The 72,089-nt window shown below is 45.0% G+C and overlaps 1 protein-coding gene across 1 annotated transcript; it reads left to right on the top strand.

The window, feature by feature from the left end:
* Positions 1-31,638: 31,638 nt before the first annotated feature.
* On the top strand, positions 31,639-61,620 carry ETNPPL (ethanolamine-phosphate phospho-lyase). Its single transcript, XM_069630873.1, has 13 exons — positions 31,639-31,877; positions 39,706-39,824; positions 40,259-40,418; positions 45,145-45,219; positions 48,352-48,445; positions 48,751-48,867; positions 51,044-51,126; positions 52,133-52,358; positions 54,464-54,618; positions 57,209-57,298; positions 57,898-58,028; positions 58,684-58,733; positions 60,395-61,620. The coding sequence occupies exons 1-13, from the start codon at positions 31,792-31,794 to the stop codon at positions 60,557-60,559; spliced, it is 1,551 nt and encodes a 516-aa protein (XP_069486974.1). The 5' UTR covers positions 31,639-31,791; the 3' UTR covers positions 60,560-61,620.
* Positions 61,621-72,089: the final 10,469 nt, after the last annotated feature.

Below are 72,089 nucleotides of genomic sequence, written 5' to 3'. Positions count from 1 at the left end.
ACCCGACTTGTACAAGTTTCTGTCCTTCAGATACAATAATGTGGGACATTCTTCAGGGGAAATTTGTCTTGTGCCGGAATTAATAATTCTTCTTTAGCGGAGAATCCTGTTAATCAAAAACAATGGACACCCTATTAGTATCTAGTAATCCAGTATTAGTCTTACTTTACATAAATAAAACCCTCATCCCTAAGAGGGTGAACAGCAGGTATGAATCTGACTACATACCTCTCATCCCATTGATAAATCTTGGGCCTGTTCTGTAATTCGCTGCAGATTCCCAATTTCTTAAGGAATTCTTGCGTTTCCTTATTCTCTCCTTTCTAGGGTAATGAGTGACACGGGCAAAATTAGTATACGGGCAAAATTAGTCTGGGGGGACTTTACACATACCCATTTCTATTCACTAACAATCAACATTATTATAGTCAATCTTACCTATCTCAATGTTGGTCTGTAATGCAGTAAGGTAAGCACTCTCAGTCCTGTGTCAATTATTCCACAAAGGACTCTCCCATGTCAGTGGTAAGTGGAAACTTTCCACCACCCTTTATGGGTTAGTAATCTGCAAAGAGACAGAATCCCTATTTAGTGACCTCTCATCTCCCCATATGTCATGGCATAATCACCCCCCAACATCAAAATGATGGAGCCCCTTTTCCTTACTTACTTCCAAATGTACCTTATTCCTGCCTCACTATTCCTGTGTCATCATCCTCATCTGGAGATTCGCATATGGATTCACGGGTCAGAAAGCCTCTCTTTAAATACCCGCTAGCGATATTGAAATTGCGCGAAATTCGCGGGTCACAACGTGATGTAGTGACGTCATCGCGCACAACGTGACGTCGTGACGTCATCGCGCACACACGGCATGCGATGACGTCACGGCGCCGCGAGCGCGCACATCCCGGCATGGAAACCCATACATTTAGGCACCACGTGCGAATTCCCAGACACAACGCCAAAAAAAGTACTGCATCACGGCATGTCCATTGCTCTCAGAAAAGGACAAAACCTTCAGTGCGGGTTTTTCTTTTTGGTTGGTATATATCCATTCAAGTATTGATGTCAGTAATACATATATCGGACTCACATATCTTCTTTCGAAAAGATACAATGGACACCACTTAACAATTGGTGGCCACCGTCTCCCCATAAAGATCTGTGACATTACTCCCATTGACATATTATAGATTTACAAGAGTTGTGTTTTTACACAATCCAAACACAGGACAAAGCATCAATAAAGACAAATGTTTGGACAAGGATAAATGAACATAATCTTAACAAATGTCACATTACTCACATGGGCATTACATAATATTGCACACCCTTTAGTATTACATTATTCAGAACGCAAGGGGTAACGCCAGGAAACATAACTACATTTGTGGAAATCGAAATAATATTGTACCTCCTATCGCATTGTTTGAATGTATGTTGGCCTACGCCAAGTTGTCTGAAAACATTGTGTACATAGATTCCGCGGCAAGGTCTTGACCTTAATGTATTGTGCAAATCGCCATCTTGGATTAAGCCGCCATTTTAGGTACTCTTGCAGTGTGGAAGTCACCCTGAACAAGAAAATGGAGGCCGAATGACATTTCGAGTGGGATTCCGGCCGTTGTGACCTCTGCACACATGAATAAATAATATGCCCGCAGGCCACTTGTTAGGGTCGCGAACTGAGACCTTGTCCTCTCCCTGACCTATGTGTAAATGAACAACTGTATCAGCGGAACTGATCAAATTGTATGCATTATGGGATTGACCTGGCAACGAACCCTAGGCCTGGTCCAAAGAATGGTTAACCCGCGAGGGGATTGGCCAAGGCTGGATAAAAAGTATAAAAACCCGAGTATCCCAATATTCACTCTCTCACACTAACACGGCGAACTACCGTTGATGGTTCATTCTGTTACTCTGAGGGCCGAATAGCTATCAGTATGTCAATTGACTTTTGGTAATTGTTGTAACTTTGAATAAAGCGCTTTGTATGTCCTTTGTAACCTGTGTTGGTGTGTTTCCTTTGGGCTTCCCGGCCTCATATCAATTTTTCTGTTTCCACAGTTGGCGCCAGAATAGGGACCCTCAAGATTGATGCCGGATCATTGAAGGTTGACGCAGACTATCGAACCGGGATCGGACGGTATGATTCTGCGGGCCCGACCGATCGAGACGCGATACCTCGGCAGCGCTGCACGATCCGATCCTTGGACGATAGTCGTGTGGTCTGACACGGCATCTTGACGAGGGTCCAATTTTGAGGCGGGCAGATTTGCCGAAATCACCAAACGCAAGGTAAAATTTGTTAGGTAAGTTCTTTGTAAACCGTACGGTCCTCCTTAGGTTTGGTCAGGTGCAGTCATGACCCGGCTCTTAATTTAACCCTGACAATTTGAATTTGGCGTATTGTATCTGCAGACACAATTATTGGACCAGGTAACACCAATTTTTTGAGAAATGCCTGGGAAATTGTCTAGCTGTTTTAGGGCTCTGTTCCGCAGCGATCGAGAATCTTTGGAATTTAGCCGTCCGGCACCACAGGAGGGGTCGCCGGCGTGTACTATGTACTGTAAGTATGGCATTGGTAGTATCGTATTTAATGACATTTGGCACAGACAGACCAGACATGCCTCCGAATTTCAGTGGCCAATCAATGGTAGTTTTGAGATCCCCCGTATTGAATATTTAGAATCGATCTTGTTAAAGAAAAAGGCTAGACCAGCAGCCTTTGATGTGTCACAAAATTGGAAGAAAGAAGCATTGCAGCAGCTTAAAAGTAGGGATAAACATGCACGTCGTCATAAAACAAACGCTGAAAAAGCATTATTATATGATAAAGAAAAGCGGTCAGAATTAGTTAAAAATATGGATAGAGCCTTTTCACTCGGGGTCCAGAAAATTTACCCCTCTAAAGATTTCCATGTTTCTGAGGAATTTATTGAGAAGTTATTAAATGAACGCAGGCCCGATGCCTCAGCGCCACCTCCGTATGCCCCTGTCTTGGGCACTCTGCCCATTCCTGCTGTTGTTCCTGTTGCTATTCCTGTTCCCCCTGTACAGACTATTGTTTCTAGTCCTTTGGTTGTTTTTCCCCCGCCTATCGCACCGCCCCTCCCCCTGCACCTGCACCTTTGTTAAATTTACCTATACCTCCGCTCCCGAGTGGCCCCGTATTGATCGGAGTCGATCCAGGTGCAGGGTCAAAAATTGTGACTCGTAGTACTGTTTCTGCAGATAGGAAACAGGAATTGTTTGCATGGGCTAAGCATTGCATGGAGAAAGGTGATCAAGCTAATGTTTTTTCTACATTATCTAATTTGAGTAGTTTTCCCGAGAAAAATGTTTTTATCGAAGGTTTGGGGACTCATTTGTGTGTGATGTGGGGTAGATTACAAAATTCGGATCTTCCACAAGGAGTGAGAGATCTGAATGCTTTGGCACTTTCGAGGGACACAGAACAGAAAGTATATGGACATGTTGAAAGATTGTTTGAGTTTAGGAAAGACTTTGAAAAATCACGAGATGAGGATGATGAAGACGATAGAATATATGTACAGAAACGGTTCCTTCCATGCCGTAGAGCGGCACCTGAGGAAGTACGAATTTGTACCAAGGATGCGGTTCGATGGATCTCGGATTCATCGATACCGCCAGACGAAGTGTATGACACGTATAGTCAGTATACAGTAGAGATGCAAAGAAAAGTAATTCAGGTGATGGTACAGCACCTGCAAGAGGAATGTGTAAGGAAGAAGGTTAGTTGCCCCATAGAATTATTGGGGATTTGTAAAAGGGCTTTTTCGCCCGACACTTCTACAGCTGCCTTAGCGCTCGACCTGGCTCTATTGCTTAGTAAGCGGCCGGAGGTACCTATATCTCAGTTGCCTATGAGAGAAGTTCCTCCGACCTTTGTCCCAAAAGTTGAGATCCCCGCCAACGCGGCGACTGGTGCCCCCGCAGTGGATATCCCTGCACATTATGTATCGCAATTCGTTCACGTCCCGTTTTCACGACAGGAAGTGAACACAATTAGACAATCAGTTCCCGATATTAGGAAAAACCCGACAGGGTTTTACAAAGAAATAGAGTCCGTTTTACAGTCCACCGTGTTCACCTTGAGTGACATTGACTTGTTATTTCCTGTGCTCCTACCCGTAGATGTATGGAAACAGGTTCGGACAATAGACGATGTGCCAGGGCTAGGAGATACGTGGGCAAATATGATTAGAATTGATGGAGAAAGACCAGCTGGTGAGAAACCGCCACAGGTAATACTTACTTTACCTGATAGGATTGTCGCTAAACTAAAAACTATGATTCCAGAAAAAAGGATTATTTGGGACAAGCTTATGGCCTGTGTCCAAGGGAAAACTGAAGGCGCCACCGAATTTTTCAATAGATTCGAGCAGGTATTTTCTGACTTCAGTGGACAGGATTTAGGTACAGAGTCGGGGAAGAGGTTGTTCGTGGACAAATTTGTACGTGGATTGTTACCTGACATCCAGTCACAAATTATGTCCTCTGAGAGCGCTTGGAAGGCAAAATCTCAATCTGAGGTTTTGCACATGGCTCAGTATTATGAGAACCGTGTTAATAATGAGAAGGAAAAAATTGAAAAGAGAAAGGGAGATCTGAAAACTAAAGTATTATTACAGCAAATTATTAGAAACCCCAGAGGAGGTACGACACAGACTAGAGGTCAGTACGTTCCAAAAGGAAATGCTCCTCTGAGTACTGTGAATATTAATCAATGTGCTTATTGCCGCCAGGAAGGTCATTGGCGAGCACAGTGCCCTGTCCTTCGCCAGAGGTCAAGCAGTGCGTTTGGGGGTATGGGTAGACGACCTAGGGGCCGCCCTGGAGCAGGGGGCCCTGACAGAGGTCAGCTTTTGCAAGATTCCCAGCAACCTTTTTCACGGGAAAATCAGACCTCGAGTATGGACTCGAGAAACATATTTGATCACCCTTCTGCTGCCTACCTTTCTGGAGAGCTTCCTTCTGATGAGGCTCTATTTTATTAGGATTGCCCGAAGCAGGGTTTGGAACCTTTGCCTATTCCCGTTAATCAAAAAGGCCCCTACGTTGAATTATTATTGGGGAATAGGAAACACCAGTTTTTGATTGACACTGGAGCACAGAAGTGCTCCATTGATCATTCCAGGGTTCCAAACATCCCACTGTCAGGGCAAACAAATGTTTCCGTAGGGTTTTCTGGTATACCAACCGTCTGGCCGGTTTCTGCGCCGGTATCCGTTTCTTTGGGTCCCTTCACGGCCATTGCCCTTTTCTTCTCACTTCAAACTGTGGAGAGAATTTGCTGGGGTTGAATTTGTTAAAGAAATTGAACGCAGTAATTCATTGTTCTTCGGATGGAATACGGCTAACGGTTTCACCACAGCAACTTCCTAATTCTCAGTTCTTGATTCGACCTTTACCTCCCGAGTTTAGCATTGTTCCGGAATGTCTGTGGGCGGTGGACGACAATGATGTCGGAGTATTACATATTGAGCCCGTTAAAATAGTCCTGAAACATGGGGTGAAACTGCCACGCATTCCGCAGTATAAAATATCAGCTGAAGGCGAACGTGCTTTGAAATGCATTGTCTCCGATTTTGTACATCGTGGGGTGATCGAAGAGATTACAGGTAGTTTGTGTAACAGTCCGATCTTACCCGTGTATAAGAAAGGCGACAATGCAATTCCATACCGGTTTATAATCGATCTTCGTGCTATTAACCGAGTGGTCGCCCCACAATTTCCAATTGTGCCTGATGGTACGACGATATTAACAATGATCCCTGCTACGGCTACGCACTTTAGTGTTGTGGATCTGAAAAACGCCTTCTTTAGTATCCCTATACATAAGGAAAGCAGATATCTGTTTGCGTTCACCTTGGGGGGACGCTCATTTACATTTACAAGGGCACCTCAAGGGTATACTGAAAGTCCTAGTATTTATAGTAGAGCTTTAAAGGAGCAGCTCGACACCCTTGAATTGCCACCTACTTGCACGCTGCTTCAATATGTTGACGATTTACTTTTGGCTGCAGATTCTGAGAAAGCCTGTAAAGAAGGCACTATGCTGTTGCTTGTTCACCTAGCTAAAAATGGTCACAAAGCTTCGCTTAAAAAATTTCAATATTGTTGTCAGGAGGTTGCCTATCTAGGCTACCTCCTGTCAAAGGAGGGGAGAAGATTGACACCTGAAAGAATAAAACACATTTCTGGCATGTCTGTTCCAAATACACAGAAGGAAGTCAGAGCCCTGATAGGGATGGCGTCCTACTGTAGGTTGTGGATCCTGAATTTCGCACTAGTGGTAAAACCGATGTTGGCTTTGACGAAGAAGGGCATTTCTCTGCCACTGCCATGGGAATCGGAACATCAACGATCATTTGAGCTTCTCAAAACTGCGCTATGTTCGGCACCGGTTCTGGGTACTCCAAATTATGACAAGGCCTTTGTGTTGTATGTGCATGAATGTGATGGATGTGCTTTGGCTGTGTTAACACAGGAACACAGAGGGAAGAATAGGCCGTGCGGCTACTACTCCTCCGCCCTTGATCCTGTCGCATGCGCTTTGCCAAGATGTTTGCGCGCTGTTGCTGCTGCTGCCGCGTCTGTAAGACAGAGTGAGGGAATGGTCCTAGGCCATGATTTGATTTTGATGGTACCTCACTCTGTTGATATCCTATTGAACAAAACCCAAACGCAACACCTCACCTCTGCACGGTTAACAAGGTATGAACTAATTCTGTTTGCCCCACATATTCAAATTAAGAGGTGTTGTGTTCTCAATCCGGCTGAACTCTTACCTCTCCCGCAAAACACTGTTTGCGGTGACGAAGAATCACATGACTGCCTGTATACCACCGAGCAAGAAACGAAGGGCAGGATAGATCTCATAGATACTCCTTTGGATAATGCGGAAGGGGAGCTGTTTTGTGATGGCTCCTGCTTCAAACTTTCGAATGGTACATCTACAGCTGCTTATGCAGTTACTACATTGAGCAAAATTGTTGAAACTAAGAGAATTTCGCATAACTCAGCGCAGGCCGCAGAGATTATAGCGTTGACCCGAGCTTGTTATATAACGATAGCCAGTACGCATTTGGGGTGGCTCACAACTTCGGAAAACTTTGGTCGGAAAGAGGGTTCCTGACCTCACATGGGACCAAGATTCAGCATGGCCCTTTGATAGTGCAATTACTTTCGGCGCTCTCACTCCCTAAAAGGTTAGCGATTATGAAATGTGCAGCACATCGCAAGGTCATAGATGATGTGGGCAAAGGGAACGCCTTTGCAGATTTGATAGCCAGTCAAACGGCCACAGACCTTAGCACGGACATGTATACCTCGAGGGAAATGAGAGATGTTTGCATAATGGATGAAGGTATTGGGTCTGTGCGAGATATTCAGACTGATGCCACGATGGAAGAATCTAGAAAGTGGGCTGAAGGAATGGGGAAATTGGATGACGAAGGGTGTTGGGTGGATACATCCGAAGGGAAATGGTTGCTTCCTGATTCTTATGTATTGGCGATGGTTACGATGGCACACGGTCCTACGCATGTGTGTGCCCAGCAGATCACGAAAATGTTAGAACAGGTTTGGGTAAATGACAAAATTCTGGAAACTGCAAAGAGGCACGTCCAGAACTGCATGATCTGCCTACAGCACAATGTGGGTAAAGGGACAGTGACTCCAAGGGGAAGTTTCGGGCCTCCCTCTGTCCCTTTTGAGGTCATTCACTTTGATTTTATTGAAATGGAACGATGCAATAATCTAAAATATGTTCTTGTCATTATTTGTGCCTTTAGTAAATGGGTCGAGGCTTTCCCCGTCAAAGATGCTACCGCCATGACCACTGCAAAGATTATGGTAAAAGAATTCTTTCCTCGATTTGGGCTCCCGAGGATAATCTGGTCGGACAATGGACCTCACTTTATCGCAGCAGTAATTTTGCAAATTTGTACAGCCCTAGGTATTGAGAAACGATTTCATTCAGCTAGACATCCTCAAAGTGCTGGGTTGGTAGAAAGACACAACGGTATTTTAAAGAATAAACTTGCAAAAACATGTGCTGATACCAAACTAAAATGGCCAGATGCTTTGCCTATTGTGTTATTAGCTATGCGTACCACACCTCAGACTAGAACTGGGCTTTCTCCATTTGAAGTAGTAATGGGGAGACCTGCTAATATTTGGGGTCTCCCAAAACCTAAAGCCCTGAGGGAGGTGGAGAATGTATTGCTTGTAGACTACTGTAACCAGTTAACTAAAAATCTGTATTTCATCTACCACCAGGTGCATGCTGCTTTACCTGTACGGTTCACGGGCCCAGGACACGATATACAGCCTGGAAGTTGGGTCCTTGTGAAGGCCTACGAGAGGTCTTCCTGTCTCGCGCCTCGCTGGCGGGGACCCCACCAGGTATTGTTGGTCACCAGGACAGCAGTGCGGGTGGCTGGAAGAGAAGAACTGGAATCACGCGACGCACGTCAAGAAACTTCCTCACCCGACGCCACACGCTACGGAAAAAGCAGAACCCCTCGCTGATGCTACAGTCTCTGATCTTGGAGTAGCAAACAGCGCTACGAGTGTGTCGGAGAATTTCTCTGAGCCTGTGGAGCTTTGGGAACAGTCCATTTTGTCTCCGCACTCTCTTGATAAATCACTTCCGGAAAACACTGTTTCGAGCTCCGCGACTTCCGTCGCCACCGACACGTCGCTTCCCTCAGGAAGTGACGATACTTTGCTTCTGGACCAGACAAATTTGGGTACCATCAGGTACAACCTTCGACCACGGAAATAGAACTACGGCACGAGTGTCGTGCATCTGGAAAAGGAAGTGATCGGAAAATTGTTTTGTTTTGTTGAACAAAAAGGGATTCTGCTGGCTAGGGTTGGGAAGGACTAAGAAATCACGCGACCGTAGTGTCGCCAGCAACGAACATTGGGGCCGTCGATCAAGGAACTACGATGCCTGCCACCTTCACCGCTGCTCCCCGCACTGGACTTTTAGATAAGGGGGTGACCAAATCGAACTATGAACAATGTGCCTGGGCCCCGAAAACGTACTGTTGTGTTTTAATTATGATTATTGTTATTTTTGCAACTGCTGCTGTAGGACTTTGGTATTTCGAAGAAATCTATCCTTTGAAACCTTTATTACCAACTAAAATCGTACCAACTGTTTTGACTCCCTCTGTACACCTTCACACTCTGTCCCCTAGAGACTCCCAACATAGACAAAAGTATTATAATAACACTCTGATGATAGTAATGAATGCTACTCATGCCATTTTTAATAAGAGCAATTGTTGGATTTGTACTCACTTACCGCAACATGGGAACAAGGGACTGGGATGGTATATACATCCTTTACCTTTAATGACTTCTTGCTATGCCTCTCTTAGAGCACTATTCTTTGGCCGATGGAATGATAGCATCTCAGGGAACTTTGATGGAACTAATTTAAATGATTTTGAGAAACGTGAATTGACTCCCCTGGGATGCTCGCTTTTCGCAAATAGAAGTAAACCTAACGTCGCTTCTATTAGGCCGTCTGACAAACTATCTCTTCCTTTTCAAACTCTGATTTCCTTTAAAATGGCTCCGATAGGCAATAAGGACGCCATGCCTCCTTCTTATTCTGTAAATCATAGTCCTGACTCAGTTCCCTTCTATGTACAGAGAAATGGCACTAGGCCAATGGGAGATTTTGAAACTTGTAAAAATATTGTAAATTTGACTGGGGAAAACAGGCCTCTGTATGTAGGAGGGCCTGTTTATTTTGTTTGTGGTAGTTTAGCATTTCCCTGGTTGCCCAAGGATTGGCAGGGGACCTGTTATTTAGGAATATTGTTACCCGGGGTATTTGTAGCTAGTACCTTGGAGGTTTCTAAGGCTCGCCCACGGCGAGACAACAATGGAGATACCCCTGGGCAAGTATTTGGGGACATAGCCAAATCAGTTGTGCCCTTTTGGGGACAAATAGCAAACTCAGAGAACATTAGGGGATTGGCAAGGGTATTGGAGAGAACGATCAACCGGACCACGGACATACTCTACAATATGACCTTAGAGCAAAAGGCGATACGATTGGTAGCACTTCAAAATCGGATGGCATTAGATGTCATCTTGGCAGAACGAGGTGGAGTATGCAAATTAGTGGGGTCCGCTTGTTGTGTTTTCGTACCAGACTCCTCACCAACAATTTTTAAAGCAATTCAGAACATGCACACTCTCAGTTCTGAAGTCCATATCCCTGTAGGAGACTGGAACCTTAGTACTTGGTTTTGGGATTCTTTGCGATCTTGGGGTTGGAAGGTGCTTTCCGTTATTATGGTTATTTTAGGGATTTTGTTATTTCTTTGTTGTTGTTTTCAATGCCTCCCAAGTATGTGTGGAATGTTAGGGGGGTGTTGTGCTCAAGCAGTGAGCGCAATAGGGCATAAAATATATACCCCAGGTACAGCATCTAAAGAATTCATGTTACAAGAGGTTCTTATGAACGACCTTATGGCTATAGACATTACAGACAATGATGCGGAACCTATGGATGATAATACATGGAGTCATTTTCGAAAGTACTAGGGATGATGTTTAGCATAGGCCAAAAGGAGGGTCTGTGGAAATCGTAATAATATTGTACCTCCTATCGCATTGTTTGAATGTATGTTGGCCTACGCCAAGTTGTCTGAAAACATCGTGTACATAGATTCCGCGGCAAGGTCTTGACCTTAATGTATTGTGCAAATCGCCATCTTGGATTAAGCCGCCATTTTAGGTACTCTTGCAGTGTGGAAGTCACCCTGAACAACAAAATGGAGGCCGAATGACATTTCGAGTGGGATTCCGGCCGTTGTGACCTCTGCACACATGAATAAATAATATGCCCGCAGGCCACATGTTAGGGTCGCAAACTGAGACCTTGTCCTCTCCCTGACCTATGTGTAAATGAACAACTGTATCAGCGGAACTGATCAAATTGTATGCATTATGGGATTGACCTGGCAACGAACCCTAGGCCTGGTCCAAAGAATGGTTAACCCGCGAGGGGGTTGGCCAAGGCTGGATAAAAAGTATAAAAACCCGAGTATCCCAATATTCGCTCTCTCACACTAACACAGCGAACTACTGTTGATGGTTCGTTCTGTTACTCTGAGGGCCGAATAGCTATCCGTATGTCAATTGACTTTTGGTAATTGTTGTAACTTTGAATAAAGCGCTTTGTATGTCCTTTGTAACCTGTGTTGGTGTGTTTCCTTTGGGCTTCCCGGCCTCATATCAATTTTTCTGTTTCCACACAGCTACAATACTACAAAAATATAAACATAGCAGAGAATTTCAGAGAAACCACCCAAATAATTCAAGACTCACCAGCAACTGGCCAATTTGAATGTGTAGATCCTGTTACGTCAGCCAACCTTTTAGACCAGTATACAATTCACCCACTACGCTCCAAAGACACCATTGACGATGCATTTGAAACATATCAAATGCATCAAGCCAAAAGATCCCCAATGAGCATATGTGAAACAAAAGTGTAGAAGCACATTCTTTTCCTTTACTCTTTCCTACAGGAAAAGGAGGAAGATATGATGAAAGATCCACACAAATAAGTGCATCAGAATATCGCTCTTTAAGAATGTATTCTGAAGACCCCAGATTCAGCCGAAATACTGAATGCATTTTCCACCTCCTCTTCGAAAATGAACTAGCAACACTATGTTATGGAGTCTAATACACATTAAAAACAGTCTCTAACTTTTTTTTTAACATGTCCGTTAACCAACTTCTTCAAGAGATAAAAGACAAAGATGAAGCTTGCAGTCAAGTATCACACATCTCTTGGCAAACATGCATGGTACAAAAGAATACTGGTTCCGACATCACACTGGTGTACGTTGTGTGCTAAGGAACTTAGGCCCACCCACATGATTTGTTACCATAAATTGTGCAGAATACAGATGGGATGACTTGCACAACTTCTTGCGCACTGTAAACCAAAATAAAGAGGGAATGGATATAAAAACACCAGGAACACTCTGTTCTCTTGAACCTGTTATTGTATCAAGATACTTTAACCATAGCTTCATTGCCATGCTGCACTCTATCTGCAATAAATCTACCCCTCTGCTCATAGAAGTGCAACACTTCTTTTGGAGAAAAGGATATCAATCCAGAGGAGCACCACACATCCACGTGCTTTTGTGGATAAAGGATGCTCCTAAATTTGGCCATGATAGTGACGCCACTGTTTCACAGTTTATTGTAAAATACGCTACCTGCGACATCGCTTCAGAAACCACATATAGTGACCTGCATACACAAATACACAAAACACAAGTGTGGCAAAAACTGCCAACGTAGATATAAAAACAAAGGCAAATGCTATAAAACGTGTCGCTTTGGCTTCCCTAGACCTGTTTGCACAAAAGAACAAGTAAATAGCTTGATGTCTTCTGTTAAACACAGCATAAAAGGCAAATCCCCTAAAAACACATACAACATTAAAAGGGACGAAACATCCAAGTACATCAATGATCATTCCCCAGTGTAATTTGAAGGTCAGTCTTGAAACCCGAAAAGACCTTGCAGTTTGTTAATGCACCTACTGCAGAAATCATGTGTAAACTGCAGGCCATGCAGAGTTTCTGATCAGATGCTCATACATTTTTGCTTAGAATGCTGGGCCTGTAGTCTCCTTGCATTTCCTCAAAGGTGTTTTTTAATGTTTTTAAATTAAAAATGTAAATCACTTCTCAATACTGATACTTATGCTTCGCTTTTGCTCCTTATTTTTCCTAGGGCCGTTTGGGAGCAGAGAAACGGCCGTTGTATACCCAGGGTTATTGAGGCAATAGTCCACAAGTTGATGCAAACGTTAATTTTAAAGGAAAGGCACAACTGGTAGTTGACATGTGGTCACTTTGAGGGACATTGGTTATTGGGTGATCACTGGTGACTGCTCCCGTGATTTCCCCCCAACTCCCTTTTAAAGCTGTCTTTCCACACGCCCTCCTCCCCCAAAAAACACATTAGAGGCTGTCTTGACCCCCTGACTAAAAGCAGATCGTCTTAGTCTCTTTCAACAGGTTTATAGCTTGTTAAAGCTATGGTCTTGGCAGTGGTCGATGAAGAGGGACATTACAGTAGGGTTGAAGCTGTTCAAACTTAAAAAGCAATGTGGCCTATATGGAGCGAAACACTGACCTGATGTTGCTAAATGGTTCCTGTTTGAGCTACTAAAGCTCATGGTAATCAGACTTTTAATGACTGTTAATGATTTGTAGGCTCTCTGCCTACCTTATCACAGGGAATGTGTTAATGTAAATAAACTGGACCACTTCAGGAAAGGCAAGCAAGAGCCAATTCAGAGCCGGCAGCGATCAGTTAAAAGCTGGGGTTAGTGGCAGTAGTGGCGATGTTTGCATCTGCTGTCATCCCACCCGGTCAATGGAAAAACCAGGAGTCTACACCTGGGAGATGGCATTGCCTACCATACTGTAGGTTAAGAAGACCGTCATCTCTGCACTTGAGTGGAGTGATTGCCTTCCCGTAGTTGCACTCCTTCAGGTCCTGCTCACCCCAGCAGGGTCCAGCAGAGTATGTCTGTGCAGTTCCTGCTTAACCATTAGAGAGACGGGCATCATGGAGCCCTCCCAATTTTCTTTCGTGGCAAGTGTGAGTAACCTGTGCAGTCGTCTTTATATTATATTCTGGGGTATCTACTGCTCCATATAAATGGGAAAGCAAAACTACAAGCCCCTGAATGTAAAGGACTTTTTTATTCACACATGGCTTGGGACAACATGTGCAATGTGCATTTCTGCAGCATCACGCCCCTTAGTCTATGCTGTAGAATGCATTCAGTGCTGCACCTTATCTGATAGGACACTACAGTGGCATCAGTGTGTATCCCAGGTGGCCATATGACTCCTTGCCATCTTTGCCATATGGTTCTAGAACTGGTCAATGGTATCCGGATCACAGCAGCCATCTGGCCTGCATTGCTGCACTGCTGGAAACGAGAAATCCAATCATCATGACCGTGTCTTCTCAGTAGCAAGTTGTTGAGTTTCTCATCCCTTCCTGCGAATCGCTTCTCGTAAAATTATTCCCCCCCCTCATTCTCCCACAGCTTCCTAATCATCTACAGACCTCCTGGCTAAGACAGACAATTCTTAAACAACCTCTGCGACTCGATAGCCATCCTCCAATTAAACCATCCCACCCTCACCTTTCTCGGAGATTTCAACATCTCGCTTGACATCCCCACCAACCCTACTCTCTGGTTGACTGCCTAGACGCGATTAACCTCCATACCCACATAAATGGGCCAACTCACTATAAAGGACACACCCTTGATGCTATCTTCAGCTCCCACGACCAGATACTGCTAAACCCCCCCATCCCATCATTTGGTCCGATTATTTCATTGTTTCTTTCACCATTCGCTTACCCACCCCGCTCCCCTTACCCGACCAGAACCTCCAAATCTATGCAAATGCTGGAAGAAACTAAAAATCCTTCCCGACCTATCTGACGCGCTCCTTCAGTCTCCTCCCCCTACCCGCCCACCCAATGAACACCTAACCTCCAACGCCTTTGACTCATGGCTCAATACCTCATTAATCCCGTTCACCCCTTCTTCCAAACCATCAGCTCACCATGGCCCTTTTCCTAGATGGTTTACACCAGAACTGAAGACCACAAAACAACTATATAAATCCCTTGAACGCAGATGGCAGAAAGACAAAACCACCCTGAGCAGATCGACCTTTGCCCGCCACCATCGCCACTACAAAGAAGAAATCCGAAAAGCAAAAAAAAGCCCACTACAACTCCCGAATCCTGAACTGTAAAAACCCCAGCAAAGAACTCCACAAAATCATCTCCGAATTCACCAAACCATCATGTACCACCACCCAATCGACCCCCTCACAATCAAACTGCTAAACTCATTGACCGAACCGCCTACTCCCAACTAAATGCCTTTGTCGAAGCCAACAACCTCCAAGACCCCGCTCAATCAGGTTTCAGACCTCGACACGGAACCGAAACCACCCTAACCTCAATCTGGGATGACCTTAAAAACACTGCAGATTCTGCGGGATGCAACGCATTAATCCTTCTTGACCTATCCGACGCCTTTGACACGATCAACCACTCAATCCTCCTCGATCGCCTCCACTCCCTAGGAATCCGTGGAAACGCTCTCAAATGGATAGCATCCTTTCTCAGCAATAGGAACCGAATAACCCTAATCTCCTCCTATGCTTCCACCGCCCGACCAGTCAACACCGGAGTTCCACAAGGAGCATGCCTATCAGCCCTCCTGTTCAACCTGTATATGTCCACCCTCCCACGAATAATCTGCTCGCACAATATCCTGTGCTACAACTACACCAATGACACCCAATTAATCCTAAAACTCCTTAATTCAAAACCCCACTGCCAACCCACCCTCGCTGCCTGTCTCCTTCACATAGATCATTTGAGGACCACAAACCACCTCCTGTTAAACCCCTCCAAAACTGAAATCATGGTGTGTGGCAACACCAAACTTCTTCCACACTCCCTGTCCTGGCCATCCGCCATGGGCAATTCCCTGACATCTTCAAACTCAGTAAAAAACCTTGGATGCACTCTTGACTCTGACCTAACCCTCTCGCTCCAAGTCAACAAAGTCTCTAAGTCCTGCCACTAACACCTCAAAATTCTTAGGCACATTTTTCCATACCTCTCCTTTCCCAACAGACTCTCTGTGATCCAATCAATTGTTATGTCAAGACTGGACTATGCTAACCGCCTCTACCTCGGAGTCCACGCATAGCACCTGACTAAACTACAAAGAGCACAAAATGCCACAGCCAAACTGCTACTTGTACTTGGCCCAAGAGATCACATCTCCCCAGATCTCAAAACTCTGCACTGGCTTCCAGTTGCCCGAAGGGTGACCTTCAAAAAATTATGCATCTCTCACCGAGCAATGCACAAAACCGGGCCTCAATATCTTCAGGACAAACTAAAACCTTACCATCCACCACACACTCTAAGATCAAGCTCTGCCCGCCTCCTAGTGATACCAAAAACCAACTCAGTCAGGTTAGGTGGATCATCATTCTCAGCCCTAGCACCCACTCTGTGGAACTCACTTCCACCCCACATCCGACTCACTGAGGAACTCATGTCTTTCCGCAAATGACTGAAAACATGGCTCTTCCCCTAAAAATCGACTCTTAACACAAACAGTATAACAGCAACAATAAACAGTAGCCCACGGTTGCTGTATCAAATTTTAAAAAATAAAAACATTTAAAAAACAATCCAGCATCGAGACCAGATCGAGAAAAATTGGAAACCTAAAACTACCAATGTAAACTAAAACAGATAAGCCGCATAGAAGGGATGAAGTGGATGAAAAGAATGAAGTGGATGAAAGGAATGAAGTGGATGAAAGGAATGAAATGGATGAAAAGCATGAAGTAGATGCGGTAGGTGAAACGAATGCACTAGATGAAACGGGTGAAATGGATGCAGTGGATGAAACAGTTGAATCGGATGCAGTAGGTGTAACTCAGATGCAGTAGGTGTAACTCGATGCAGTAGGTGTAACGGATAAAGTGGACGGAGTGGATGAAGTGGACGGAACGGATGTAGTGGACGGAACGGAAAGAGTGGATGGAACGGAACAAGTGGATGGAACGGAACGAGTGGCTGGAACGGGAGGAGTGGACAGAACTGAAGAATTGGATAGCATGGAAGAAGAAATGATTAAAAGAAGTATCCACATTAGATTAATTATAACGAACGGTTGAATGATATAGTACGGAACAAGTAAACGAAACAGAAAAACAGATCGAACGCGTGGAAAGGATGGAGTGGCAGATAAAGTGGACAAAGGAATGAAATGGATGGAAAGGTGACAAAATTCAGCAGAGAGAGTAGATGGAACAGAGTGGGCCTCATTACGGCTTTGGCGGTAGCCATGCCACTATTGGCGGCATGGCTGCCACCAAAACCGGGTCCAGGTTCCCAGAATGGGGAATTACCGGGCCATTCCGAGTTTGTAGGGCCCAGTAATTCCTCCCTCTGGGAACCTGGGCCCCGGACCTTCCCCATTCCCATCTGAGGGGCTCAATGGGAATGGGAGAAGGAGCTAACAAAAGGCTGTTTACGACCGACCCGTTGTTAGCTCCCTGGTCCCCTCGCGGGACCCAGTAACGACGCCTGGTTTTATCAGGCTTCCTTACCAGGTCTCGCCAGGTGACCTCGTAATTTTGCGTAATGGGTTTAACGGGTCCACCTCCATTAGCGGAGCCCGTTAACCCATTACGCAAAAGTCGTAATGAGGACAGTGAGTTGATAGAACGCATAGAGCGGATCGAATGCACAGAATGGATGAAACGGATAGAGTGAATGCAAAGGATGGAACAAAGAGCTAGCGGGATAAGTCTACTTATCAAATCAAATGGATGAAGTGGATGGAACAGACGAATCAGATGGAACGGATGCAGTGGGTTGAACGCATGCAGTGGGTGGAACGGATGGAGTGGGTGGAACGAACGAATGAATGGACAGAACAGACTGAACGGATGGTAGGAGTCGATTAGATAAAATGGATGAGTGGATTGAACGGGTGAGATTACAGAGCAGACTGAAGGAATGGAAAAATGTGTAGCTTTAACAAATGGAACAGATCAAATGTACTGAACAGATGCAGTGGATGAAAACGGATACAGTAGACAGTCCAGATGGAGTTGATAAAACAAATGGAGTGGAGGGAACAGATGGAGTGGATCGGTAAAATGGAGTAGATGGAATAAATGAAGTGAATGGAACAGGTAGATTGGATGGAACAAGTAGAGTGGATGGAACAGATGGAGTGTATGGAACAGATGGGGTGTTAGGCAGAATCCTATGCAGTGCCCTTAGGGACCACTGCACAGGGATAAGACTACAAGTGGTACAAGCCTGCACTACACAGAAAGAGTGGTAGCAGTGACTGAGCAGCCAGACTTATCTCAAGAGCAAACAGCAGTAGTAGAGATTACACAAAGGACTACAATTACTGTGACTCAAGGAAACCCTGACTCAAGGTTTCTGGTTAAAAAATATAAGTACATTTATTTTTAAACCATCTGTTCACAAAACACTTCACTTCTAGAAAAATAAAACCACACTTCAAATACACTACGCACAACCAATTCCCCTTGTGCAGAACAATTCAAGGTAAGTACCTTAGAATTTGACAGACTGGTGTTATGAAACAAAAGACGTTACCGGGAATACATATGCGTCACTTTTTGACAGTAATGACAGTTCGGTCTTACTAAAGATACGCGTACCCGCGGGAAGAAATGTAACCGTAATCAAACACGCTTAGCACATGAATTAACACAAGAGAGTTGGGGATAAAAATCATAGGCAATACTTTTGTCAAGGCAGAGAGAATCAGAAGGCACCTTCTAAAATGAAAATAAAAGTCAATAGGCCTGTGCCAGTGTCAAGTGGAACAGGGTCCCTGTTTCCGAGGATCACACAGTTAGAACAGTTCAAAATTCAAGGTTGCCAGGAGTACTTCGCTATTGTCAGAAGAGGAGGCAAAAGTTATAAGAGGGAAGGAAGAAAAGGGCAAGCCTTTGATGAGGAAGAAGGGTTCACCCCAATTCCTCGAAGTCGGACACAGTACCTTATTCGTTGCAGAACGCTGGTGCCACAGCAGTTGTTCCTGGTAGTTTCCTGCAGACTCACTGTTCCTGGAGTTTCAGTCATGGAGACAAGAAGGAGGACGTCTGGCGGGATCTGCACTACCCAGGGATGAGGTCAGCAGCAGCGACGGTGAATAAAAGGCGCGCTCCTTTAAAATAGGAGAGGCTCTTCAGATGGCTATCCGCACCACTACAGCAGTGTGCAGTGATTTTGACCATGAAGAGGATCCTCTGGCTTTGAAAGATGAGCTGGTTGACCCCACCAGGCTCAAGGGAAGAAGACTCCGGACTGGATCTTCTCTGTCGTTGAAGGGTAGACAGCTCAGGACTACAACAGGGCTTCACCGGGACTCGGGGTTGCAGCAGCCGTCTTCTTCTCCGCTTCTCTTCGGTTCCTTGCAGTACCAGTGGTGACTCTGACTTCCAGTCCAAGAGTCCTGCCTTTTATGCAAAAATCCCCCATTCACACAGCCTGGCTGTCAATCACTCAGCAGGGGGGTTGTCCGGCTCGGACAACAACCTCAGCCAATCATTACAAATTGCGACTTGGGTCTTCAAGGGAGACCCTGTTCAGAAGGTGACTACACCCCTTCCTCACAATAAGCCCACCTAGACACCCAGGTGCCAAAGGAGGGCTTCTTCGTAGAAGCCCGCCAAAAGACTATGAACAAAGAAGACAAACCTGGTTTGCCGCGCAAAGTAAAACACAAGAAGGACTTTAACAAAAAGAAATGGTGACTAAACCCGACCGGAGCCGAAATAAAGAGTATTTGGGCAAGTGGGTTTAAGTTCGAGGCTACCACAATAGCCTGGAACAGTACCACGTTTATATAGTATAATCGCGGTGGAAAAGTTAGGGTAGATACCACTGCCACCAGCCAAGTCTAAATGTTAAAAGAGCAAAACCAAGCTCAGAGAAGCACAGACAAAAAGGGGTAGGAATTAACCCTTTCCAATACTCCATGTAAGATGGGGTGTACTGGGTCTGTAGTTTTAAAGTGACTATATAAAGTCAGTGGCAACTTTACATGTTTCTGGGGGACAGTAGACAGCCACAGAAAAATGGAGTCAGTGGGAAGTCTAAAAGACAACTCTGTGTCACTGCACTGAAGTTGCTGTGTAACACACACAAAAAGTGGGGCTCATTGAGTGGTGTGCTCCAGAGCCAAAGATCACACAAACAGTAGAAATAGACATGGCAAAACACATGTAAGAGTGGGAAAAAAGGCTCACACTCTTACCAGGTAGAAAAAAATAAACCCCAGAAATCCAGCAAAGCTACTACGGGACTCACTATGTGAGGGAAATTAGCCATAAATGAGAATTCTCCCTAACATGGAGTGTATGGAACAGATGGAGTCGATGAAGCCGAAGGTGAGGATGGAACAGAAGGACTGGATGGACAAGATGGAATAGATGGAACTGATGGAGATGAACAAATAGTTGGAATGGATAGAGCAGATGGAACGAACAGAGCGGACTGGAGTGGATAGAACAGATGAAGTAGATGGTATAGATGGAACAGGTGAAGCGGATAGAACACATGGAGTGGATAGAACGAATAGAGCGGATGGAACAAACCAAGTGGGTGGAACAGACGGAGTGGATGGACCAGATGGAGTGGATGGAACGGATGGAGTGGATGGAATGGATAGAGGGAACGGAACGAGGGAACGGAGCAGATAGAGTGGACGGAATGGATGGAGTGGACGGAACGGATACAGAGGAGTGAACGGATAGAGTGGTGTGAACGGAACGGATAGAGTGGATGGAAAGAATGGTGTGGATGGAACGGTTGGAGTGGATGAAATGGATGAAATGCAAGGAACTGACAGAATCCTTGGAATGGATGGAACGGATAGAACGGATGGAATGCATAGAACGGATGGAGAGCATGGAACAGATGGAGAGCATGGAACGGATGGAGAGCATGCAACTGATGAAGAGCATGGAATCGATGAATGGATGGAACAGATGAATGGATGGAACCGATGGAGTGGATGAAACTGATGGAACGGAGGTAGTGCATGGAACGGAGGGAGTGCATGGAACCGATGGAATGGATGGAGTGGATGGAACGGATGGAGTGGATGGAACAGATGGAGTGCATGGAACGGAGGGAGTGCATGGAAAGGAGGGAGTGCATGGAACAGAGGGAGTGCATGGAACCGATAGAATGGATGGAGTGCATGGAACCGATGGAGTGGATGGAATGGATGGAGTGCGTGGAACAGAGGGAGTGCGTGGAATGAAGGGAGTGCGTGGAACGGAGGGAGTGCATGGAATGGAGGGAGTGCATGGACCGGATAGATCAATGCAACAAATTGTGTGGATGGAACGGTTGGAGTGGATGAAACGGATGAAATGCATGGAACTGACAGAATCCATGGAACTGATAGAACGGGGGGAGTTAACAGATGGGAGGATGAAATGGATCAACAGATTGGATGGAGTAGTCTATGTGAATGAAGGATCCGATGAATGGAAAGACTAGTAAACTAAATGATGAACCAGACGAAATGTATGAACAGATGAAGCTGAATGAACTGACAGAGTGAATAAAATGGATTGAATTGATGGTACTGACGAGCGCTCGATCTAAAGCACCTTACTGAAAACCACCATATCACACCACCACACTCACTCTCTCCTATACACCACCACTCAACTAGAACACAGCGATACTATGACACATTTGGTATAACTGTTCTCATACTAACACCCGCCTCATACTCCTCATCATCCTAATTAAACACAGCTAGCTGAGCAATCACTGTTAGCCTAAGTGTCTCCTCAGGCCTAATGCAGCCAGAAATCAGTCTGGGTATCAACCCACCAGAATGAACACATATTTCGGACATCCCAACCACCACACATACCGCTAAGAAGCAGCTATCATGCAAGTGCCACACTAGCTGCACACATATCCAGTGCACCCACGCACCTTATGACTCTCTCTCTCTCTCTCTCTCTCTACTGACTTGAACTACAGTTCTCAAGGGCGTTCAACCTACCAGTGCCTTAAGATCATACCAATGATACGTAAGTCGCAATATAAATGCAAAGTAACATAACATAACATTACAATGCAATCATTGCACTCTTGTGGAATGCAAACATAGACATACAATACATTGTAGACAATTCCACTGCAGTTCCAAGATATGTCACAGCCTATCTCACCAAAGCTGAGAAAACAGAGCTAAAAGACCTCTCGGATGACATATCATCTGACAAAGCACTATCACAAAAATTGTATAGCTTTGGTATTAAAATGCTCTCCAATAGAGAATGCGGTGCTATGAAGCTGCAGACCGTTTAACAGGAACAGCCTTATATGGCAAAGCTAAACTCATTGTCTGGCTGAACCTTGATCCAGCATCATCCCGAAAAAGAGTACTAAAATCCTACCGAGAGATAGAAACTATAGCCACAAAGGAGTCCAACAGCAAGGACACCATTTAAAAAAAACAATTTAGTTGGCACAAACTACCCAAACCGAAGTACTGCTTTGGAAAACACGTGTTTGTAGGACATTGTCCAAAACTACATCTACAAAAACACTCACACAAAATGGGACAACTGGCAAATATTCAGTCTCAACTTGTGAAGGAAGCCTAGTGAAACTCACGAAACCCAGTCTAATTAATCAAATAAATGTATCATTTTAATCTCCACAACTTAGAGAACTGTATTACATGGCACTACTCCAACTTTTTAAACCTTGGAGAAAAGAAAAATAGTTATTAGGTGACTATGACTCATTTGAAGCTGCATTCAAAGCAAATGAAAGCAGTATAACAAATGACAATTTCAAACAATACAAAGAAATGTGGGACAATGAACACTGACAAGAGGAATACAGTGAAACTCAACTAGATAAAGACACTCCTGATGGAAGTCAACCTTCCCTTACAGGGAGCAAAGAACCACTTAGAAAACCACTCATTCTAAATGAAGCAGAAATAGCCATGACTGAGGTAGAAAATACCATGTATCAATATAAACAATCAGAGGAAGACTTGTCAGTGTTCAAATCACAGCAAAATGATGAACAACTCACCATTTATCTAGAAGTCACTCAAGAAATTGAACATGGTTTTAAACATCAAACTAAAACCTATAGCTGTAAAAATTATAAACTTCTGCTCCTGTATGTAAGTGGTGAAGCTGGTTCTGCTAAAACATTCTTCATTAAAATAATCAGCACATTTCTACAAAACTTAACAAACAACAACATTCCGGCTGTAGTAACAGGCCCAACAGGTTTAGCTGCCTACAACATAGGAGGTGTAACTTTACACCGACTACTGATACTCCCTGTAGAACACCAAAACAAATTAGAATAGTACACATCATCAGCAGAAGCTGCTACTGAAGTATGCAGCATTCTGAAACAAATGTAAGCGCTCCTGATAGATGAAGTTAGCATGATTGTCAACCTCATGTTGGCTTTTATTCATCTCGGAATGCAAGTAGTCCTAAAAACCATCTAGGAGGAACTGGTTGGATGAAAACATGTTATTGTTTTCAGAGACCTACTACAGTTAACACCAGTAAAAAGGTCAACCTATTTTCAAAACAAATGACACAAACAAGGCTGCGATATGCTCAGCACCACTGGAAATCTAAATCTCTGATAACATTTTCACTACAAAGAACTAACTCAAAACATACATCAATCTGCAGACCCCCCCCATGCTAACATTTTAAAAAGCATTAGAACTGGTCTGCTTACTAAAGATGCAACATCCATCTAAAATAGTAGACTAATCCATGAGCTATACGAAGGAAACAAATTTGCTCCTGCTGTAATGGAACAATTAACTCAATAAAATCTAAAATGCATGTCCGTAAAGCCAACCCTTGCAAGCTGTAGTCAATTCAACGAGACAATGTTGAAAAAAGCAATGCCACCCTTACTGCATATCAGCTCAAACTAGACAGACAAACTAGAAGTGCACAGCATGCCACTTCCTATTTGTCAACAAGCAACAGCATGACTAAATAACTTAGAAAAATGTATCTCCAACACGGCTGGATTAGAGAAAATATTGGCTTTGTGTCTAAATGGCAGAGTAATTCTAAAACATAACCTTGACGTAGAACAAGGTTTGGTCAATGTAACAATTGGTACAGTTGTTGGCTTCCAAACATATCCACATAACAAAAACATTCAGTTTGTCAACATCCAGTTTGATAAACTTGCAGAAGTTAAAATCATTGGCCGCACAATAGCACATTTCCTTCTTTTCAAAGACATGTAAGTATGCAGAGAACAATTTTCTCTGTCTCTTGCAAATGCTGTCACTATTCACAAATCACAAGGTCTAACCCTAGGTCACACATTGATTGACATTGGCAGCACAGTCTTTAAAGAAGGAATGAGCTACATAGCACTTTCACATCTGTATGCACTCAATGGCCTATTCCTAGTTAACCTTGATGCAAACAAAGTCAATGCTGACATTCCTTGAATCCTGGAATACAATAGGCTCTGTGCACAATACAACCACATCTTGATATGTCCCCTGTACATCAAAAAAGGAAACCTTTAAAAGAGAACTAATACAAACAGAATCTATAACAGATCTCCCAACAATGCTGCTAAAGAAACAATGAACAACTCCTTCTGCATCAAACAATACTACCACAAAACTGTCTAGTACAAAGTCAACTGCACGTCCATCACAAAACAAAGACACAGAACTGCAGGCCCATCAAACGATCCACAAACAGAACTCTCAGGTCCATTTAAATTCAGCAACACAACTGGAGTAAATGTTATGCTAATGTAACAATCAATCTTATTTTTTAAATGCCACCAATTGTTCACAACATTTACTTAAATGGCTCAGACCAGTTGTGTTTGCAAATACTTGTCTTTCATAGAAATGCCACAAATAATCCTGACAACACTTACAGTGTCTCAGGTGTAAGGCAAGAGTTGGACTACTGTGCAGGAATGTTAAAATGTACGATAAACACAAAGGAAGATCCACAAGAATTCCTAATGTACTTACGATAAGTACTAGAAACCAAAAACATCTCTATAAATGAAATCTTCCATATTTCATACACATGGAAACATGCACTCTCAGCAACCATTGCATTTCACCAACTTCTGCAGAATGTAAATCATGGCATAGTATGCCCTTTTTGCAATGCAGACAATTGTTCCACCATAAAAATGAATTTACAAAGCCAATATGTCATACTAATGCTTCTAAAGTACAATGCAGATGGTACCAAAAATAACTGTAAACTTACAGGCTTCACACATGGCCAAGCATCTCTTGGAAAGAAAACCTTCATAACAGTAGGTATAATATACCACACTGGTGTCACAACCACTTCAGGATACTATGCTGCATATGTCAACAAAAGAAGTCGTTGGTTTCTATGTAATGACACCTCTGTTGCTCCAAAACATAGGTTACCAGCAAATCTAACAAATGTCTACTTAATATTCCTTCAACTCAAATGTAGTCACTAAACTGTACCACAATTAACAGTTTGAATATGCCAAGGATATCTAACTGCATCCATAATACAATAGTACTTTTGTTTGTTTTGTTTTGTTTGTTTATTTATTTCTATAGCGCTCCGGACCCAGGAGTATAGGGGCGCTTAGTACAAGGTTACAAGGCACGGTACAGGGTAATAAACAGTGAAGCTAGAACAATTTAAATAATAGTTATATACAGGCAGTGAGGGTGAAAGCACGCGGTAGTGACATAAGTGAGGAATAAACAGTCAATACATTCTAGAACTAGGTCTGACTTCAAAGTTGGCTATTTGTCAGTAGCCACCCAATGACCAGTTTCCTAAATGACTGGAAGGAGTTGGATGCTTTAATGCTCAGTGGCAAGGAGTTCCAGAGTTGGGGGGCGAGGACAGTAAAACTCGAGCCTCCGGCTCTTTTGGAGTTAAATCTAGGCACTGCAAGGCATAAGGTGTTAGAAGATCTCGTGGTTCTAACGGACGGTTTCATGGTGAGTTTGTCGGTCAGGTATGGGGGTGCTAGATTGTTGAGAGCTTTATACGTCAGGCAAAGTGTTTTTAGGTCGATTTTATGTTGGATAGTGAGCCATCTGCATGCCGTTCTGGTGGCTGAGATGTGCTCACGTCTGGGGATATTTAGCGCTGCCCGAAGTGCATTGTTTTGAAGGACTTGGAGCTTGTTAATTGACGCTTGATTGGCACCTAGGTAGAGACTATTGCAATAGTCTAGTTTAGATTGTATAAGGCCTCTGGATAGTATGAGGCAACTGTTAGGGGAGAGAAATGGTCTACAGGCTCTAATGAGTTTTCCGGTATATGCCGTGGCAGAGGCAGTAGCATTAATTTGTTTGGTGAAGTTAACGTTGGCATCGAGATAGAAGCCAAGTGTTTTCACATTTTTGGCGGCCGGGATGGTGTTGCCATCGATTATGATGTTCGAGTAGTTAGGACTTAATTTTTGTAGGTTATTCGGTGAGCCAACAATGAGCAGTTCGGTCTTCTCGTCATTGAGGCAGAGGCCATGTGTGGCCATCCATGCCTGGATGACGGAGAAGATTTCATTGATCCTAGCTACATCAGTATCGTAGTTGCCCGAGATAGTGAGGAGTATCTGGGTGTCATCCGCGTAATTTGTATAAATGACACCCAGGCGGTCTAGTTTATCGAAGAGGGGCTTTGCAAAGATATTGTAGAGGGTGGGTGAGACACATGATCCTTGTGGGACACCACAGGATATGGGGATAGGGTCTGCTGCTGCCTCCAGAGAGAAGACCCTCATAGTTCTGTTGGCTAGGAAGGACTGTATCCACGAGACAGCAGAGGGGGAGAAGTGGGCGGCAGAGGAGAGGTGGTTACAGAGTATTTTATGGTCAACCAGGTCGAAGGCCGCTGAGAGATCTAATAGGAGTAGGATGGCAGCCTTACCCTTATCTTTGATTTCGTCAATCTGACTTTTAAGGTCGACAAGAGCAGTTTCGGTTCCATGCTGAGGCCGGAAGCCAGACTGACGCAATCCGAGTAATTGGTTAGACTCTAGGTAATGCTGAATTTGCAGGTAAGCAACTCTATCGAGTATTTTTAGCAAGAAGGGAACAGTTGTAATGGGCCTGTAATATGTGGGGATGGAGGGATCCAGAGTCTGTTTTTTTAGTAGCGGGAGGACCCATGATTGTTTCAGATTGTTGGGTACCGAATTAGTGGAGAAGGATGCGTTTATGAGCTTGGAAATGAAGGGGGCGAGGTCTCTAGCAGCATCTTTTATGATCTGTGCAGGGCAGCTGTCCCCTTTGCAGTTTGATGGTTTGAGGGAAGTTATGATTTTTTGCACTTCTAGTGCGGTTACGTTTTTGAAGGTGAATCCCTGGTTGGTGTTAGGGGTGGTAGGTGGGCTGGGCATGATGGTGCTAAAGGTGGGGCTGCTATTAAAGAGTTGAAGTCTTTTGTTTTCGATTTTAGTTTGTAGGCCAGTGATTTTGTTTGCCAGGGCGTCTTGGATATTTGTGCACCAAGATTGGTCCTTCACAGACGAGTCCATAGGTGGATTGGGGTTTTCTAACTCCTTCAGGATAGTGAATAGCTCTTTGGTACTGGAGCTGGCATTACTTATTCTTGTGTTGTAGGCTTCCTTTTTTGTGCGGATAATTTCTTTTTTATAGAGGGAAGATGCATTTATGAGATTGACTTTTTGTTCCTCGGAAGGGTTCTTTTTCCAGAGGGTTTCCATTTTGGACTTATTTTTTCTTAGTATTTTGAGTTCTGGAGTATACCAAGAATTGAGGTGTGCCTTAGGTTTACTTTTGCGTAATTTTAGTGGAGCAACACGGTCAATAGCATTGGTCATGACGCTATTGTAGGTGTCTACTAGAAGGGTAGGGTCTGATGTGTTAGGGATCATGTTAAGGGTAGGTAGAACCAGTGGGATGAGGGCTTCACTGGTGATGTTCCGTTTGTTTCTCGTCAGGCATGCTGGTGCAGGCGGGTGTTGTCTGTGGAGGGGGTTGTTAGTGCTAATGTCGAATGAGAGTAGGAAGTGGTCAGTCCATATCAGTGGTTGTGGGTCTCTGCAGATGATGTTGCAGTTGTGGGCAGTGAGCCAGTCTAGGGTTCTGCCTTTTTGATGCGTGGGTAAGGTGTTAAGTTGAGTGTAGTTGTGTTCGCCAAGTACATTGGCGAGGGAGGCAGCTGGAATGTCATGAGGGTCATTGTAACCCAGGTTGAAGTCACCGAGGATAATATTCTGTGATAGAGGTTTGGATTTTTCGGCTATGAGGGTGGTTATGTCTTCTTCGAATGAACCTATAGGCCCAGGGGGTCTGTATAATAGGTCCAAGGTAATGGAGTTCTTGGGGGAAGTTTGAATTTTGATAGATAAATATTCGCAGGACTTTAGAGTAGGGGCGGTCATCGGTCTAATGTCAAGTGAGGATTTGAAGATGAGTGCTACACCTCCTCCACGGGCATCCGGTCTGTCGGCCCTGAGGATGGAGTAGTTGTCTGGAACTGCAAGAGATAGAGAGGGGCCTGCTGCAGTATGGAGCCAAGTTTCTGTGGTAGCTAGGAAATCCAGGTCTGCTGCGAAGATGATGTCTGCAATTTCCGTAGGGTGGGCCACAAGGGATCTAACATTAAGTAGGGCTCCTTTGAGTGGCACAGAGTTTGCAATGGGGTTTTTATTGGTGATTTTAGTGATATGATTCGTGGTCATTTTGCTAAGTAGGTTAGGGAGTCTGCATCCTAGTCTGTCGTTACGGGTCATGATGTTGGGGTAGGCTACAGGGCTATGTTCAGTTGAACTACGCAAGTTTAGGATGTTGTCAGAGTGGTCATCTGTAACGAGGCTGCATGGGGTATTACCTAAAGTAGCGCTCATTTTGGTAATAGGGTCTATGGATGCGCTGTGGGAGAAAGGAGGTAGGGAAGGTAGGAAGGGTGTAGGGCAAGGTATGGGGTAATGTCTGGGACAGGCAAGCTTGGCGAGTCCATTACTGAATGGGATATAGCTATTTCTACTGCATGGTGTGCAGTCCGGCATAATGCAAAAGGGGAACATGATGAGAATTAGCCAGGCTGGCATAGTTTGGGAGTGGATTTGGGTAGTATCTGGCTAGCAACCAGAAGGCCCAGCACAATCAATGTGGTCGAGTAGCGACCAGAGGCACAACTCAGTAACAGCGGTCCTTTAGCGACCATAAGGCACAACTCAGTTACAGTGGTCCATTAGCGACCATAAGGCACAATTCAGTTACAGTGGTCCGTTAGCGACCATAAGGCACAACTCAGTTAAAGTTACAGTGGGCACAACTCAGGTACAGTGGTCCATTGGCGACCATAAGGCACAATTCAGTTACAGTGGTCCGTTAGCTGTTAGGTCCTTTTAAAAGTCAATATAGTTAGAATACGCCAACCGGTATCTTACTACTTAAAAAATACCCTCCATTGCAAAACACTTCAAATACGCCATCACAATTCTTATACCACAAAACATCTTCAAAAATCTAATGTAGTTAGACTAGGACAAGAGGTATCTGACTATTTTAAGCATTCCCTTAAACACAACATACTTCAAACAAACATACTATTACACTTACACTCACATAATTGTAATCAGGTTTTTTTTTGATCCAGTAAGGATTTTTTTTCCCATTGACCCAATTATAATTTAATGCCAATAAAACAGCAGTGTGTCGCACACTAATGTTGTACCAAACATAGTACTTACAATGTACTGTTTATGAGGGTCTAAAAAAAGTGTGCTTCTGGCCATACTCCTATTACATTACTTATAATTACTATACACATATTATTACTACCTTGCTGGTTGTGGACAGAGGGCAGATTCTTGGAGCATGGCCTGTGGCCATGCCCCCCAGAATCTGGCCACTGGCCACAACCACCACAATACAATTAACCATATGACAAGTATGTGCCATACACTGTCAACTAATAAAACTCGCCCTGAACCCCCTGCAATCGAAATGATGTCTGCGGACACCGAAATTGACTGAGAACTCAGCGGCATATGCAGTCCTTTTTTTCCACCTATAGAAACAGCTCCATATCATCTTTATTCCACTCCCCTACCCTTTCCAAACCTTCTTTCACCCATCAAATAACTCTAAATGTGTTTCCCAAGCCGTCGGTTCACAGCACTGTCCACAAACTACTGTGGTGTTCATGGACTGCTACAACAACTACACGACACTTTTCCACCTATAAAAATAGCTCCATATCATCTTTGTCCCAGTCCCCTACCCTTCCCACCACCAAATAACACAAAATGTGTTTTCCAGACTTTTCCCCCTGCTGAGCTATTCGCGGACACCGACTGGTATCTGCGGATTCTACATGGCGGGCGTTTCTGAAAATATCACGCACCTCACGCTCTTATCAGAGGGCGCGCCCAATGTCCGTAGACCTCATGCCGTTCTCTTGACCAATCGGAGGCCCGTCCACGGAGCGAGCGAACAGGGAACTGAGTCCGCAGACCAAACCAAGATATCACTCATTTTTTGTACCTACTTTTTTGTCTGTTTTTAAAAAAACGACTGGACGGATTTACACCAAATTTACAGGGCCAAGCCACCGCTCTTGCCACAAATTTGGTGAAAAACGGTCCAGCGGTCAGGGCTGTAGGTGTGAGCAAATTATTTTTTCCATTGCGTCTATGGGAAAAAACACACAGTTGGGACCACCATATAACTTTGCCTCCCTGGACGAAACCTCACCAAACTTCAGAGAATCATTCTGACGGGCCATATCCTTTTTTTGCAAAGTTTCATGAGGATTCGTCCATGGGGGCAAAATTATAAGCTGCCCCAAAAGTGCTCTTTTTATGGGTTGAGCTACTACTACACATATAAAACATTGTAAACATGACACCATTTGCTGACTTTCAATATTTCAAAATCCATCTATTATGTATACAGTTTTTGGCTTAAAAGTGCCTTGAAGTTGCCATAACGTGGCTTGTTGGCACTAACCAACATACAACTTCAAATGTGTTCTATTATAACATATTTTTCTTGTAAATATTCTTCAGTATGAATGACCAGTATAATGTTTACCTCAGAGAGGTACCCCTTATGCTATGCTTACTAAGTAACTAGGAGAACTGCGGTACTGAAATTCTCGAATTCGTGTTGGACAAGATAAATATTTTTTGGGGAGAGTCTATGATGGCCTTTTTTTGTTCAATAAAAGTGAGTGCCGATGAAAACCTGCAGACAGGGGGTGTTTTAGAGCCACGCGAGTACACCAATATCTGATACTTTAGCCAGGGCAAGAATAATCCGGCGGGATATGAGCAACAGCTGTTTTGTGCGGCTGCTGCTTGGAAATGATAGCAACTCGCTGGAGTGATGTACGTACGATGGAATCCCCCGTTGCTCAAAATGATCTACACGTTTCAGAGCGAACGCCATGGTTGTTTTTTCGTCGTTTTCCGGGACGTTACCCTTCATAAAACGTACATTTCCGCAGTGGAGGGTGCAGTCCCTGTAGATAGAAGATTCTGAAATGCAGCTGTTGCTGTCATTTGCAGTGAGGTAGTGTGAGCGAGCTAATGAGGCCAATGTATTGTCGTTTTTGGCCAAGAGGCTCTTCGGGCAGCGCTGGTGGCTGAGTGCACAGGCCATAGACGGCGCGTGTTGTTGTCTAAGGGGAGGTTGGCGGGAAGCCATGGGACAGTGACGCTCAACAGCTGCGAGGGAGGCGCGCTTCCAAAGACATTGACAGCGCAGCAGCTCTGCCCGGGCGGTGTCACGTGTCTCGACTTCCTCTGCCCCCGCCCACAGCCCGAACGGGGAGTGGGCCTCCGCTGTGGGTGTGCCTGGCCAGCAGGGAGAGGGCAAGCGGGCAGAGGGGGTATAAAGTGAGAGTGGGCAGCGCAGATCCGAGTACTCAGCAGCAGCAGCAGCAGCTCCAAGCAGAGGCGGGGACCAGAGAGCGAGGCGGGAAGAGCACGACCGTCCCGGGCTATCCACAGACACAGTGTGTGACCTCCGGCAGAGTCCCTCCTGTGCTCGCGTGGCACTCCCTCCCGCTCTCCCATCTCTCTATGTCCCGCAGCCCGAGCCGCGAAGCCACCATGAGCGAGTGCATCAGCAAGCAGCAGACGCTGGCCCTCCGCAAGAAACACATCGGGTAAGATGCACAGAGCCACCCAGCTCATCACCTGGGTGCCCTGTGGGCGCACTATGCCACAGGGCTGCTGACATGCGTAGCCTCTTAACAGCTATAGTATGTTCCATCGCCTGACTATTGGGCTATAGATGGGGACAACAAGCGCGAGGTAAGGGCATTTCACCATATGTAGGTTGGGGCATTATGTTGAATGGTCAAACCCAAATTTATCTGTATCTCAGCTAAAAAAAACCGGCGTTTTCGGAGTTAACCCTTTATTAACCACACAACAGCAACTTTAAGGTGCCATTCGCTCCCGCTGGGGCGTTTTCCCCCTAAATTCGTGCACCTCTGGTGCTGCAGGGACGTACTCTCCTCGCAGGCTCTCACTCTTTCTCCCCAAGGGGCAGCACGACAAGTCGGGACAAAACGCGCCTTGTCTAAAAGGGGGGATGGGGTTAAGAGTATGGATGCGGGTGCGGGAGTCTTGGGAATCGGGAAGGGTGGAATTTCGACTCCAAGTGCCCCTCATTTTATCAGTTGCCCAGACACTGAACACCCTCCGGAAAGAGCACCTCTATATTTTTGCTGCAGGTCCCTTTTTGTCCTCATACATTTAACCGGCAGCAGGTTACACAAAGGCTGCGGTTTTTATTACCTAACACACATAAAACAAATATATTGGTTCATAGCCTGAGGGCTTCTTATTTGTCTAAAGACGTTTCTGCTGCCCTGTTGTGTTTGCTGGCGCCGTGGGTTCTTCCCTCTCTTTCTGCTCCTATTTCCTTATTTAGGTTCTGACTGGGGTCATGCAGGTGTCTGGGAGCGGGGGCTGGGGGTCCTCTGAGTTGCACGCTGGGATAGTGCTGAGGGCGGTGCATTCCCCGCCATCCAGGGCAGGCACGCACAGTGCGCGTGCATGGAATACTTTCCAGCCCTCTAAACACCGCGGAGAAGCAGCTTCAACTGGTCGCAGAACTCACCAGCTTTGTGTGCCCACCACCCTTTGTTTCCCTTTTAAGGAGCTGGTGAGAGCAGTTGGGGGGCGGGAGGGGGTAGTTTTCTGCTGGGCCGGTTACTGTTTCATGGGGGCTGGGAGCTCGGTGCGTATGGCTACGTAGTAGCAGTTCCAAGTAGATTCTCGGAAAGACGAGGCAGCCTGGAAAAACACATTACATGACACGAACCCAAACTGCTGGGGACTATTTAGCTTCTGTTTTTTTTCATGGAGAGCCTGGGTAGCTTGACACCAGCGACCAGGAGCCACATTTCACTCCGCGGGCCAAATGTCGCCATGCAGACATGCCGCTATATTTGAGATAAACTTTTGTATGTTTGCCAGTGTGTATGACGGAGAATAAAGCACCCTTCCAGGGAACACTTACAAGTGTAATGGGTCATATGTATTGGACACAAAGTTGCAGTTTGCCTCTCATGCACAAGTTAGATTTGCAACACACTGTATACTTCAGCCTGCATACTGTTTGACGCTTGATACCCAGGAGCTAAATTTAGACTGCTTGTGAAATTATATTGTCAACCCCTATAATGATGAAGCATAGTGGGGGGAATTATAATGCCACAGGTTATTTACACATAGTTGACCGCTCACGTTTCCACAATGCTGTGTATGAGTAGACCACCCAGCTACTTTTATTTTTTCATCCTGGCACTTAATTCAGGATTACAATGCCCAGTATGCAGAGAAACGTAGACTGGGAGACCCGCTCAGGCGTGGCATGGGGGCACCTTGATTATTTCCGTGGGTTTGATAAACCAGGCAGCTTGGTGTGCTCGAGGTGTTCAGTGTCTGACTTTAGCTACTTGTGAGAGTCTGGGTCATGCCAAGGGCTCTACATGGTCATGGGCTGTGCACGGCTCTTTTACAGGCATGTCCCTGTTGGTTTGGTTTTTAGTTTGTCTGACTGCCCAGTTCTCTTGGCGTCGATTGGGTGGTGAGGTGGTTTGGGGGTTGGGGGGGTTCTTTGTGGTAGCGTTGGCCATATGTGGCCAGTTTCCATCATTCCCATACATCAGATGCCAGGTCCCATTGCTCCTTGCTTTGCCACCATGTCACTCTCACTGCTCCAGTGTGGCTCTCTCTACCCACGTTTTGCCCCGTCTGGATCCTCCTGCATTCTTGCCTGCCCCACATGTCCTTTACTGTCCCAATTCTGCCCGATTGCCTCTTGCAGCCCCAGATCTGCCCGGTGTCACCCACTGCCAAGATCTGTCTCACATGGCTCTCTGTCCATTTCTAGTAATTCCGACTTACATAACTCACTGCTCAGTTATGCGCCATGTACCTCTTACTGCCCACCAAATTGCCACATTGTCTCTCCGCATTTTGACACCGCACATACACATAGACACCAGCTCATGCATACACACCCAGCCTGATTTCACTTTCCACTTTTCAGTTCCCATTTGCCTGGAAGGCTAAAACATCCTCATTGCTCTGCCTCCAGTCCCTTGTGTCCACAGTGGTCGGTGTCCTGTCCTTCTATGCTGCAAAACGGATCTCGTACATCTGGTTGCACGGGAAATGTGTCATTATGGGGGGGGGGAAAACCACCACGCACCCCCCCTCATACTGCACCCCACAAACGTCAAATTCCCATTTACACTACTGCCTGACCTTGTGGCAAAATGGTGCATAAACAAATGCAGAGAGCGGTGGGTGAATGATTTTTCAAAAAATTGGAGTGGGGGTGGAAAGCATAGCGAGGGAGCCACACAAATTTGGTAAAATCCACAAAGTTTCAGGTTTGTAGGGTAACACTTGAACATATCCAGTAGATGCAATTCATCAAGTGGGCAGGAGATTTTTCCAACTTTTTTTCATTATGCCTTTTCCTAACATATATTTTATTTATTTATATTTGTATAGTGCACTTACAGCCCAGAGGCATGAGGCGCTGTTACATGAGGTTTGTAGGAAATTTTGATTAACTGGTTACAGGCGACAGAGTTGGCCTCTTGGTTACGGGTACATTAGTAATAAGTGACTTCATAGAGGAACAGGTGAGGTCCAATGTTACATACATCATTAAGTGTTACACATCATATGCCATACATGTCCATGTAGATGGCACCAATATATATGCCTGTATTACCATTAAAAGCATTCACTGTACTTTTTTCAAGAACCTCATGCCCCCCAGAGCTGGCTAAAACCAGTGGCCTCTGGTCCTCCCAGCCCTGGTCACTAGATCCCAAACTTCTTTGCCATGTTGTCCCCTGGTCCTCAAATCGCGCTCTGCAGCTGGAACATTCCTCAACCCTGTGGATCGGACCTCAGTACCCTCCAAAGGCCATGAAATGACAGCTGATGGTGGCCATGCTTGGCGTTTAGACAGCCACACATCCCTATGCGACCAATGGACTCAGCTACAGGGTACAGTGCCGGCTGGCAACGTTCCTACCATGTACACATCCTTCACCGGGGATTACCCAGTACCTCATTCCGAGTCGTGGATACCGGCACTTTACCAGACCGCCCGACTACGGGTTTGCCGGCAGGGCACCTGGGTTACAGCCTGCAGGTAAACCAGGTGCCTACCAGCAAAAAAAGCTGCCGATGGCGGTAATGACGGGAAATCCCCTCACAGAGTGCGGTGGGACTCCATGAATGGGAATTTACACCATGAATGGGGATTTACACCGTCCCGTCCGCACTCATAATCCAGCAGCAATGCCGCCGGACTGAGTGCTGATAATGGTAAGTACCAAATGCTGGTATCCTGGCGGCTCTACCGCCAGGACACCGGCACACTCGGAATGAGGGTTTATCCAGTATTTGAATGTTTTGCGTTCACCTAGACAACACATGTTGGCACTTAGACGCACATATTCGGGTTTTAGCTCACTTGCAGAGTCACTTCCTGGTCATCATTATATGTAGGAAAGGGGGTTTTGAGTAAAAGACTGCATGGGGGGACGGCCACCAGTCTATCCTATACATCGGCACTTGCCGTTTCTTTTTTTTTTTTGGCTAGCAATTTTTAATTTATTCACATTATGCAGTGCTAGATGTCAGCCAGTAAAACTCATTCAGCAACTGAAAGGAAACACATTACAGAGCTGCGAATGGATGCTGTTTTGCACCAGAAGTGGGGATGTTGGCAGAAGAGCACTTTGTGTACGTGCTTGTTTCCCACAGTGTACCCCGCACTACTATGCTAGCCCATTTGCACACTAAATGCGCCCGTATGAGGGTTGAAGGCCGACCCGTAGTAGTTGCAGTTGCCTCAGCCATGGTGAGAGGGGAAGTTGATGGTCAATGTTTAATAACCGGGTGGCGTGTACACGAGAAAAGTAGGTTTAAGTGTTGCTGTGGATATGTCATGCGCCCGCGTGGTGGGCAATCAGGATACCGGTGGGGGCCAGCGCGTCGCTTAGTTGTAACAGTTTTCGTAAACTCTTCAAATTCATATATATTCATTTTACAAACGAAGGTTGCTGATATGCAAGGCAAACACGCCAGAGGATTACACACAGCGCGGGCTGTGATGGGCGGGGCGACAGGGACGACCTGAACCCAATGAACCCTCGGCGCGCGTGCGCACACGCAGGGTCTCGCGGTCTGTCCTTGATGAACTCGCCTCCTTAAGCTCAGCCCGGCGGCAAACTGCGCACTTTGCGACTACGGCCTCCGTTTGGTTATCACCTTTGCTGACAGGGGAGGTTTCAGCTCTCCGCCGACAAGGCCCAGAGGGGCTAGCCTGCTACCGAGCCGCGGCTCCCGCCAAACCAGTCTGAGCAGGTTGGGCGTTTCCAAGAAGACACCATTGCGCGCCCTGGCTGACCACCACGCATCCGCTTTTCTTTGCTGATTAATATTGCATGTGTAACGGTGGATCGGGCGTGCACTGAGAAACGCTGCGAGCAGAGCTCTTCTCTTCATATGCAGTGACGTCTTGTCCAATCTGATTTCCAAGAGGCTGCCGACCCTTGCCCAAACTCAACCAGATAAATAATATCTCCGCCTTTGCTTATTGCACGTAACTGGCAGGGTTTCAATGCGCGCCAATCAGGCGAACTGACGCAGGACTTTAGTGACGAAGTGTAACTGGGGTCGTCGTATTCAAAATCTCACACTAAGTCACACAATCCACACTCCGACTGTACCATGGCACTGCCCGTTTTTGTTCAATAAAAAAAATCACCATTTCTTTTTCCTCATACAAGGATTCTTTAGCGCCAAGAAACAGGAAATCATCTCCTGAAACACAAGGAAGGTCACCCATCATTCGCGCCCTGTTGACTGCTGCCACCACTATTCTCATTCATGCTGCTGCAAGTGTGACATACATTTATAGGCATGCATTGTGTGGAACCCTGGTCTGGGGTCCCCTAGGTGGTCAGTACCCTCAGTTTGAAGACCACTGGTTCAGACCATGACTTCTTTTTAGGGGTGGGAAGTTGCCTGCTTACAAGACTGATGTCATGGCTACAAGAAAGCGACCACCCATCTAAAGATCTTTGATAATTTCCCTCATCCCACTGTAATCCACTCCCATTTGTCAGCCACGCCAGAGAGCCCGAAGGTCATGCAAATGGCAGACGTGCATGGCGTGACTCCTAATAACCTAGCTATGGCGTCAGTTAGGATGCCACCCTTCCACACCCCGCGCCCCCTGCTGCGGCCCGCTCTCCCTGTTCATGGTGCATTATGGGGTAATGTTTGCCAGCAGTAGGTGCTTTTAATGATTTCTTAAGCACTTCGGGCTCGGGTGTACTCTGTGCTGCTCTTAAGAATACAGGAAAAAGGAGGCCCACAATAAGACACGCATTTTTTTTCTGTGTTGGTAAGGCATAGGCATTTGGCAGGTACAGCCATAGTGCTGCTATCCGGCAATAAGATGGCAACAGGTGGCAAATAGTTTGAGAGCGTGGATGCATGATATCACAACCTGGCAAATGCCTGTGTAAAGCTTATAAATGTCAAAACTGTTGGATTTTGCCAATGCCCTTTTTTAATAGGGAGTAAGTGCAAGGAACAGATGTGGTACACACACGTTGCTTATAAATCAAGCGGCTGAAGGCACCCTTGGTCAAGACATTTTTATTACATCGGGAGCTGATTACCAGCTGTAATTAAGCCATTACCTTTCAGGGGATTGCTTAGAAATAACAATGACATCTCCATAGCAACACATAGTTTAATGTTAACGCTCATAGAACTACTTCAAAGAGATCCCAGGTGGTGTGTTTTAGGTGGGGAGGATCGCATAGGGGGTAGGAATGGCCATGGGTGGTCAGTGGGTGGGAACACCTGAAAACTCACGTGGCTATGTGCCTCTTCTCCCATCCCATGTCCCTCCAATCTGCACTTCAGTCTCTTCTGCTGGTGCCTCTCTTTGGAACAGCCTCCCTGCCCCACTCAGCCTTGAGCCGGTCCTCTTTAAATTCTGGGAACTTTATAAAACTCTGCTTTTCTCTACCTCTTTCCCTCCCCTGCCAACCATCCCACTGGCAGTGAGACTGACGGCCTGGACCTTCATGAAGCCCTGCCCAGTAAATACCAGCACCCCTCTCACCCCCAGCACTGCACATGTTGGCCCCCTACTGGGCTGCTGTGCATCCCACCCATGGGATTCCCCCCCGCCTTATCGCTTAAAGAGGGGTCCCTCGCCTGGCACACTCGGCATTTCCCACCCGGTTTCTCACCAGCACTTGCCGTTACCATTGTTCCCTCCCTGCACTTTTCTTCACAGCACTTGGACGTCCGAATCCACATGGCCTAGTAGGACCACAATTGTATACTACTGCCTCTTGCCATTATGTTTTTTTTTTCTCCCTTGTTCCCTCCCCATTTTACCTTGTGATGCCTTGAAACACTATGGTGTTGTACAGGCGCCTAATAAATGCTCAATAAATAAAATAAATAAATTAATTAAATACATGTCAATAGTTTTGGCTTATAGGTAGTGATAAAGCACCATCTAACAGCTAAACTTATAAAGGACCGTCAAATAAGGGTTCTTTGCTGCTGTTCAGTATTGAGATTGTTTGTTTGCGTACTTAAGATAGTAAGGACTAGTGACTGTTTTATAATATACTTTGAAAGGGATGGCAGCGGCCCCAAGCCCTGAAGCAACAGAGATTTTAAATAATGTCCATTAGAAGTAATGGCCTCCACATGATATACATCACTTCAGTCGTTGCACTCTGCTCCCCTTTCTTGCGCTTGGCTGACGACCAACCAGGGTCAGGCTGGGGCATAACGTTGGCTCAGGCACCAATGAAAAAGTGGCCCGCAATTGCAAAGTCCAATTCTTCCTTTTGTGACAGACACTTTGAAAAGTACCAAGATGGAGTTTTATGGTCACATGTGTTGAAAATAGTGCGATTTAAGGAATAGTTGTATAGTTACACTGTACCAAAGTACTGGCTGAAGTGAAGTAACTCATCCAACTAGCCCACTTTGACCACCAATACGGGCCTCCACTAGCATGCTGGGCCTGCCTCCACTAGCATGCTGGGCCTGCCTGCACTAGCATGCTGGGCCTGCACTCCAGGCGATTGTCCAATCACCCCATAGGCCAGCCCGAGCCTGCAGATGATATTTTGTGAAATTATTGAACTACAGGTCAGCGGTGTGTGGGGGCGAAGGGAGTACACTCAGGAAAAGTTGCAAAGACCTGTAGCCAATCTGGTAGACGATCCAGCACGTTTTGGGATATTTAAATTTTTTACTTTAGCAGGTGGGATGAAGGCTGGCACATCCTTTTTCGATCTGTGTGTTGGCAACAGACTTGCTAAAAAAGGGGCCATGTTACAAGTAGGCAAGTAGGGCTGCGGTGCGTGCCCTTGTGTAACCTGCTCTTTATTTAACACTTTTTAGGCCATCCTGCAAGGTGTTCTTTGCAAAGGACCCCATCAAGATTGAGCGTGCCCTGGGCCAGTACATGTATGATGAGAATGGCCAGCGATACCTGGACTGCATTAACAACGTTGCCCATGGTGAGTAGAATCACGCGTGATGCTCGTGATGACCCTGGTGATGCGTCTGCATTATGGTGGCTTAATGATAAGTTGCCAAAGTGGGAGTTTTTGGCTCCCTAATGCTAGAGATGGAAAAGTACTTTAAAGGCACTTTTAATGTTAAATATATTAAGCGTGCTGCCTTTACATCCAGTATTGCGCCCCAATAAAACAATGTATTTTAGCATCAGTGCCATCCTTAGCACTAATGGCTGCTCTGTGGCATTCAGCACTCTTATGCCACCTGATCTGAACGAAAGGGGGAGGGTTCCCTGTGAGTCTGATGCCCGTGATCTAATTCCAGCGAGGGAATTGGACTCTGCTGACTTTATGTTTGTCCCCTACCTATGCAACTCCCTTTCTTCAGGTTGAAAAACCACCTGTAAAAACATGTTTTCTCTCTCCTATTTCAGTTGGGCACAGCCACCCGGAAGTGACCAAGGCCGCAGTGAAACAGATGGAACTCCTAAATACAAATTCACGATTCCTGCATGATAACCTTGTCCAGTACGCCGAGCGTCTGACGGCCACTCTCCCCGAGAAACTCTCTGTCTGCTACTTTGTAAACTCTGGGTAGGTGTCAGTTCTGCACTGTTTGTACTTTTAAGCTGCAATAAACCACGTTTTAGATTTGCAAGAAGCAAAGCCCATGAGAAGGGAGTTATTATCTGGTCTTAAATTGTTAGAATAGTGGTAGAGTCAGTTAGGGTTAGTTTCGACTGTGGACATATTCTTTGAGACATTCACAGATGACTGACAAGCACTTGAGTTGGATTGAATGGTAGGGAACACTCCATAGTTGTAGGGAAAGTTAGGCCTTATTCTTATTCTTTAATAAACACATCTTTGAACTGTCCTCCAAGAGTCCGAGTCCTTCTTCTGACCGGCCACAAACGTCACTTAGAAACAGAACCTAAGCTACTGTACAGGATGCTGCGGCAACAATTATGATGGTGGCTCACAAGACATAATTACAGTAGAGATAAGTGAGGAAACTTGACCTCGGGCAAAAGTCAAACTTGCAAAACGGTGCTGTTATTTAATTCTTGAAAATCCCAGGAAGGGCGTGCCTGCTAGGTGTTGATGTCATGCCTGTTATGGCTGTTCAACAAGGACTGGGTCATGTGTCTAGTGCCAGGGGCTTGGAAGGGATCATGTTTTTAAGCTTGGTTCAGATGGGGATATCTTTTGAAAATGCTGCTTGATTTACTGTCAGCTGATTCCATTGTGCTTGCCTTGCACCACAGTGCCCTTACTGTGTGATGAGAGCAACTACGCACCGACGGCAAATCAACACGTATCATGTTGAAAACCAGATGCCCGAAGAGTGGAATCTGTAAATGGCAGCATGGCATCAAATATATTCAAAATACACAGCCCCAAAGTCTAAGGTCAGCAAAATGCATAACAATTCATTGTCACCAAGGCAATTTCCTATGAGGTTTGCTCGGTCCACACCCCTTTCTAGCTCCGTCCCTTTGTACGTCAGCTTCCATCTCTCCACTCTGCCTCACTAGTCTCCAATGTCCACAGTTGCGACACTATTCTTCATCTGGACCCTAAACCTCCTGTACATCAGGGCAAGTTTTCCTTCCTTCCTATCTGCACCCCTACTTGGCTATGACATCCTCAAAGAAACTTTCTTTAAAGCGCTTGCAACTCACCATCTCATCTGTTTTTGAGAATTTGCTTCATAACTTGTTTACCTTTCTCACATGATATGGGGCTCCACAGTATTCATAGTGTAGAGAGCTTTTGTGTCCATCTGTTCACATACATAGAGCACAGACCAGCATTTTTTTTTTTTTTTTTTTTATTTGAATAAGAATCTACAGTTTGAACACAAAATTCAAACTTTTGTTTTAAGGACAGAGACAACAGAGAGAAAAGAACTCCACAAGCCCTCCAGAAAAAACAGCACGAAGAGCTAATCAAAAGTGTTAAACATCTGCTTTCAAAGTCATATCAAGATAATTCCCAATTGCGCACACAAGTTTTATATTATTTCCAGAGATGATCCTAGCCCACCACCTATCCACATCTTCATCCAAGGGGGCAAACTTTCCAAGGTGTAATGAGCGTTGATTGACTATCTGTTTGCATTCGATTATCAGATGTTTAGATGTTTCAGTAGCCAGTCCACAGAAGCGGCAAAGGTTATCTTTTATAGATTTATCATTTCTTTGCCAAAGAATTTCTTTGGTTTTTAGAATATCCGCCAGAAACCTAGGACATCGCTCTCGATGATGACGAGATTGACAATGCAGTAAATAGCCTGCTGGTTCATTTAGTTTCCTGTGATCGCCTCCCACCAATTTTGTTGATTTCAGCTTTTGTCGTGATTCATAGTTGACAATCCAAGCCCAATTTTCGAATTTCTTTTTGGCAAGCTGTGGGCGATTTAGAAGATCTTGATTATTTATGTCTGCAGCCGTTAAGAATGCCAATAACTTACAAAACCATATATTAAGTAAGTTTTGGTTGTTTGGAGCATATTCATTGGCAAAGATTTTATATGCCGGTGATTTTAGGGCCATTTTACGCATTGTGGCAATTGAATTCCAAACCACTCTGATGTGCAGTGAATTTATAGCTAATTCATTTCTCAGGATAGTCATCGGTATTGATTGTGGCAACCTCAGTACTTTTCGCCAGAAGCGACCTTCCAATACATGCCATGTTTGCTCACTTATATTCCACCCGGCCTCAGCCCCGAAGGTTATTATTGGTACCACTTTTTGTAGGTAAAATTTTAAGGACAGGTTCCAGAGAAAACTTTCCATAGTTTCTGTTGATTTTTGCTCCTTGCAGAGCGAGCTTCATCACTTTTGATGTTAATTCTTCAACCCATTGCTGTTCACAGGTGGAGTTGTTGAATTGGATCCCTAGGTATCTTATGGAATCAACAGAAGAGATGTTGGTATCAGCGATTTTCCACCTAAACGCTTTATCTTTCTTGCTTTTTACGTTTCCAATTGACACCATTTTTGTTTTTGCAATATTTATTGTCAATTCGTTTAAGACCATGTACTTTTGTAGACCCACTAGAAGGCGCTGGAGCCCAATTTGGGTTCTGTCCATCAGCACCAAATCATCCACATAGATGATACATTTAATTGGGATTTGGTTTATCGTGGGTGAGAAGCAAGGAACCTGATTGAGGTAGTTCAGGAGATCAGCCAGAAATAGTTTGAATAGCTCCGCAGCAAGCGGGCATCCTTGTTTGACACCTCAGTGTCAAGATGGTATTGGATAGTAGACCACTGTTGTTTAATCAGACTTTGATTGATGTATGGTCGTGGGGTGCAATAATTGGTTGAAGGATGGATGCCGGACAACACCATTTTGACAGTTTATCCCATAATAGGCTGCGGTTCACACCATCGAACGCCTGTTTCATGTCTATAAATGCAAAGTGGATTTTTCCATTTTTCTTTAGTTTCTAGTTTTAGGATCGTCAAGATTAACAGGTTTACCTCAACTCCAACACCCTTCGTGAACCCTGTTTGCCATATATCAGTAATCTGAAAAGTTTCTGCCCACTTTGCAAGTTTAACACGCAAACTAGACCCAAAGATTTTTCCAATCATGTCCAAAAGGGCAATTGGGCGATAGTTATTCGGATCATCCCACCTGCTCCTATTGTGAATTGGCACCACTATGGCGGTCCTCCAAGATTCAGGCACTTTTTTAGACAGGCTAATTTTCATGAACAAGTTTTCAATGAAATTTGCCCACTCACTTGGATGTTTTCTTAGATCTACATTTGAAATCAGATCTAGTCCGGCTGCATGCGAGATCTTTAAGGCATTAATAGCTCGTACAATATCATCGTGCGCCATCTGAACATCCCACTTAGTGTCTACGGCACAAATCGTTGACAGAGCCGCTGTTTCAGTTTTCTGAAAAACCAAGGAAAAGTGCATGTCCCATACGTCTCCTGGAATGGTGTTTATTATATTCGGAGTACATTTAGAGAGGTCCATATTTAAAATCTTCCAAATATCACGTGTATTCCTTGTCATAAGTAGGCGTAACATATGCTCAGCACAATCTTGATCGATGATAATGGCATGAGACCTCGCCCAGTTTCGATAGGTCGTGCGTCTTGCTTTTACGGCCTCTTGAACATCCACTCTTGGGAGGCGTTTTCTTATTTCTTTCAGGTCCTTTCGCAAGGCCTTTTTACCCTCCTCAACCCTCGGTGGAAACCTCAGATTTAACCTCATTTAATTTCAAGATTCCTTACTCAGAATGAAGACTCATACTTTTGCTTCTACAACGTAATAATGCACCCCACAACTAACCAGATTGGATCTTGTAGACAAGCAATGCAATGATGTCATTACATTTAGTGATTTGTGATTTTGTGAGATCCCAGGTGGTGGAATTTCACCTGAAGTTTCTTCTCTATTTTCCCCCTGATTGTCCCCGTCTGAACTAATGCATGAATGAGGCACAGCCTCCTGAGACAGTCACCCAAAATAGTGTCAATGAAAAGAACTTGAGCTCACTCCCGCCCAAATATTTACTTATGTGTTTACCTCTATAATTCAGACACGCATGTACCGAAAAGATTGCACATCAAAGGGCTAAACGAATATGATGTTTTGGATGTTGTTCTCCTGTGGCTATAAAAAAACATGATGAATGTAAACATAATACAATTGTAATATAGGACAGGTTCTGTGAGGCAACACCTGTCATGGCCAATTCTCGTAGCTTTCTGGATGATAAAGTCCCAGATGAGAGAGAGCAGCAAAACAAAGCTTTCAGAATGGTTCTGTGCAGGCAATTGGAGGAGAAGTCTCGGGTGCTTTGTTCCCCAGAATGTTTGCTCAATTTCCTTGCACTCTTCCACCTGGAATACAGACATCGTGTTATCCAGAAAATTGTGTTATCTGTAACACCGAAGGTACCATAGTACTCATATGTGTCTGTCCTCTCGCATAGATGGGAATGTTGAACCATCCCCCCCTTTTCCACGTTCAAAATTACCTGGCGACGATCAGGATCGGGGGTTTCACCTGGGAATGAATGCAAGTCTCGCTCACATTGCCAGTGTTGCCCCCTCCCCCCACCTGACTGCAAGGCATGGTGCAAAGATTCCAATCAACCGGGCACAAAGCAGCTTTTTGGAGGAAGTCTTAAACAGGGAAAGAGGACATCAGCAGCTCATTGGAGATATTCTGGGGGGGGAGGGGAGGGGGAGAAACCGGGTCAGGTCTCGCCACCGGCTGCCACAGATGTGTACCCTTTTATGCACACGTGACCTCTAATTGTTTGTGTCTTTTTGCAGGTCTGAAGCTAACGACCTTGCCTTGCGCCTGGCTAGGCATTACAGCGGCCATCAGGATGTCATAACCCTTGACCAGTAAGTTGTGTAGTATGTGTCTCAGTGGCCTTTCCACTAACATCAACAAAAGCACGCCTTTTCTCATTTTTTGTTTGGGCTATTGGGTGTTGCTTAAGCCAAAACTATTGCACTGGAGTACGGATAGGAGGAATGGCATATGAGGAGGGACACATGAATGACATATGACGAGGGACACAGGAATGACATGACGAAGGACACAGAGGAATTACATATGATGAAGAGGGACACAGTCTGTAGGTGTTGTTTGGTTATATGCCCGCCTCTTGCCTTTTCATGGCCATGCTAATCCATATGGCCATTTCCACCCATTCCTGCCTCTGCCCACCAAAACACCTCGTCATGGGAAATCTTGCTTGCTTTAATCAAGCCTTACCATCAGGCTTTGCATTCATAGTGCCTGCCAGTGTTTGTTCAAAGCAGTCTTCTGAGAGTTGATGACTTAATTGGAGTTGTAAACACGCTACTAGTATAATACAAATTTCTTACCAGACCTTCCTTCTGCCACTCGATTTTCTGAACACTCTGTATGTCATTCACTGAAGTCCTGTTAAAAACAAGCATTGGGAAATGCAACATTTTTGGCTTGTGCATACGTTTTAAGCTTTTGCCGGGCACTGCTATTAGATGCCCATGTGCTTGCACCATTTTGCACCGGCTACCAACAATGTGTAGTTAATAACAGTACGGCTGTGCCTGGCAAGTGCCTTTCCCATGCCTACACAAGCCCAAACTGTTGGCATTGCCAATGCTTGTGATATATCTATGGTTAATTGAGTAGCATGCTACAATACAGTATCTCACATCATTTATAGTTATTAGGGTATTTACTGAGCGCTGACCTAGCTTCGGGAAGCAACGGCACTTTACAATTATAGGGGGAAGAATACAGCGAGGGAAGGAGAGAAAAGGGGAGCAGGGAGCTAACTGGAGGGTGAGGGTAGGCAATTGGCAACAAAGTGTCTACAAGCAACCAGGGAGGAGACGGTGAGTCTGAGTCTGATGTAGAGTGGGGAGTGCAGGGTGTGTGAACCTACGTGTTGGGGAGGAGACATTTCTTGAAGAGGAAAGTCCCGAGCGCTTTCTTGAACTGTACCTGAAGTAAGGCAAGTCTGATGTTGATGGGGAGGAGGTTGCAGAGTTCTCAGCGAGGCAGCTTGTGGACTTCAGGGTGACAGCCTTGTAGATAATGCAACAGGATTTGAAGATGATACAGGCTTGCAGAGGGAGCCAGTGCAGTTCAATGAGGGTTGGGCGATGGGGTCGAATTTGCAGTCCTTTAAAATGAGTCTTGCTGCAACATGCAGCACACATCTCAGGGGTGCCAGGGTAGTCGCCGGAAAGCCTTCCAAAAGGGCATTGCCACCATCCGGGTGGCAGAGGGCATGTCTTGGACAGTGGATCTGAAGTTGTTTTCTGGGATGAAGGGCTTGATTTTCTGTAGGAGAGATATAAGAGTAGAAGACATTTGGGATGCAGAGGTGCTGATGTAACTTGTAAATGCGAACATGAAAAATAGATAATCTGACAGAGGACCATAAATATAGGAGGCAGAAAGCCTGAACGACCTACGGCTAGAACGAAACTAGAGTGAGGTGTCTAGCTTGCAGGATAGGACTAGATACATGGTAAGAGAACTGACCGGACCAAGGCTTGGAGAACATGAACACTTGTATCTGAGAAAGTGAGCTATGGAGACCCATACACAGATTCAGATCGTCCCAAAGGTGACGATTTGATGATTGGAGTAAAAAACAAAAAAATCTGCATACTGTTCGAACCCGTTGTGGACGGACACAATATTATTATGTATTACTTTCAAATGACTGCTGCTTGAAAGCACTATAAAAAGACTACTACTATTTTTAATATTAATAACATTTATATGAATAACTAGTGTCGGGCTAGAGCCACTGACCCCTCAATGACTATTCACATCTGTGGCTGACCACCACCATCTTAGCTTAAAAGAACAGGACATTCATTTTGGAGACGTCCTTTTCCGGGGCAAAAAGAGTTGGAGGCAGAGCCATTGGATGTTTTTGCTAATCACCTGGAATGATTCTGACTTAGCCTCTTAGCCTCTCTGAAACGCAAGTGCAGAGCTGCTGAGTCGACGTGGCAGGCATTGAGCACAGACTCTCCATCCGCTCTAAAAAGAAGGCCTATATACAAGCCCACATCTCTGAGGCTACTAACACAATGGATGACCTGTTTAAATTCTGCAGGGAACTCGCCAATCCTGCTGCAGTCTCCACTTCTCCTCTGCCATCCCTGACCCTCTGCACTGCACTGGCCTCTGACTTCTTAATCAAAACCCAGGACATCCTGACCTCATTCTTCTCTACACCCCTCCCTTCTTCCCCTCTTGCAATCAGGCCTCTCTTGGCGCCCCTCTCCCCTCCCACATGCAAAGTCACTTTGCATGGCAAAAAGACACTTAGCACAGTTCCATGAATCAGGGTGCTTGTTGGCAGTACAAAGTCACTTTGTACCAGTGAAAAGTACTTTGCACCGTGCAAAATATCCCATGAAATAGGCCCTCAGTGTCTAAAGGAGAAAGATGAATTGCACATATTTCTGATCCAGATCCAGTCACACCCATGTTTGCATTCTAACATTGACACAATGCTCGCATGGATGGCTCGAATGACTTATGCTAGAAAGAGACCAAAGAGCTCACATCAGCAGTGTACAAAAAGAATTCATGGAAATATGTTCCCTGCTTGCCTGCCCACGAGGCCTACAAACCCATCACCACGCCCCCTCCCACGTGCAATCCAGACCCCCCCAAACAAACACACCTACTGTTTAAGGGAATGTTCAGTGCAGTGCACTTAAGTGAAGTTTCAACTTCTTCCTACACTTTTATTTTAAAACGAAACCATTAGAGCAGCACTTCTCCCAACAGCTCCAGCCTACTCCGACCACTGCACATCACTGTTGGTAGTTTCCTGGAATTGAAGTACTCCTTCACATAAATCGTGATGAAAAAAATCATCAGGGGCTCTTTTATGAATGCCAAGTTTGCTGGCACCGGCCATTCTGCGCTCCTCACCAATGGCCGATTTCAAGCAGCGACTTCTAATGTTTTTCAAGGCACACTTCATTTTGTTCTTGTTTCCTTTTTAGCGCTTACCACGGACATGTCACCTCTTTGATTGACATCAGCCCCTATAAATTTCTTCAACTCGGCAAGGAGGCCAAAAAGGATTACGTGCATGTGGTGAGTATTGTACGTTGACGTGTTGTCCTGGATCATTAGCGTGGGGAACTTCACTCAATACTGAGCTGTCAGTGGAGCAGGCACTCGGGGGCCGATGGGGAGCCGGGTGGTTGGAAGTAGCAGCACCTTGCTTCACAGCAGGCGGTTCTGCTGATTTTGGTGCCGGTCCTATGTTGGCTGTACCTCAGCATCATGCAGGGCTGCTTTCTGTTTGGCCTTGGTTGTGCTTTCAGAATGGCCAGCCTATGATTGAGTTAAAATTGGTCTTCTCAATGAATAACTATACTTTGGTGATTTTTCTACAGGCTCCTTCTCCAGATATCTACCGCGGGAAATACAGGGAGGACCACCCAGATGCTGCCTCTGCTTATGCAGATGAAGTGCGCCAAATTATTGAGGAGGCACACACCAAGGGTCGCAAGGTTTGTACTATACACTGGAGAACATGTCAGAGATGGCAAATGGAGCGTAAAGAATGTAACCCCGCCTCGTGCTTGGGGTTGCCGCTATTTCTATGCACGTTTTAGTTTTTTACATCAGTCCGAACCTACAATGTGTTTTACAATCCCTCCGACCGCACGGTTCATCTCGAGCAAATCTGGCGTAGAGGAGCTCCAAGATGTGTTTCTCCTCACTGTGAATCTTCGTTCCATCAGGAAGGAAACCCAATTGCGAGGGCCCGAGAGATGTACCTAGTAACCTGCCACCAGGTAATGTCTTCAATACAATGCAGATTGTTTTCTGCCCCATCCTCTGGCTTTTTCTTGTGAGCCACACAAAAATCACAATGCCTGTGAACCTGGAGGCCCAGCGCCATGTGTTACTTTAGGGCCTGGTCCTGCCTGGACTCACGACATTGTCATGCAGGCATTATGCCGCAGGTTACAAGGAACGCTCCTGCTCCCTATTGCACTCATTTCCTTCTGATGGAAAGGGGTTCTAAAGTGGAAAGAACCCTTCTTGATCATTGGAAAGGATCTTGATCTTTTGCACTCCTCTTGTCCTTGCAGCGAGAGAGGATTTAATAAACATATTTTAGCTTCGCGCACCTGCAACACCCAGACCGGAAGTGCTGTGGACCGATAGCTACGACCTCCAGCATTCCACGCCTAGGTGCTTAATTCAATGAATCAATGGTGCATCAATGGGCTGCATGAAACGCGCATAAAAGTAGTTGGCAAAGAGCTGAGTTTCAACAGCTCCACAACTTAACAATGCCTCGTGTATGCATAATGGTATCAGACCTTGAAAGTTCACTCTGAATGACTGGTTTTTCCCGCCACAATTGTGACACCTTAAAGTCCAAGACCATTTGAACTGTGAGTACAAGATGGGGTTTTATAGACACATCAGTGGCCTTTGAGATGCTGGAAAGGTATGAACGGCACTAACAATCCGACCTTTCCAGTGTTTCATCCTGGCTGTAATACTGAAATGGAATATTGACCGGGAGTTTGAAGGGCGAAACTGGATAGCATGTTTTACCGAGGCAAGGGTGCATTTCTCTCATGATTGAAATGCACCGCACAGTACAAACGATGCAAGCCTTTTCCGTGCACTCTGATCAGATGTCTCGTAGGCCAAGGGATCGGTAGACTGTGTGATTCTCCATACCACCGACAAACCTTTTCACTAATGGATAGTTTTATTTTTTCCTTTCTTTCCCCTTTTACATATCCTAGGAAAACTGAACAAGTACAGGACACGTTGTCTAAAGACTAAACTCTCACCTACTATGGGGAGCCTGGTGTGTTCCACTGTAGTCTGCCTCTCTGCAAATAGTGTACTCTTAATGATAAAGACGTGACAGCTCAACATTGTTTCCAAGAAGACTGAAGTTCCGGGCTTGCATGGACATGGCGATGCCTAGACAGGGGTGCACAATACCTCGGGGGAGGCATGCAGTTAAATGGGAGTGTCTTAAAGATAGAAGCCCTGGGCTTGGCGTAGCCTCCTGAGGCATAGATCTTCCAAACGCCAACCGATGGAACGAGAATGTAAGATTGGCAGCCAGCAGTGTCAGACGTAACCTCCAATCTCTTGTCATTGAAAATAACCATTTTGCTCCCCTCTTCTTGCACATTTTAAGCCAGTGGAAGCCGTGTGTGCCTTTTCCTCCTGTTGCGCTTTACAGAGCACCCATGGACCGTCTCGTTTTGACAATGGTTTGGTTGAAACCTATTGTCTTCTCCTGCCGGTGGCTGTTCTGAGCATTTCAATGTTTCGAGCATCACCAAAATCAGCTTTTATCGCCAACACTCTCGGAAGCATGCATGATGCTTGGGCCCTCTTCTCTCAGATTTTCATGTCGCCCATTAAAAAGTCCTCCTAATCGATTATACGAAATTGTATTTTTGATAAAATACTGTTATGACCATTTATAAGATCCAGGGAGTCGTAATCCCTTCTGTAGAAGCAATGCAATCGTTTCCTCACCCTACATGCATTTATGCGTGACTGTCCCTTCATTTGTAACGAAAGCAAACGCCCTAAACTAGAGTGATGGTAAAAGCTGGTTTTGGCGGTCTCTAGTGTTTTTTCAATGTTCGCAATTTGTAACCTTGAAAAGTTGCTTAGATGTCGTCTTCTTCCACGTAGATTGCTGCCTTTATCGCGGAATCCATGCAGAGTTGCGGAGGTCAAGTTATTCCACCAGCAGGGTACTTCCAGAAAGTGGCAGAGTATGTACTTAGTTTGTGCCCCTAATCATTTAACAACTATTTCACTGCTTTTATTAATTTATTAGCCCTGATGTGTGACCTTTGCAGTGAAACCCTTGCAGGGTGTGAGAAGATCAATAACATAAGCTCCACCAGTGGGGGCCGGGGCTTAGGCTGCTCACACTTTGTCATGCCTCACTTGGCTGTGGGTTGCAAGGGAAGGCAAGATGTGCAAATTCTGGACCACCCGGCTCAAGGTTGGAGGGGGTCTACTGATCCACCTTTTCCATGAGAGGCTATTAATTTCTCACAGTAAATTGGAGCAATGGCAGTATATGGGAGGGACACCTATAACCTACAAATAGATGCCACACCTGTTCACCAGGGTTCGCATCAAGGTGCTTTGCCTTCTGAGGCTTGCTTTGGTCTAACCATGCATGATGGGCCGTGTATAGTGGTCCTCTCAATGTGCAGAAGCACATATTTGTGGACTTGAGGCGAGCGTGCTGCTGACCCCTTTAAGACTGGGCGGTTAGTTGGCCACCGCCTTTCGAACCCTGGCCCTATAACCATTTTAGTTCCCCTGGGCTACATTTGTCTTGTTTGCTAGATCAGGGAGCTACGGATTAAAATGGATGGTTTACTCTGAGAGCCTCTGGGAGGTAACTCATTCTGACCTTTGGGGTGCGCTAACGAGGAGAGTGCGAAAAGAAACCGGTGCAGCCTGCCATTAGGAAGCAGAATTCGTGTTTGATGGTATTTGGAACAAAACAAATGCAGTTCCCTGAATGACTGCATTTGAATAGTAATAGATTTAAATTAACTTATATTGGATTATTTAAAAGATGTACTCAATGGAAAAATAACAAGTTCCATGAATGATTGATTTATATAATTAATATTTTCAAGTACCATTATATTGGCTCATTACATACAATGTGTTACCATTGGTACAGCACTCATTGTTTTAGAGTTGATATAAGACCCATTAGGTGGTGTGTTGCTGGACTGTGCGTTTTGCTTCTAGGTATGTGCATAGAGCAGGAGGCGTTTTCATTGCGGATGAGGTTCAGGTTGGCTTTGGACGTGTCGGGAAGCATTTCTGGGCTTTCCAGCTGCAAGGAGAAGACTGCGTGCCCGACATTGTCACCATGGGGAAGCCCATCGGAAACGGCCACCCAATGTCATGTGTGGTGACAACAAGAGAGATTGCCGAAGCCTTTGGGGCCTCCGGACTAGAATACTTCAATACGGTAAGTGGTGCTCATGAGTATTTGCATTAATAAGATACCTACAACCAGGATGGGGCCAGAGCATGAATCCACACCGGCCTATTAGTTTCAGACACTGCCCATCGGTATCCAGTGACGCTACCGAAAGAAAAATACCGAATGAACTTTAATGAAAAAAATATTGGAAAATAAATATATATGGGTTGGGGGGCTCAGGGTGGGGTTAGAAATGTAGGAAAACTGAGGGTTTGCAGGGGTGGACCCGCTCAATAACTTGATAGACCTGTTTTTGGTCTGTGTTGTGCTGCCGTGTCATTAGTGCGACCCAGGCGCCTTTTGGTGTACATTCTCTTTATACATATCAAACCGGATTTACATTCATAGATGCGTTTCAAACAAAATGTTGTAGGAGATATCAGGAACTCCCTGTACGTGAAATGAAACTAGGATTACATGAGTTGTTTTGAAGAATAATTGTTTTACAATACATTCCGAACTTCCATTCAGAAGAAGATATTATAAGTTAATAAATACAATCCACAAAGCACATGATTCTTGGAATTTTAGTTTGGTGAATTTACTTAAGTGTGCCCTTCTGGGTTGGAGAACACAACCAGGAGGTTCTAGTCCTGTCATATGCATACACTTGATACTTGACCCAGCGTAGGAACCAGACCTTACTTCAATGCGTGACTAGAGTCGCTCTGTGCCAGGGATTCTCACTCAGTTAGAGTTGAAGATCCCACTATCAGATCAGCACTAGGACCCACAGATCAGGAAAGGGAGGGTTCAGTTTTACTGGCATGAAAAGTCACTTGCACTTCTGTGACATACCGCAGCAGCCTGCACTGAATGGCCGTCTATGGAAATGCAGGAGTTCCTTTACTAGATACGTGGGGTTCTTATTTATCAAAATGTGCTCCCAAATGGTCTGAGGTGACGGAGGGGTGGGGGGGAGATTAGATCAAATGGAAATGCACACTCTCTTAATATAAAGGCTTTACAAGAAACCTCCTTGCCTTGTTCTGGCAAATTATCTTCCAGCATTTGCCAATCCCCAGAACCTGGAGGAAACATATACTGTGCCAGGGATTTCATAGTGCTCCAGGAAAATGTTGAAGACTGCCTTTTTTGAAGCATGCTCTGGATTTAGGCCAGGCTCCAAGTTAAAACCACTCAAAATGTTTGAGTTCTTATCCAATTTGATGTTATATTAAATAAATGTCTTGTGATGGTTTTAGACCCTCAAGCCATTGCCGGACACGAAGCAACATCTTTAGGATGCATTGGTAAATGTCACCTCCCAGGCCACACGCCGTACCAGGAAGGGGGGGGGGTGCTTGGCCTAAAGGCAGTGCTGACAGTAGTGGATGTTCCCTTAGCTTGGTGCAGAAAGTGCCGTGAAGCCCATTACTACGGCTCTCCTGCTCCTTCTTCCGTTTTAGCAGATCTTTTCCTAATTGCATAGGCAACAATGCTGCTTGAAGAAGCTTATCTTGCCAGTGCTCCTGAAATTCTGTGGCATTCCAGCATTATTATTTCTGACGGGTGGAATATAGAGACATATTTAAAGTACATTAGATGGGCACATTCCTTTATTCTGTTTGTCTTTACATAAAGTCTAACTGGCAAAGTTACTTCTTCCCATTTCCTATTTAATTTATTTTAAATGTGTCTTGAATGACAACCTGGATCACGTCCATGAGGATTAAAGAGGTTAAGCGAGCAAGTGTATGTGTTTTTTTATTTCACTAAATAGTACAGGTCGGCCCAAAGTCGTAAGCCAGCAGCTCTGTGCCTTTTGCCACTCTTGCTCTGCCTTTTGTTATTTTCACTGACCCAAAGTTTTGTGCATTTACAGCTGGTCTTTCCTAGCCTAGGACTGTACAAAACACATGGGCCGTTTTTTTTTTTAATAAAATCCAGGCGACCCTTTTATAGTTTCTGCACCGTGGATGAGAAATAATGTAAAACTAATGATTATTAAGTGCAATATCTTCACACAGTTTCAAACCCATAATAATGAGCAGGTGAATCTTCTTCATGTTAGAATTGCTTATGAAATCCTGAATGGAAAGTTGGTATAAGAGCGGTGCAGCAGTATCTTTTTTGTGCTTTTCTTTCAGTTTGGCGGGAACCCAGTGTCTTGTGCTATTGGGCTGGCGGTGTTGGATGTGATTGAAAAAGAAGACCTCCAGGGCAATGCAACCAGAGTGGGAGATTACCTCATAGAGCTGCTGAACGAACAAATGGCGAAGCATCCACTGATAGGAGACATCCGGTATGAACTCTAAAATGGCGCCTGTCACTCCCACGGACTTCCACTTTCTATGTTTATGCTCTCTTATTTCGTTCTCTCCTGCTGAACCTGGGCACATTCTCTGGAAACCCAACCCATCTTTATGCCTGTGGACCCATTCACTCCTTAAACTATCAAGGTCCTGGCACCCTGTCATTTCTTCTACGTCGTCTCCTTTTTTAACCTTGCTCTCAACTTTGATGCTCACTGCCTGCTTCTTCATAGCAGCAGTTCTATGGAATCCTTATGAGGCTTCCAGCCACCCTAGCATCCTAGCCAACTATCAACCTCTTTTCCTTCTCCACTGCTCCTCTGCAACCCTCTCCAATAAGGGTTCTGCAGCTGTCACGCCATGGAAATGGCACGGAAACAAATATCTGGCTTGCTCACCACTGCTCCTCATTCTAGACTCTCCTCCATCCTCCTCGTCCTTCAGCTCTCAGTGACCTTCAACACTATTGGCCAGCCCTCTCTTCTTTTAAGCCACTGGCATCAGAGACACTCCATATTCCTGGCTGGTTCTTACCCAATAAGCCGCTCATTCTCCATCTCCTGGAACATGAACACCTCAGATCCTACCCATCTCCAAATTGTAGTCCTCAAAGATATCATTGTACCCTCCAGACGGTCTCTCTCTTGTTAAACTCACCTTCCTAATTTGGTTTCTTCCCTGAGGATCCTAGGACCTTCTACTTTCCCACCTTGACCCCTGGCTGCTCTTCTTTAATCTCTAATTGTCCAGCTACCAACCACCAATTTGTTGTCTTATGCGCAGCTCCGAACACAGGTAATCTACCTTTCTGCCCAGCATGCTCCATCCTTCCTTCTCTCACTTCTACCCCACAACCTTTTTACACCATTCAGAATAGTGGGGGTCCTCTTCAACACCGAACTCAACTCCACCAATCTATCACCTGATAAACATCAGGAAAAAATGCATCTCACATTCCACTTGACTTAAATTCACCTCTCGACCCATGTGCTCATTCGACTTGACTGCCGCTCTAGCCTTCTACCCTGACCAATTCCTTCTACATGTTTATTTAAAGCAATTCATGGACTAGGGACAGCTATCTCCCCAACTCATACCCTTAGCTCCAGGTACCCGACTCTGCCTCTCTGTCCAGTGCACCTCCTGCTCTGCCTGCCTCCGCTTACGCACCTTTTTCTCTTCTTGCCATTTCCCCAGGGAACTGCCTCCCACGTAACATATCAAATATGACCACTATCCCTGCATCCTGCTCAGCCCTAAATTCCTTTTCCTATTCAGAAAAGGTGACCCGATCTTCACCCTGGCTATTGTACATGATTCTGTTCAAAGCACCACTGTCTGCTATTACTAAATTCACTGGCGCCAGTGCCACAAGCATCCAGAACATATTCGGGACTGGTCTGCAGAATGATTTGGGTGGCGATGACGCAGAATTATTGCAATCGAGCAGTATAACAGGTCAAATGAACGCAGTTCTGGGAATACATGAAATATCTGAATTTATTTTCCAAAACTAGGTTTTGGCTGTTTTCCTGTGTCCAAGAATACAAGTACAATTAATAAAGTGCGGGTACCACTCTGGTCTGACCAGGCGTCCAGAGTGGCACCCGCAAGCAAACTCGTAATGTTGCGGCGAGGTAACAACGGCGCCGGTAGCACTATCGGCGCCGTTGTTGCCTCACCGCAACACTTGTAATGAGGCCCTAAATATTACAAATCAGCAGCAAACATTAAAATAGGGTTCAAACTCGAGGCCACTTTTACATAAAAACCTCATCATGATTACACAACTAAAGGTATTTTAAAAAGGCGCTCAACATCAATCCAAGCTATTGGCCTCTAAATGCAATCGTTTCCTAAGCCTTCTCCTAACTGGCAAGGCTCTTTGTAGAAACCACATCACGCAACGCCCTTGCATCCTTGTATTCAAGATGCTGGTTACCTGGTTCATCTTGATGACACTCTCAAGTTAGGGTGGGATCAGATTTGTACGTTGCAAACTCGCTGCACGACCTGAGCCGGCTGTACTGGCAGTTGTGCATTCCCAGACCTTTTCCTTTTGGGGTTGCCCTGGTGTTGAGAACTGTTAGTCCGAGTGCAGGAGGGATTTGGCTGATGATTTCGCAATAATACACTCATGTGGCTGATTTACAGGAATGGGTGAGTCGTCTACAATTAGTGAGCTTATCAGCAATCTTACACCACAAAATGGCTGCTTGGCTACAGACAGGTTGAACAAGAGGAGAAACCGTCAAAACAAGTATTCCACCAAGTTCAGCAATCTTACACCACAAAATGGCTGCTTGGCTACAGACAGTTTAAACAAGAGGAGAAACCGTCAAAACAAGCATTCCACCAAGTTCAGCAATCTTACACCACAAAATGGCTGCTTTGCTACAGACAGCTTAAACAAGAGCAGAAACTGTTGAAACAAGTATTCCACCAAGTTCAAAATCAAGTGAAACTGTAAAATAGGTTATTTATTGTTTATCCTTTCAAGAATGCCTCTTCTTTGCCAGGTATAATCAGACCACGTGATCGTGCTGGTTCAGCATCTCATACTGCCTGTTTCTTTCACAGAGGCGTTGGTCTGTTTGTTGGAGTTGATCTAGTGAGGGACAGGAAGAAGAGAACCCCAGCCACAGCAGAAGCCCAGCACATCATATATAGGTAAGTCGCTCTTTTGGGCACTGGTTTCATCTTGTTAACACATACTTTGTTTCACAGTTTAACAACCTAGGCACCAGTCTTGCATGTTTTCTTTCTTTTCGCAACTGACCTAGTAGGCATTGTGCAGCTTTTGTTCTGTGTGGGCAGATATCTAGATACTGCTCTTCCTCTCGGAATGTGAGTGGGCCAGGCACTTCCTTGTTGAAGGCAAGAGGTCTCCTGTAATTGCAAGTTGCTGCCTGTTGAAAGATTTTGTTGCGGATTTGCCTGCATTTCTTTGCGTTTTTTTTTTTTGCCTTATCGACTGCAGCCACGACAAATGAACAAAAATGAGCACAACAAATACAAAGCCAGTGTTTCTTTATCTTGATCTCACAAGTGAAATGAAGTTAATTTTTTTGGTGTAGATCTTCAGTTCAATGGAGGTTTAACACATCACCTAAAACGATGCCCTTAATATGAGGCCCTATGTTGTCTGGCTGGCCTTAGTTCACTGGCTGTTCCGCCGGCTGTCTTTTGGGTTCTCAGTGACTGTTGTATAGCGTGTTCCAGCTTCTTTCCATCTGTCTTAGTCCTTTTCCGTTTTGTTTTTCTCCTAGGCTTAAAGAGGAGGGGATCCTTCTGAGTGCAGATGGCCCCTTCAGAAACATCCTAAAATTCAAGCCACCAATGTGCTTCACCAAGGAGAACGCTAAGCATGTGGTCAACAAAATTGATGTGCTTCTCCAAGGTGCGTATCAGTTGAATAACTCTACTTACATGGCCATTCATGAGTTATTATGGGCATTAGGCAGAAGTATTTTATTAAGTATTTGTAGCGGTTTTTTGTAGTATTTTCCCATAGGAACTTGGTTTAAGAAGAGCAGAGGTTAGGTATGAGGCCTACGTGTGGCCAATCGTTTACTTCGATATAATTTGTTCCGTACTCCACCCTACCCCCCTCTCAACTGATGGCAATCAATGGGACTTTCTGTTTTGAAAAACAGTAGAGCAGGGGTCCCCCAACAGTACTTTGAGTCCAAGAAACCGTTGGAACAAGAGTCGATTTTCCCGGGATGGCAGTCCTCATCTTCAGCACGTTGACCCCGGCATAAACGTATCCCGATCTGCTTGGTATCAGCTGCAGCACAGCTACCTGATGCTCTGCACTTAACATATCTTTTCTGGGTTCAATTCTCTCCAAAAGTTGCAAGATTTTTTTTCAGAAAGCACGATCATGCGGGTTGACAAATATTTAAATCCCAGTGCATAGGCTTGTCAGTGTACCATTTAGTTATTCTTTCCAGTTTTGCTAGTAACGAAGTGCCAGTTTGTCATAAAATGTTTAATAAATGATCTACGGTCGGCTATTGATTTACTAATTAAGACCACATTGGTTATTTCAGTTTTGGAAGAAGCAACGGGACTCCAATCTGAAAATGTCCAGAAGAGAAAGGTAAGCGACCGATCTATCGAACCAGGGCAGTAAACTGTGAAATTGGCACTAGGCAAACATTTACCCAAAACAATGACTTCCCGCTCTTCTGTAGTACAACAGTTTGACCCCATTTTGCATTAGGGATACAGGCGGCTTGTTTGTGTCTAACAGAAGGTGGAATCCACAATTCACCACTTAGAATGGAGGCAGTCATAGTTGTGAATGTAGTGCTAGTAAGTGTTTGGGGGACCCAAGCACCTTGCGGAATCGTAGTTGGGCTAGTTGCATTCTATCCTGACAGAAAGCAGAAGCAGTGGCCAAACCCTAGTTTAGCATCATGAATTTGAAGTTGATATCTTGAGCGACAGTAAAACACCTGGAGAGCATCTCTTATGCTGCCAGCCTTGGGAAATAATAACTATCCCTAATGTACCTTCTATCTTCCATATTTTGTCAGGACCGTGAATGCTTGATGGGTGAAGCTCTGTTGAAGGACATCATTTGAAAATGTTTCTATTTTTTTGTGGAGTGATGGACATGAAGCATCTTTTGTTGACCTTCCAGGATAGAACAGCAGTAGTTGTTATCAACACAGCTTGGTTGCGTGGCTAGTCTCTATCGATGTTTGATCGCTACCTGTCTGAATTCCATTAGCACAGTCCGAATGCTGAAGCTAGTAGTTTGCAGAAGTTGGGAGGCAGAGAGCAATTTACACCAGTGCTGGTTTCCCTTGATTTGTATTTTTATGCAAAACACGAGAGGTAATGGCTGGAAGGTTTAGAATGAATCTTACCCTTTGGCATTGCTCTGGGCAACCCTACAGACCATTATTGAAATCACGCCTGTTGCCACCCCAAAAGGGGCAGTCCAGCCTGAACTGCTTGGTCACATCCCTTCTGCACGAGACCACAAGCATCCCCAGACATGTTTTGGCCTTGTTGGGCCTCATCAGTGAGGAGTAGTTTGGGTCTCTAGGTCAGCAGACACGGGACCCACGTATGGGAATACCCGTCCCACTCGGGTTGACTAAGCAAAACAAAAGAGGTGATCGCTCGAAGGTTTACAATTAATCTCAAGCTTTGGCATTGCTCTGGTCATCCCTACAGACCTTTGTTCTTCACCTGCCAAGCCAAACCAAAAGGGGAAAGCCCATATGGGGCAGTGCAGTCCAAATTGTTTGCTTCTAGCCAGTGCCCCGCCATGCATGCGCTCCAGTATTGCTACTGAGCATTGCCCAGCTCCTCCACAGTTCAATGTTTCCCAACTGCCTTTAAGGGTTGATGAGCTTCTTTTTTCGGGGTCTCCCTGCAGTACCTGTTTTTTGCTGGCAGACATCTGCGTCGTTCCTGTTTGCTGTTCCCGACCTGCTGAATCGCCTTGTAGATCTGCCACACATCTCAGGTGGCCCCTGACGCCTAAAAGTTGCCCCATACTTTAGTAGGACATCCTTAGGTCAGTCAAAGCTTTTTAAGTAACGTCAGAGAATTTTTTCAATTTTACCTAAATGCTTTGGTAAGAAGTACCCACCCTATCTAAAATTCAGCAAGACTTAGAACTAGTGTGACATCTTGCAACCCAGCGCAGCTAGTTCCGTTTTATGTGTGAAGTACTACAAGCACTTTAAATAAATGTGGGTGGGCACTGCCACAAAACTTATTCGTTCTTCTTTCCTTTTGCAGATTCTCAGTGAGACGAATCCTGGGGCCCATTCAAAGGAATCCAGCACCTTCGCAGAATGCATGAGCGAAGCCGCAGGCCTGATGAACGGCGCCGCCTGCCGGCAAGAGAATGCGTTTCGCACGGATAATAGCTACACAGTGCCTTACAAAAGGATCAGAACATAAGCTGGGCGCCCTGCTGCTCTGTGACATTAATGACCCGAGGATGCGAAGAGTTTTACAACAGAAGAATGGCGTGTGTGTGCGTGTGTGTGTGTGTGTGTGTGTGAGCGTGAGAGTGCGAGCGAAGAATAATTTTTTACGATAATTGATATTTCAGTAGAGAATATTGGAATAGTAAATATTACCATGTTTTAATGGGGTACATATAATGTAAATCTTTAAAAACAACTTCAAACATTTAACTGACATGAGGCAGAAAAATATGTGCTAGATGCAAGATATGCAATGGATTCACCAGCACATGTGTAGAATGCATGATGTTATATACTTTTAGCGTGATCACCGCCTCTGCAATCTTCCAGGGGGAATCCTTCTTTCACCGTGTGCCTATGGTTGCCCGTCTAGTCAAATGCACGAGGGGCTTTCGGGCTAAGAACTCGTCTGGTAAATGTTTTACTCAGGGATGTTTTAATAGATGAATTTATTTATAAGGGCGTACATGCTTACCATTCTATTGTACAGTGGCAGCAAGCGAGAAGGGGCAGGGCAGCCGGTGATAAGCTACCTGCGCCTGGAAAGTAAGCGTTGGGATTTGCCGGCCGGCCATAGGAAATACAGCACAGAGTGATCATGGCGATGCTTGATAACCGAAGAAGCTTCAATAGAATTGCGTGTGGTGAAATGTGTAATACAAGGCCCCACAGAAGGGGGCACTGTTGCTCAAACAAGTGCCTTTCCGTTGCTTAACAGTGGGATTTCTTAACAATTTCTTTTTTGCTGGGGATAATGAATCTTCATTTTTGTTATTGGATTAGTCATGTGAAGTGCTGTATGACATCCACTGCATAAGTAATGGCTTTTTTTAACGTGATGTTTTTCATGTACCTGGTTAAGCAGGGCTATCCCAAAGTTGTGGCATTTACTGCGCTGCCGCTGAAAACATAGTCTTACCAAAGCAATACCTGCCGGCTCATTGTTTGCAGGAACTGGTTTCCCTGCATGCTGGAGATGCCACTTGATCAGAAGTTTGAGCTGCCTAATAAACGTACACTGCACTGACTAAAGTGAATGTCTACGTGTTTATATTCTGTCTTCTAATGCTCTCCTGGCTGACATGAACATGTGCTTACGCGCTGTAATAACAGGCTGTGCACGCAGGTGGAACAGTCGGAACATCGGCAGCCATTATGATGTATGGTACAGTCCAGTAGGGCTGGACGAACCTTTGAACAAAAATGCCCATTCTGTCCGGACAGGTTGTGGCGGATGAATCCTGGATCGAACTTGCGTCTGACTTCCAAGTCTCTGGCAATGAGTAATCGTTCAATGAGGAGCCCAAATCTTGTATTTATTTGTTATGATCATTCAATCAGAGCCCCCCATGGGCACATTTGTAGAGTTTGTTCAGCCAATCAGAGCCCTTATATCTCCTAATGGAACTTCGACCCTCTATTTATGTCCCAGTTCACTTTCTACTCCTTTGTGGGGTTCTTAGGCTGAGCGAAGGAGTTCAGAGTGAGGGCAGGCTCACACTTCAAGGGTGTTTGGGGGCTTTTTGATCTTTTGAGCAGGGTTTGAGTATTTGTTGTATAGTTCTATTAGTTTGGTGTTGCTTCTTTGTCTATTTTGTTGGCTTTAATGTGTTTTTGTTGCCAATGTTTGTGCCCCTTTGTTTTAATATATATTCACTGTGTTCATTTGTTGGCTCCCCCATATAAAAAAGAAAAACGTTGCCTTTTCCTCCCTGAGTTTTTTCCCCTTTGTTTCCTTTACCAATTACAATTGGTCACTTATACCGTGCTTAATACCAGGAGTGGTTTCTAAGCGCGGGATTGGAACCTGTGTTGCGCTGCGTTGTCTTGCTTCCAAGACAGACTCTTTGCCCATGAGCTATCATTCCTCCCCTTTAGTAACATTTAGTCAAACAAACATTCCTGGTCGTTATCCTCTCCCCCAAGAGGTATCACCAGAAAACATTGCAGACCATTACTGCATTATTTTGACTGAATATTTGCAAATTTTAAACAAATAAATAGATGGGGGTTGAGTTATGGTAATAATGAAGGTGGGGGACGTGCGAGGGGGATGCTGTCCCCCCCGCATTTATTTTGGAACAAATTTGCAAAAAATCAAGAATTTTTGGGAGGTATTTGGATTTGCAGTAAAAAAAATCCATGTATTCTCGTAGACCTTCCCCCCCTCCCAGAAACAAACAACTCCCAACAATGGTTTACATTTTCATAATTTCCGTCCTGCATGTTTTTGCTGTCCCAGCTCTATACTTTTGCTTGTGTTGGTTTGTCAAGAAGTGTTGTTTGTAGTGTAGTAGTAGGATGTGTTCACTGGTTCTCTGGGTTGTGATACTGATTCAAGGGCCTTCTTTTACAATTTTGGTTCCATTTCTCATGGTTCAAGTTCTGACATTTGTGGTTCTCAAATGTCATGCCTAGAATGCTGGGGGGAGAAGGTTTAGGGACAGAGGAGAGACTAAGTCGGTGTGGGAGGCCTCGGGAGAAGGATACATAAGAGGAGGCAGGGCCATTGGAGAAGACACTGACTGCTAGCACAATTACAGGGCCTCTTGTGGATGCCGCCACAGAGGCTGGGGAAGCAGGACTTCTAGTGGATGCCCCCATTAACGGCAGGGCCAGTGGAGGAGAAGGGCATTTTCCTAATGTGGGAGGAGGGAGCGGTTGACGCAAGTACCCGTAAGGAAGAATATGGTATGGCTTCTGTCTGTGTGTGCAACATTGAAGAGGAAGGTGTCTTCCCAGCAGAGAGAGCATGAAGATAATGCAGGGGAGGTTGCTGGGAAGAGGCTGAGGGGAGCACCAGCATGTTGAAGTGCCATTGCAGGTGGCGGACTAACCTGAGAGGAATGAGGAGGTGGTGGAGGAGGAGCCTCTTCCTCTGCCTGCTGTGGAGGAGTGGGTAAGACAGACACAGGCACAGAAGGAGTCCCACTGAGCAGTCGCCTCTTCCACCCTACACATCCGACATAGTCCTAGGTGTGGGAATATGCTGCCTTGCCTCCAGCGAAGACCATCAGGGAAGGTGACTGAGGCCTTCTGTGTGTTGGAGGGCAGTGGAGAGAGGGGGAAGCAGTGGGACATCCGCCTCGCTCAATCAATACCAGTAAAACTGCAAGCCACTATTGCCAGTGCCGCCCAACATGAGATTGGAGTCGCTGCACCTTTTGGGTAAGACCCCTTAGGCTATGTAACGAGGTAAGGAAGGACATATTGCTTTTATTGCAGGCAATCCATTAGACAGGGGGGGCGCGACCACACAGTGGTGGCTAATATGAGGAGGCACGAGGAATTCCACATCCACCAATCCTGCTGTAGTGAAGGGGGAATGAATGATGTAGCCATGGGCAGGGGCTGGCCTTAAGGGGAGGCCCCTGAACTGCTAGAGTGGCAGCATTCTGTGGGAGTGCTGGACATCTTTACTACATTCTCTGGGAGACTTTGAGAACTTTAGTGGGCGGTTTTGCCCTGGAAGTGGAGAATTACTGTGGACAACTGCAGCATGTGAGAGAACTCTACAACAATAGTGGCCAAGAAACAGCCTGTAAAACAATCCGAGAACTTTAGTGGGTGACTGGGTACCCTGTGAGAGAAACTGAGAATCTTAAGGGCTTGCTGGATCTGTGACAGAAACCGAGACCCATAAGGGGTGGGTACACCATGTGGAAGAAGCTTTATTAGGTGGCTGTGCCATGTGGGAAAGCCCAAGAACATTTCACAAGTGGTGCTTGTGACAATACTAGGATTCAAAGAAATTACTTGCACAATATTCAAAGGCCTGTACATGTGCGCAAAATGGTCAGGAACTCTTAGTCACTTCTAAAGTGATCTGTTTCGCAACCACAAACACCACTAAACAATCCCACTCCACCTTTTGGTGTTCGACATGTAAGAGGTGTTAAGGAAAAATGGAATATGGCATAATCATGTAAGTACTCCCTGTTGCCCTACCATCATGCCGCTCGCATAGCCTGCATAAGGACAGATGATACACTGTGCTGTGCATGTCACATTAGAGCTCCTCTTCACACAACCTTTAGGAATGCTCACTTTCACTACTCACGCTTGTGACAAACATCAGTTTTGGCATACCTACCTTTCTCATGAAAGGCAACTATAGCTGGTGGATGTCATCATATTACTGGATCTCGTGCCTGCCTGGAGGCGAGTGTGAAGTATTAGAGTGCCTTACCCTGTGCTGCTCTTGCTGATAACACTAACAAGCACTGCCAAATGCAGATGATCTCAAAAGACTGTACAATGGGGTATTTGTCTCAGTCAGCAATTAACATTGCAAGGTGTGACCTTGCCAGGCTGAGACCGCCCCCCTCCATTGACTCTCATGTGTTCCTGTGAGTATAAGAGATCTAGACCCAGGACTGGGGTTCACTTGCAACAAAGTCTTGAATTGCCGTTGGTTATTTGTTTTGCTTGCTGCTTGACTAATAAAGTATTCATAAATCTACTGGAACTGAGAGCGTTCGATCATCATTGTCATCAGAGCTAGTATGTTGGCTATCGGTAGATGTCATTCCATAATGTACTGACAGTGATTAAATTAAGTGACTTCTTTTTTCAAATGTTAATATTTGGCACTATGAAGCTTCTCCTTCAGTTGGAGACAGTAGCCCCGCCGCACTGAATGCGCTCTCTGGCAGCGAGGGATAGCTTAGCGATTCAACAGCAACTTCCACAAGTGCCGCTGGCTAGACAGCAGGTCATCACCCCTGAGGTGAAGTGTCTAGGAGATGGGCATCGAGCATATGTGCAGCTGATGGTCCCCTATCTGTTCATGTTCATGACGCGTTTGCATTGAAGATGCTTGAGTCACCGCAGGGTGTCCCAAAGACTCCTCCACACAGGCTGCTCCCTCCTTGCACACACATCTTTCTACCTGAGCTTGAAATTCCCAGTGAGGTGAGAAAAATGTGGGCTGGTTGATGTTCTTCTATTCTTTCTTCAATTGATATTGCAAGCCCTGCAGCAAAACCTCCTTACACATTTGAACAATGCCTCAGCCCCAACCCATGAGGAAGAAAAGCAACCACTTCTACTTTGAAATGTAGGTTCATAAAGGAAGCCAGGAGGCACTCAACACCACCTTCAAATCCAATACCCATGGATCACCACTCAAGGTTGAAAGTAGGTCCCCAGCTGTGCCTCATCTGTATCACCTGCAGGTACACTAGAGGGAGAACCTCACTAGCCTGCTTGGTAGCCTCCTCAAAATGCCATAGTCATAGCAGACATTAGACAGCAGCTGCCACTGACCCAGTGTTAAAAATGCTCCATCTCAAGCCTTGCTGTGAGTGTTGCAGTAATCAGAGATGGAATTGCTCACGTTTCCTATCCGACATGTGTAAAGTAGAATATATGTTTGAATTGTTTTCATTTGTAGCATTCAACAGCCAATAAGGCTTTCAATACAAAATCACATTAAAATACAGCATGTAATTAAACATAAAATAAACCATAATAAAATATGATAGGACATTAAAAAAGTTAGTATCTCTACAACCTCTTTAATGATGAGCCACATATTGGTAAAGTGGAACTGCAACCAGTGGCGACTGAGGTTTTCATGTTGTTCAGTGGCACACCTACAGTTTGCACAGTGCAATTCTAGCACGGGAAACCCGTCTGAAATCGGAGCTGATCTTATAGGCAACAGAAACCATTGCCTTCTCAGGCTGACAAATGCTGATAAAGCATGTTACCACCAGGTGAAGAACATGTGCAAAGCAGGGGGTATGCATTGCCTTGCCAATTTGTAAGGCAGCAAGTTAATTTGATTCGTTGTCTGCCGCAACAAGTCACAAATGCAAACTACGAGGCCACTCTGCCTACTCTTGCACATTCTCCCAGATGCCAACTCCCCTATGGCTTCTGCTTGAATGCATTGCATTCACAACTTTGCCCGATCTGAATGGCATCCACCTTCTGAACTCCTTAAATACCCCTTTTGGCTGGTATTGGAAAGAAAGGCAACTCGGTGTACTATGGCAGCCACGTGGTCCACCCATGGACTGCTGTGGGACATGCCCTGCTGTAGCCAAAATCTCACTGTACAATTCCCTTACCACTTTGCACCAAGGTGGCCGTACACTTTCCCAGCATGATCGACTTTTCTCATAAGCCAGTAGAAACTGGGGTATTTCACAAAAGAATATGGAAAGGGTTTATTGCCACCATTACAGCTGGTTAGCATCGAGCAGGTACTGTCTGTCATGTGGATTCTGATATTTCTGACCAGGCGCAAATGCTTCCACAGCATGGGCCTAGCTCAATGGGAAATTACTGCTCTTTACCGCTGGAGTACAGGGTGGACCTTGGTGTCCTACTTCCAAACAGCTGTAGTATTTTATTAGGGGTTGTTGTGCAGGTATGCTGCTTGTCTGAAGGTGGGGTGTAGGGATGCACCACATATCTTTTGATTTCTTCTCTTATCTGTGCATGTTGATGTAGCACAGGGATCCCCAACGTGTAGCTCGGGAGCAACATGTTACTCGTGGCACCCTAAATTGTTGCTCGCCAGTTGCTCTTGGCCATGATGTGGAGGCCTAGAAGGAGGTGCTGAATGGATGAGACCTCAGTAGCACTGTAGTCAGTACAGAGTCCTGGACTGTGAAAGAATGTTGGCCAATGAGCCGCTGTGTTTCCAGCTGGCTTATTTTTATACATGCAAGATTTGTGTTTGGTGCCACCATGCACATAATTTTTCAGTAAATGCCCTTATTTGTTATGGTAGTGACATTGCTAAAACCCTGTCCTCTCCAGTTACTTTGCCCAAATGTATTAATGAGTACAATATTTGAACCATGTTTGTGTCATGGAGAAAATTGGCATATTCTGTTCCTTGGTACAGGTAGTATGAGCACAATGGACAAGGAGGTGGTATGCATACCCAACTTTCCTTTATTAAATAATGTGCATGTGCTCTTTCTGTACAAGTGAGGTTTGTGTCTGTTGCCACCATGCATATTTATCGACCATATTCATTTTGGTGCCACCTCTATTTATTATTACATAGTGTCCTAGAAGAAAAATGGTCATCGATTGATACTCTGCCCATCTGGCACATGGTTAATGGGAAGAAACGGTAAATGCATGCCACATTTTTCATAATTAATTTGCCCTATATTCCAATCCAATTAAGTTATTGTTAATAGGTTTAAACTAACAAGCCAATGAATTGATTCAAATACTTTGTTAACATCACCACACCCGTCTATGAAGTGGTCATCAAATGCTCAAAGGTCTGACCAATGTTTGCCACTAAGTCTTGTGTGAAATCTCTTTTGGGCAGAGAAAATCGGCTCCAAATAATTAAAGTTATTATTTTTATTCCTAATCATTTTTCACTAATGCAACAGCCATCTGGAGCTTTAAAACACATTTGCCATAACATTCCCATATAATTCTCAGGAGGTAACCTCCAAAGGCCCAATGAGGTGATCTTTAAAGCCTACCATCTAATGACCTGAAGTACTAATTAATATTTAATCATATTTCTCCATTAAGTCAGCAACATTTAAAAACATGTTTCATATTTTTCATACAATTCACACAGAACAAGCCCAAAATAGAAAAGCAACTTTAACATATTCAAACCTGCTATATATAAAAGCCTGATCATTACAATTAATTGTATATAACATAGCTCCGATGTAGTCCACGCTTATGCAAAACAGAGAAACAACGGCAAATTAACAGAAAATTAACCAAATCTTTGACTCCTATTTTGAAAGCGCCCTTTGTGCTTCCTCCTGCACACTTTCTTAATTTATTGAGGAGTGGGTACATTTTAATGTACCATTACCACCAGCCTCCTGCATTCTGGGTATCTTATTTCACAGATTTCTCCTTGCCATTTTATAGGTGTATGTAAGTCTGTATATAAGGCTAAAGTGGGCAGCCTATGTATATTTTGGACATCTGACTCTTTTTCCATCGGACAAGCTCTTGCTTTTGGAGCGATTTTTAGGTGACTTAATGCGCCAAATACAGTTATATCCCATCCCTATCCAAATGGACAGTGCCTTACAACCACCCATAACCACAGTATTTTTCTTCACCAGGGGAGGCTACAATCGCACTTGCACTGAAATTCACTTTATGATTAGCAGAAAATCCCAGATGTGCTTTTAAAAAATAAGGAACATTCTTAACTGGCTTGGCACTTTCAAATTGAACACCCACAATTCAGCTCACAAGACACTAGCAGGTGTCTCTGCGGGGAGACCTGCTATTTGGCACAGGAATTTATTTTGCAACCCCTCCAGGAAATGACAGTTCTAACCAACCCTAGATTTTGCAGCCTTGAAATCATGGATCAGACATTTGTCTTATATACCTCCAGTCACTTCTCGAATCAGAATGCTGCAAACTTGAAATTACAATGTAAAAAGCCATTTAATCACTAATGATGCCTTTTCAGCTATCTTCTTTAAATGGCTGACGCAAGCACAGCTCTTTCAGAAGAGTAGGCTCAAATAAAAATGAGACTGCCCCCTCATCTCTACATTCATTTAAAAACTAGCTACAAGGTTTCATCCTTTGCCTGAATACCATCATTTTAGTTTTTATTATATTTCATTTCAAACTGTAATTCTCAAAATAGTAACTTGTGCTTAGCAGGCCCTGTTGGAGACCTGCAGGGGGCAAGTCCAAAATAACTGTGTCTTCTGCATAAGGACGCATGCTTCAAAATGAACCCTTCAGGCGGAGGGTGGGTTAACTTTCCTAAGAGAAGTACTAGAATCGACATCCAAAATTAATACATTGGGACCAACTGACATCCCTGCTTGTCACATTTATTGGTGTTGGAAAACAATGTATAATTCGTAATCTTGTATATTGGACTGATGCTGAGATGTCTGCATATCACGTTGGAAAAACAATAGTGACCTGTAGGAATGTAGGAGTAGTGACCTGTAGGAATGTAGGAGTAGGACTCAGACACAGTGGGCTCATGTTGATTGACATATACTTTTATTGAAAGTAAAATGGTGGGGGACTGGGGAAACGCCTCCATTTCCCTAAAGCTAAGAGGGTTTCCCTTCCTCAACAAAAACTAAGGAAACTGTCAGGATGTCTTGTCTAAAGTAAATAGTTCACTGTCACAAGTCCGAAGCCTATTTCCATCTCTCACACTATTGACTAACCTATAAAAAACCAAAGGTCTTCTTAATTCAGAAGAATGGGTTGTAAATCCAATCAAAGAGTTCCAAGTAACAAAGGTTCCAAACCCAAATTTCTTAAATGTAAAATAGAGTTCCATACAGTTCTTAGATATTTCTCCATTGCACAAACTTTGCAACAACCAGGGGCAATGACTCCCTTGTCCTGGTTCCTTCTCTTAGAAACTCTCTATTTATTGGACCACAACCAGGGGCAAGGACTCCTTTGCCCTGGTTCCTTCTCCTGTAGGTCCCAGATCTCTGCTTCTCTTTTTTTCCGCTTGGGCCAACTTAGTTCACTTCCCTGCCAAGTATGGTCCTTAGTAAATTACTCTGTGGTTTCCCTTCTTCTCATGGGATTGGCCCCCAGGCCCCTCTTTATGTTCGGGAACTGAGAGCCCTCTTCTCCCAAGTACCACCACAAGGAAGAGGACTTGTGAGTTTCTCGTGTAGTGGGTCCCAAACCTCCCTTCTTTGCGTGAGGGTATTGGAGCTCTCTTATCCCATGTACCACCACAAGGAAGATGACTTGTGTGGTTCTTGTGTAGTGCGTCCCAGACACCTCTTCTTTGTGTTTGGGTGCTTGGAGCCCTTTCCTCACAAGTACCGCCACAAGGAAGAGGACTCATGTTGCTTTCTTTTGGTGGGAACCAGACCCTTAAGTTTCTCTTGTTGGGGGACAGACATGGCTCATATGCCTGCCAGGTACTGTGACTATTAAGATGCTGACTACACTGTCTTAGTTTCCCACCAGCCAGTCTGAGTGCTCCCCTTTTGCGCTTCCCTGTCTGCAGGAACATCGGGAGCTTCTCTCTTCCAGCTCACCTTCTGGTCCTTCCACTGTGGACTGGCCCTTGTCCTTCCAGCTCCCCTCTTGGCATCCTGGTGTGCTTCCTTGAACCTTCCTGCACCATGCTGGCTCCTGCAGCTCCTTCATGGAGGATTAGACAACTTCTTCCTGAGTCCCTCTTCATTTTCTACTCTGCAGTGGCCAATGAGCATCCAGCAACAACTATACTGCTCATTGTGGTTCTTAGGAAAACTCTTCATGCCTCCGCTCCTCCTTTTCATCCCAATACTTATTCCAAGTAGTCTAGAATGCTCGTGTTGGTTATGCGGAACACTCTACATTCTTCCATGCATCTTCTTTGTCTCAGTGGTTGTCAATAGCATATCTTTCAACTCTTCCCTATTCTTCCTTGTCTCAGTATTTCTACCCTTGCTCTCCCTTGGGTCAGTTGTGCTCTTCATAGTCCCAGTACTTATCTAGGGAAATGGCAGGGTGACTATAGCTCATGAGCCTATTAGGGAAGGGGTTGTTTTTTGGGGTATAGGAAGGGGGGGTCTAGGGTCTGGTGATTGGTGAGGATACTGCGTTCTCAGGGTAGTGTTGTTCTTAGTCCCATGAGGGGTTTCCTCTCCCATGTGATCCTCTCCCTGTGCACCACCCTCAGAGGAACTATTGTACCGAGTACGTACCGCCCTGGCCCCATGGGAATGGTCTTCCCCATAGGGGAAAAGGGTCAGCATCCACATGTTTGTCACAGATTCCAATAAAATGTAAATTACGCCACATTATGTTTCTATCAATCAAATACTGACGAAATCCACTGTGGAGTTCTACGGTCTCCATAATAGGGGACTAACACCACCAAACCACCACTTGGAATCTAGCAGTGATACCACTGCACCAAGTGGCAGTAACAGTATCATTGAGATGCCACCAAACTCGTAATGAGCCCCAATGTCCAGTAAGGGAATTGGCCTATAAACGTGAAGGGCAGGTGGTCCAAGAAATACTTATCTAAGGGGATGGCATAATGCCAGTCTTAACACCAGCAATAAACATAAAACAATTTGGTGTCCTTCAAAAAAGCTCCCATTGTTTCTCAAATTCTTTTTTTGTCTTAAGGCAATTCTTTTTGCCATTTTGAAACTATAAATCTGACCAGCAGTGTACACACCCCTCATTAAATCGAACCATGGTGCATCCCTTTCTATAAACTGGAACTCCCGAACTTGGGGGCACGGTTTGCCAATAGCTCCGCCCTGGATAGTTTCTCCTAAAGACTCAAACAAACTGACGCTTTCCTTTGTGGCCTCTGAACTGGTAAACAGTTTTAAGAGAATATCTTAATTTCTTGTGAATTAGTCATTCTTTCCAATGCCTCCTTTTCAAGCGTAGGCATCGCCAACCAGCCTCTCTGGCTGTCGGATATCTTCTTCGTGGTGCCTACCCTGGCCATTGGAAAATGAACTCAAGAGGATTGTTTTTACTCTTTGATCAATAAGAATTGTACCATTTCATAACATTCCTGGAGAAAA

Source organism: Ambystoma mexicanum, chromosome 6q (genome assembly GCF_040938575.1).
Source record: "Ambystoma mexicanum isolate Mex_15411 chromosome 6q, UKY_AmexF1_1, whole genome shotgun sequence".
NCBI lineage: Eukaryota > Metazoa > Chordata > Amphibia > Caudata > Ambystomatidae > Ambystoma > Ambystoma mexicanum.
This window is presented reverse-complemented; position numbering and strand designations above follow the sequence as displayed.

Bases quoted from the DNA above. Each gene is read 5' to 3' on its own strand.
- ETNPPL (XM_069630873.1), top strand. From the start codon at position 31,792: ATGTCCCGCAGCCCGAGCCGCGAAGCCACCATGAGCGAGTGCATCAGC. The intron at 39,825-40,258 runs GTGAGTAGAATC...CTCCTATTTCAG, and splicing joins CATTAACAACGTTGCCCATG to TTGGGCACAGCCACCCGGAA. The intron at 51,127-52,132 runs GTATGTACTTAG...TTTTGCTTCTAG, and splicing joins TACTTCCAGAAAGTGGCAGA to GTATGTGCATAGAGCAGGAG.